Source organism: Thunnus thynnus, chromosome 12 (assembly GCF_963924715.1).
Source record: "Thunnus thynnus chromosome 12, fThuThy2.1, whole genome shotgun sequence".
Classification (NCBI taxonomy): domain Eukaryota; kingdom Metazoa; phylum Chordata; class Actinopteri; order Scombriformes; family Scombridae; genus Thunnus; species Thunnus thynnus.
The window spans coordinates 32,719,230-32,780,692 of NC_089528.1; the positions used below are offsets into that span (position 1 = coordinate 32,719,230).

Sequence of the window (61,463 nt, forward strand, 5' to 3'; positions counted from 1 at the left end):
TAAGCTGTTTCCTTAATATCAAATATTTTATTTGTGCAGGTTTTGAGACACACAGCTCTGAGATTTGTCAGCTCAACAAAGGAAGCGGGAGTCATTTTCACAGACCTATCTGCATGGAAAGATATCACATGAAAGAGCCGACCAGCAGTGTGTTTGAGAAGGAAAAAAACTCAACTAAACATTGACATACATTAGTATTAAACTGTATCATCCTTATGATGGTATGGTATATATGGCTGTGAAGTCAGAAGGAGGAGGATGGAGTGGATGGCAGGCGTACAACATGCAGGACTCTGGCAGCAGAGACCCGGGTTTGCATCCTGAGTCCCGTGTGTAGTTGGGTTTAGGCAACAAGTCAGGGTGGGGGCGACTCCACCCACTGCAGGGAGAGAGACTGATCACATTTCTGCTCTTCAGTGTTTCACTTCCCTCTTTGAGCTCAGTAACCATGGCAACAGAGAGGCATCACTGCTGAACCATGACAACAGACAGGTTTCAGAATTAAATATAAAAACCAAACTAATAGTTTACATCTTGATCATTTCAAAAATCACCCGTTAGCAAGAGTGTAAAACTTTAGTTTCATTATATTAAAACGAAAAAATAAAATTTCTGGACCAAAACCTTCAGGTTGTGTGAACCAGTTTCAGTTTGAAGGATAAACAGCAGCAGAGAGAGAGAGAGAGAGAGAGAGAGAGAGAGAGAGAGAGAGAGAGAGAGAGAGTCCACCGTTAGTGGATGTTCCTCAAGCATTTGTTGTTTTATATCCTTAAAGTTTAACAGTGTGTGACTCCCTCTAGTGGATGTTGTGGAGTATTCTGTTGTCTTTGCTCCAAAGGTTTTTGTACAGAGTTTTGGTGTTTCCTGTCACTGTGGGCTGCACAGCACAGTAGTACACAGCAGAGTCAGACACTGCAGCAGAGGAGATCTGCAGATTCATTTGGGTTCGACCCTCAGTCACTTTAACAGATAACCTCGAGTTTGTTAAATTCTTTTCTAGTTCTGTGCCATAATGAGAAATAAGGAACTCTGGTGGTTTTCCTGAATATTGTCGATACCAGAAGAAATTATCACCACCAGTTGCTTCTTTGTAGTATTTGTAGGACAGAGTAACAGTGCTGCCTTCTAAACTGTTCTCTTCATTGTTGACTGGAGTGAGTTCTTGACAGCTGACACCTAAAGGAAGAGATAACTCTGTTATAACATGTTGTCAAAGATTCAATGAATGATTCAGAATTTAAAATACAGGAATGAAATATAACATACCTGTCAGAATTACAAGAAAAAACACAGGAAATACATAATAGTCCAATGCCAGCATGTTGAATGAAGGTAATGTTTGAGGTTTGTGTATTGAACTCTGCTGAATATGGAAGTTCGTCTCCCTTCTATAGTTCAGTAACAGCTTAGCTCCTCCCTGAATCTCTCCGTCTCCTCTTAGATCTGTATTTTCACTTCTCTCAGTTACTCTTCCTCTACCTTCAACTCTGGAAACTCTGATGATCCACACAAACATCCAGCAAACAATCAAAGATGTTTTTTGTTTTGACTCCAATTTTTTCCCATAACTCATGTTTTGTCTTTTTTCTTTTCATTCACTTGTTCCTGAGAATGTTCATTTTAGCAAAACAACCAATATTTTATTCAGCTTATTAAAATGTATTCAGGATTTTCAGCTTTTTTGCACTCCTTTGCACATGGGTTTAAACAGACATATCACAACACAACAATATAACTGGGTCCTGTTGGAATGTCAAATTTTCATGTGCAGCATCATTTGTGTTTCTTCATGAAGCTTTAATGTTCTCCGGCTCGTCCTCCTGCTGTGGTCTGCTGAGAGTGTTGCTGATAGAAGGTCACAGTTATTCTAGTTAAGTATTAAACAATACCTGAAGACAACATGAAGTCAGTGACCATATCTCATTCACAATTGTTTCTTGAAAAGGTTGTATATCAACAATTACACATGTATCTGTCATATAACAATTTATGTGATGTTTACCAGTCTGGTTATAGAGTTAACCACAGTACAGAAACTGCCCTGGTCAGAGTTGTGAATGATCTTAAAATTAGTTCTGACAACCATAAAGTTTCTGTTCTGGTACTTCTCCACCTCAGCGCAGACTTCGATACAGTTGACCATGAAATTCTTCTTAAGAGCTTTGAACACTGTTTAGGCCTTAGAGGCACTGTTCTTAACTGGTTTTCTTCTTATGTTACTGGTAGATCTTTCTCCGTTTCTGTTGGTAACTTTGAATCAGATGAAGTCAGCGTTCCATATGGAGTCCCTCAAGGGTCAGTTCCTGGTCCTCTACTGTTTAATCTGTATATGCTCCCACTTGGGTCCATCATTCAACAACACAACATATCATATCAGTCCTATGCTGACGACACACAGTTTTAGATATCTGTTTCTGCCAACCACCTTAACCCAGTGAATGATCTCATCCAGTGCTTTACTGATGTCAAATATTGGATGGCCAAAAATTTCTTACAGCTAAATGAGGACAAAACAGAGATTCTTTTAGCAGGTCTGAAGGCTTTGAGGCACCAGATTCACTCTTTGTTAACTCCCCTGTTGGTAAAACCCTGTGAGCATGTCAAAAACTTGGTTGTGATTTTGGACGCTGATCTTAACTTTCAGAAGCACATATCCGATATCTCTAAGACTGCTTTTTATCATCTTAGAAATATATCCAAAGTTAGATCTTTCCTATCACAGTCAGATGCTGAAAAGTTGGTTCATGCATTAATTTCCAGTCAACTAGATTATTGTAATGGACTCTTTGCTGGACTGGCAAAGCAAGCGTGTAATAAACTCCAGCTTATTCAGAATGCTGCAGCCAGAGTATTAACCAAAACCAAAAGCTGTGAACAGAAAGAATTGATTTTAAAATACTTCTTATTTTTTATTTTTTTATTTTTTTTTTTAATTTTTTTTCTTATTGTTTTTTTGTGCTCCCTCCTACGTCATTGACATGCTCTCTGAATACACAGCAGACAGACCCCTGAGATCATCAAGTAAAGGTCTCCTCACTATACCAAGAATAAACTCTCAAGCTGACCTGTCATGTCTTCAGCTTGTACAAAATGCAGCAGCGAGGCTATTAACTAGGACCGGCCGCAGATCCCACATCACTCCTGTTTTAGCCTCACTGCATCGGTTGCCAGTGAAGCTCAGGATTGATTTCAAGATTCTCTAATCACTTACAAGGCCTTACACGGTTTAGCTCCTGCCTATGTATCCGAGCTACTAAGCCCGTATACTACCATGCGGTCAGTTAGGTCTTCCAACCAAAACCTGTTGGCCGTACCACGTGCCAAACTAAAAACCAAAGGTGACTGTGCTTTTGCTGCCCTGGCACCCAGACTTTGGAACAATCTCCCCACTTCCATCAGATCAGCTGAATCTGTTGACTGTTTCAAAAAAACACCTAAAAACCTCCTTTTTTTAAAATGGTTTTCTCATAACATTTGATAAATTCAAGTGTGTGCTCTGGGTGATGACTGTATGCTTGCTGTGTTCGTATGTGTGAGATGTCTGTATGTGTTCTTGAATGTGTCTTTCATGGTTTTTGTGTCCTATTTTCTTTGTGTCCCAACGTCACTGTAAAGCACTTTGTAACCTGTGTTAAAAAGGTGCTATATAAATAAAGTTTTACTTACTTACTTACTCAGCTCATGGTGCCTTCAGTCATTATGGTCCTACTCTCTGGAATTCTCTACCACATGAACTCAGGTCTGTTACAACAGTGTCTTCCTTTAAAAGCAGACTAAAAACATCTTTTTTCACAAGCTTTTAGTTAGTTTAAAGGGTAAAACCTTCATTTTATAATCAATGTTATTATTGTTATTTCTTTTTAATAATGATAATAATAATACCTTCTCACCCTATTCTCTTATTGCAATACCTTCTTACCTTCTAAGTTTATATGTTGTCTTATATGTTTTTATAATTGTAACATCTCCTTATTTTATGTTTTATCTTATATTTTATATATGTAATGTTCATGTAATATTATAGGTTTTTGTCATGTATGATCTTTACTTTTTTTGTTTTGTTTTGCTTTTGTTTTTAAGCACAATGAGTTTATGCCTGTTGTTGTGAAATGTGCTATATACATAACAGTTTATTTAATTTGACTTGACTCATAGTTCAAACAGTGGAGGCAGCAGACACCCTTGTTGAATGTCTAATGGAAACAGCTCATGATAAAAACTGACAGTATGAAACAAACATTCTCATATTTTCATTACATTCACTTTTTAACCCGACGAGTAACTTCAGGTTTTTGTTCAACACACAGTTTTATGTCACTTTATGTTTGATGGTGTCTTGTGTTTGAAGCATCATCCAGCTGGTTTGTCATTGATGTGGATTTGCTGCTCATGTGAATCCTCCCACAGTGTTTCATTAGCAGCTGTAACCACAGTGACTCTGATAAAACAGGAATTAGCAGAATCCATCTGATATGAAGCTGTGGTTTGAATCCCACTTCCCTCCTCTTTGAAGAGTAGTCAGATATCTGTGTTCAGGTTTTTGTACAGCCTCTTCTACACTTTCTATCACTGTGTGTCTAGAGAACAGTAGTAGAGAGCTGTGTCTGCCAGGGTTAGACTCTGTATGGTCAGCTCAGTTGATGTAGCTGATGTTGTGGATTTATATCGTTTATCAGGAATATATAGCTCACTGAGTATAAACTGAGGTGCCTGAAGGTCAGAATGATGTTTGTACCAGTAAAGCCAAGGAGTATCACTTGTCTTATAGGTACATGTGAGTGTGACAGATTCTCCTTCTCTTCCACTGACTTCATCTCGTTCAGGAGAGATTGTGTCTCCAGCTATTAGTCCTGGAAAAAGTAGAGAAAATGAAGCCATTAGACTAACATTGTTCATGAGGCTGAGAGGAGAAGACAGTGGAAAATGTCAACTGTACAGTGTTACTCTGTGGACACAAACTGATCAACTGTTCATTTGACTGATTTCTATAGAAATCATCTTCCAAGGTGTTACCTAGTGAAGGAAACATGTTGTATTAAAGTTCTGTTCCAGAGTCAAATATCCATCATTTGGAAAATATCACACAATGACAAAAACATACGTACCTACAAGAGCTGAAAACAGTAAAATGACAGCCAGTGTTTCCATGGTTACACAAGTGAAATGCTGTAAGTGAATGTTGAGTTTGAATAAGTGTTGAGTGGTTTTGTGAGTTGTGTTTGGTCTGATGTTCACAGCTGGAATCAAACAGCTCTCTGCCATGCAGCCACCTCTGCAGTCAGTAGGAGGAGACTCATATGTCAAATGACATTCATTTGTAAAACTCTTCATCACAACTGTGTCTCATGAGGGAAAAGAATCTAGACTGTTTGATAAGAAACCACTGAAGTTTAACAGTGTGTGACTCCCTCTAGTGGATGTTGTGGAGTATTCTGTTGTCTTTGCTCCAAAGGTTTTTGTACAGAGTTTTGGTGTTTCCTGTCACTGTGGGCTGCAGAGCACAGTAGTACACAGCAGAGTCAGACAGCTGCAGCTTCTGGATCTTCAGAGGAACTGATGTCCCGTTGATTTTAGCATCAATCCGTTCTTCAGCTGCAGTATTAGCTGCTGTTCCAGACATTAAACCTCTCAGCATAAACTTTGGGAAATCATTTACTTCTTGTTTGTACCAGAACAAAGTGTGACTTCCACTGGTCTTAAATGTACAAGCAAGTGTAACTGTGTCTCCTTCAGCAGCAATGACATCTCCTGTTGGCTGGGTCACGCTGTCTTGTCCTTTACACTCTGGGGAAGAACAGAACATGCAGAGGAAGAGATGAATCAATAAAGATGATTGATAAAAGGAGAACAATCAGCAGCTTTAAAGAGTTACCTAGCAGACACTGAGACATCTAGAATAGTCTGTTCCTACTGACTGCTGTCTGTCAGACTGAACTACATCTTGTTTTCTAAAAAAGTTATAAATGTTTCCTCTATGATGGACATTAAAAGCACTTATAGTTCAGTTCTGTGTTAAAAACTGTTGAGAAAGGAAACACAATGTACTTCCTATCTTACCAAAGAAAAGAGCAGCAAGAATAATCCACAGCCAATGTTCCATCTCTACAACAAGGTTTAAATCAACAGGAGAAACTATCTGATGTTCAACATTCAGTCTAAGAATTGTTCTCTTCACAGCAGCAGTTATTATTGACAGAATGGTTGAACACAGTGCAGAAGTAGTGCACCGCCTACTTGATAATGTGGCCCTCTAGTGGAGGTAAAAAGTTCAGTACAACAGTGTGGAAAAAAGGCTTCCAGCAGCTTGTCAGTGTGTCAGCTTGTGTTTTTGTACAGAGACTGTGGGTTTGCTGTCACTGTGGGCCTCACAGCACAGTAGTACAGAGCAGAGTCTGTCACTGCAGCAGAGGAGATCTGCAGATCCATTTGGGTTTTATCTTTAATCACATTAACAGACAGTCTAGTTACTGGATTTTCAACCACTTCTCCGTTTTCCAGGTGAGAGATGAGGAACTCTGGTGGTTTTCCTGGATATTGTCGATACCAGAAGAAATAATCAGCAGCTCCTTTAGTATATTTACAGGACAGAGTAACAGTGCTGCCTTCTAAACTGTTCTCTTCATTGTTGACTGGAGTGAGTTCTTCACAGCTGACACCTAAAGGAAGAGAAAACTCTGTTTTACTTCATGTTTATCAGTAAAACTCCTTTAAAGTCAATAGTAGAAAATATTATTTAGTAGTTCATCTGCTCACCTACCTGTCAGTGTGACGAGAAACAAAGTCAGAAACAGACTAAAGTGCACTGACAGCATCTTAAAAACCAACCGTGTTTGTGTTAAAGTCCACAGTGAAAGTTTGTGTCTTTTCTGTTCTTCAGTCTCAGGTTTTCTCCTCCCTCCTCTCAGCTCTCAGCTGTTTTTTCTTCCTGCTGCTGTCTTCCTCTTCAGGATATTATATAACTACGATCAGGTGATAAAAGGATAATTATCAGACTTTGTAGCTTGTTCATTAAATTTTTAAATGTTTCTTTGTGAGAACAGTGAACGTAATAAACTTTGGCTTCAATCTACATGTTTTCAGACATTAATGTGCTCATTATTTTGCAGCAGATACTGCTCCATTAAAATATTTACTTCTTTAATTCATAAGTTGAAATGTTTTTAAGTGTGTGATGTGCTAAAAACATTAGTTTCCAGAGAGGGTCTCTTATATTTCACAGATGCTAACTGATGACTTTAATGCAATAGTTGATAATAAATTAATATTTGAATGTATAACTGTTTAGAGTAAAACAGCAGTGGAGAGAAAGATTAGACTGTAATCATTATCTCAGAAACACATGTACAATATTTTCATAATACAAAATGTTTTCATGTTTCTCTGTTATAACATGTTAAAGTCACGATCAAGGAATCACATTCAGACAAAAGTGGAACTGAATTTTTTTCATGCAGAAACTTTCATACCTGTTAGAATGACTAGAAACAGTAAAGAAAATACATAATAGTCCAATGCCAGCATGTTGAATGAAGGTAATGTTTGTGGTTTGTGTATTGAACTCTGCTGAATATGGAAGTTTGTCTCTCTTCTATAGTTCAGTAACAGCTTAGCTCCTCCCTGAATCTCTCCGTCTCCTCTTAGATCTGTATTTTCACTTCTCTCAGTTACTCTTCCTCCTGGTTAACAGACTGGTTACATTTATAACTGGAGTTGCAGAAAGGTAGCTGATCACCTTTTCAGGCTTTACAAACACAAGAAGAACCTATTGGTTTGCTTCAAAAGTGGAGACAACATTACCTCTTCACTGTACGATTTAAGCCAGCTGATGATTAAAGGAAAACACAGCATCAAATATTATACACAGACTATGAGCAGTAAGATTAACATCAACAGACAGTTTCAGCAGGATTTCACCTGTTTGGCAGAATTTTAGGGGCAAATTAAAGGATCTCAGTTTAAGAATTACTGGATTGTAGGAAGATCTGGAACACTAACACTTAACTCTTTGATCCAACAGTAACATGTAAACTGAAAATAAGAGGACCCAGGATTGAACCCTGTGGTTCACCACAAGAAATCCAAGAGAACTACAGAGAAACTTGTTTTATAATAAGAATAAACCAAACTCTGAGTCTGTGATGTCAACCGGTTCATGAAGAGAAATTATGATGTCATATTTTCTATAGAATGTTGATATGATCTATTTATCTGTATTGCTTCTATTTCTGTTGTTTTCATCACCACTACAAGAAATCTAGACTGTTTGATAATAATTGACTTGACAAATAATCAGCCCACCCTCCCTTCTATATTCACCTTCATCCAGCCCTTTTGCACTTTGTGCTCCGGCACATTCATGAACCTGAATAACAGGAGTGCCTGGAGACGCCTGCACAGTCCGTACATCCAGGATCTACCACGCTGCACTTAAAATACGGTCCGTTATGTGTCTACAAAAGTAATCAGTGAAGATGTTTCTTATTATTTATCCTCTGGTCCAAACTGTCAGTGAACCAGATTCAGCTTTAAGATTAAAACAGCAGTGGACTTCCTCTTTCTGCACCACTCTCTACATTTTGTCATCATTACATTAGAAACATCACAAAATTTCAGATGTTGTTTCAGTCACACCATTGAAAAATCTATCTATATGCCGATGACATTTTATTATATTTCACAAAATCCTATATTCCTTCTGATTTAATAATAATAATCAGATCTCAGAGGGAAACAATGTTGGTATCTCTTGGTTTCATGGCAGGAGCTGAAATTAAGGAGGGCTTTTAAGAAGAACTCTAATGGAAACAAAATGATCTTAGATAGTCATTTTTGTGTTATTAGCAGTTTTTTCCCTTTTTTCTTTCAGACACACATGAAAAGGTCAGAGGTCTAGTGTGGGGGGAACATGGGGAGGCAGGCCGTATGCACTACATTTGTACAATGATTGTACCTACTGTATATGTACATAGTGTAACTTTAGAGATCACACTCGTGTTTTGTTATTTTTACATATTTGTTATGATTATGTCCTGCATTCTATGTCAGATCTTCATTTTTTATTCTTAAGACTTTTGTCAATTTATTGACAGGATTCAGGATATCAGCTTAATGGACATTTACCCTTTATGAAACTGAAATAATAATAAATTACATCCAGGTCAAAGGATACCTGGGTGATTTTCCATGAAATGATCTAACCAGTTTAGAAAACTAAAATATGAGCAAACAAAGTCCTATATCTGTTTAAAACATTACAAATACAAATGTTACTTTTCTCTTTGAATAAGATAATACCCTTTCAGACATTAAAACATATTATTGCACATTTTAACATCTCAAAACCAGGGACAATTCAATAAGAACTTTAATGCAGCACATAAATAAAAACACATCAGAGGTGTTCTTTTGGTATTCTTAAAGAAACATGCAACAAACATACTGACATGGAAACCTTTGGTGTAAAAGAAGAACCAGGTGATATCATCTTTTGCTGACAATACTCTGCACTTTGTTTCTAATCCTCAAAACTCTATTAAGGATTTTAAAATTATGGGATCCTTTCATCCTTCCATTAACACCATGTTTTACATAATGATTTATGATACCACTGCTAAACAGACACACTGTCAGTTGAGACTCAAACACTTCATAGATATGTAACAATACTTTATATAATCCCAAGATTAAGATCAAGAAAGAGTTATAATCCTGCATGTATTGTTGGTGTCAAACATCCACAGAAAAATATTTGATTTCAAGAGAGAAAATGTTTATTGTTTCAAGCATCTAAGTCATCAGTACTACAATAATGCAGTTGTTACAGTTTGAAGTTACACAATGTTACACTGTTCTGATTAGAGATCAGAGTGAGAGCAGTAGCAGAGTAAAACCAGTAGCAGAGTCCCAGTGAGTCAGGTCAGGACTGGGAACACTGGTCTCTCCTAAGAGTTTCTGAGACTGGAGTCTGGGAGCCCTGGGTGGCCTCACAGGTCACAGAGCCCACCTTCCTCCACTGGTCTGCAGGGAGCCTCAGGGTGCTGCTCCAGCTGTAGCGGCCGTCCTTCTGCAGCACCCCGGGGCTCCTGCTCTCCTCCCCGCTGCTGCTGCTGCTGCTGCCGTCCACCTTCCAGGCCAGATTCCAGTCTGAGGGGAAGCCCTTGTTGGCCAGACATATGAGCGTGGCCTTCCCCTGCTGCAGCTCCTCGCTGGAGGGGGGCAGCACCGTCAGGGTGGGACGGACATCACCTAGGAGACACCAATCAGATTAGAGGACAGCTGTCAATCCAACACCAGACACTTGGACACCTTTACTGTGAGAGGGTGGAGCCATATGAGGACTCTTTCTGTGCTGATATGCATGAGAGGTTTCTCAGAGGGAAGTGAAACAGTGTGTCAGTGAGTGACTGGTGGAGCAGAAAAAACATCTGACAGAAACTCCTTTAAGTCGTTTATATGACTGTTTAATGTATTTTATTTTAAACTATACACTATATATAAATAAGGACATAAAGTTTGAATATATAATTCAGACATCTATGATTTAGTTTGAATTTATAACAACATATTTACTTTCAAAACTATCAAAAGATCAACAGTTAATCAGATTCATCAGTCAAAACTAACAGACCACCGTAATATACGGAAAATGTTGAGACATTCAAAAAATTTGCATCACTTTGCATCAGCGGCACCATGCTCCAGTGCTCTGGGAGAGTTTATAGTCCTGAGAGTTGAACACTGGATGACTGACAGCTGTCCTTCATCACAACAGAAGCCACAGAAATCCTCCTCATCAACAACATGACTTTGATGTCCGTCCTCATCTGGACTCTCCTCTGCTGCTGCTTCACAGGTAAAGTCCAGAGAATCAAACTCCTCTATGAACATCTGTCCCTCTGAAATGAAGCCCACAAAACCATCAAAACCATGACGCTGCTTTATGTTTTTGTCTCTGTATCCTCAGAGTCCAGAGGCCAGATCACAGTAACTCAGCCTGCAGCAGTGACATCTGCTCTGGGAGGCTCCGCAACCATCAGCTGTAGGACCAGTCAGGATGTTTTTACTGTGAGCAATTATGTGAGCACCTCCCACGGTTTAGCCTGGTACCAACAGAGAGATGGAGAAACTCCTAAACTGCTCATTTATTTCGCTGATATTCGAGTATCAGGGATTCCAGATCGTTTTACAGGCAGTGGATCAAACTCTTACTTCACTCTGACCATCAGTGGAGTTCAGGCTGAAGATGCAGCAGTTTATTACTGTCAGAGTTATCATGATATCAACAGTCAGCGCATGTTCACACAGTGAAAAAGTGTTGTACAAAAACCTCCCTCAGTCAGACTGAACAGAAACTGACTGATACAGTTCACTGAACACACACACACACACACACACACACACACACACACACACACACACTTTATTAAGTGTGTCAAAACTAAAACTATATTCAAACAATGAAATAAAGGACTCACACAAACAGTTTTATTTATAAGGAGATTCCTCTGAAATCAGTGAAGTTTACCATCACAGCTTCTTAGCATCAACTCAACAATGATCCCATGTTTGTCATTAATTATGAGCTCAGTGTTTCCTCTTTGAAAAGAGAGAATATACCAGTCTGCTACTGTTGGTGAGCCATGGCTCAGTATGGCTGATGACCTTTAACCAAAACCATCAAAACAGGTGATATACTGTGGTTATTACATAGGTAACAACAGCTCACATGTTGTAACAAGATCATTAAGGAACAGAAACATGTCAGGTATTTGGGCGGGAAAAAAATCAAGGTGGTTAAGCTGTTTCCTTAATATCAAATATTTTATTTGTGCAGGTTTTGAGACACACAGCTCTGAGATTTGTCAGCCCAACAAAGGAAGCGGGAGTCATTTTCACAGACCTATCTGCATGGAAAGATATCACATGAAAGAGCCGACCAGCAGTGTGTTTGAGAAGGAAAAAAACTCAACTAAACATTGACATACAGTACAGACCAAAAGTTTGGACACACCTTCTCATTCAATGAGTTTCCTTTCTTTTCATGACTATTGACATTGTAGATTCACACTGAAGGCATCAAAACTATGAATTAACATATGTGGAAATATGTACTTAACAAAAAAGTGTAAAACAACTGAAAATACGGCTTATATTCTAGTTTCTTCAAAGTAGCCACCTTTTGCTCTGATTACTGCTTTGCACACACTCTGCATTCACTTGATGAGCTTCAAGAGGTAGTCACCTGAAATGGTTTTCACTTCACAGGTTTGCCCTGTCAGGTTTAATAAGTGGGATTTCTTGCCTTATAAATGGGGTTGGGACCATCAGTTGTGTTGTGCAGAAGTCAGGTGGATACACAGCTGATAGTCCTACTGAATAGACTGTTAGAATTTGTATTATGGCAAGAAAAAAGCAGCTAAGTAAAGAAAAACGAGTGGCCATCATTACTTGAAGAACTGAAGGTCAGTCAGTCCGAAAAATTGGGAAAACTTTGAAAGTGTCCCCAAGTGCAGTCGCAAAAACCATCAAGCGCTACAAAGAAACTGGCTCACATGAGGACCGCCCCAGGAAAGGAAGACCAAGAGTCACCTCTGCTGCGGAGGATAAGTTCATCCGAGTCACCAGCCTCAGACATCGCAGGTTAACAGCAGCTCAGATTAGAGACCAGGTCAATGCCACACAGAGTTCTAGCAGCAGACACATCTCTAGAACAACTGTTAAGAGGAGACTGTGTGAATCAGGCCTTCATGGTAGAATAGCTGCTAGGAAACCACTGCTAAGGACAGGCAACAAGCAGAAGAGACTTGTTTGGGCTAAAGAACACAAGGAATGGACATTAAACCAGTGGAAATCTGTGCTTTGGTCTGTGAGTCCAAATTTGAGATCTTTGGTTCCAACCACCGTGTCTTTGTGCGACGCAGAAAAGGTGAACGGATGGACTCTACATGCCTGGTTCCCACCGTGAAGCATGGAGGAGGAGGTGTGATGGTGTGGGGGTGCTTTGCTGGTGACACTGTTGGGGATTTATTCCAAATTGAAGGCATACTGAACCAGCATGGCTACCACAGCATCTTGCAGCGGCATGCTATTCCATCCGGTTTGCGTTTAGTTGGACCATCATTTATTTTTCAACAGGACAATGACCCCAAACACACCTCCAGGCTGTGTAAGGGCTATTTGACCAAGAAGGAGAGTGATGGGGTGCTGCGCCAGATGACCTGGCCTCCACAGTCACCGGACCTGAACCCAATCGAGATGGTTTGGGGTGAGCTGGACCGCAGAGTGAAGGCAAAAGGGCCAACAAGTGCTAAGCATCTCTGGGAACTCCTTCAAGACTGTTGGAAGACCATTTCAGGTGACTACCTCTTGAAGCTCATCAAGAGAATACCAAGAGTGTGCGAAGCAGTAATCAAAGCAAAAGGTGGCTACTTTGAAGAAACTAGAATATAAGACATATTTTCAGTTGTTTCACACTTTTTTGTTAAGTATATAATTCCACATGTGTTAATTCATAGTTTTGATGCCTTCAGTGTGAATCTACAATTTTCATAGTCATGAAAATAAAGAAAACTCTTTGAATGAGAAGGTGTGTCCAAACTTTTGGTTTGAACTGTATGTTAAAACAGTAGTATATGAATAGAAAATAAGATAGGGCCAATAACAGACCCTTGAGGCACTCCATAACTCAAGACAGCAGCATCAGACATATCATTAGCAACCATCACAAATAATTGTTTATTTGATAAATATGATATAAACCAGCTTAAATCAGAAACAGATGGGCCAACCCACCGTTGTAGCCAGTCACTGAGGACTCCATGATCCACTGTATCGAAATCTGAGCTAAGATCCAACAACTCAAAATATTTTTTGAAATAAAAGGTCATTTTGAGCTAGACCTGAAATGATTGCATACAGTTGGATCCGGATCAGGTTTGTTAAGCAGACACTGCACACTAGTTAACTTTAAACAGTTAAGAAGCATTAATCATGGCCAATAACCAAAGACCTACAGTGGCTACAACCTGTTTGAGAAATGTACTGTAACTTGTACTGAAATTCTTCAAGAAATTCATAATGTAGTACCATGTTAATAGATAGTGATATGTAGCACAAGAAGCTAGCGAAGCTCTGTTAACAGAAAAGCGTTCCTGCACATGCTCAGTAGTCAATGACCATATCTCATTCACACTCGTAGTTCAAACAGTGGAGGCAGCAGACACCCTTGTTGAATGTCTAATGGAAACAGCTCATGATAAAAACTGACAGTATGAAACAAACATTCTCATATTTTCATTACATTCACTTTTTAACCCGACCAGTAACTTCAGGTTTTTGTTCAACACACAGTTTTATGTCACTTTATGTTTGATGGTGTCTTGTGTTTGAAGCATCATCCAGCTGGTTTGTCATTGATGTGGATTTGCTGCTCATGTGAATCCTCCCACAGTGTTTCATTAGCAGCTGTAACCACAGTGACTCTGATAAAACAGGAATTAGCAGAATCCATCTGATATGAAGCTGTGGTTTGAATACCACTTCCCTCCTCTTTGAAGAGTAGTCAGATATCTGTGTTCAGGTTTTTGTACAGCCTCTTCTACACTTTCTATCACTGTGTGTCTAGAGCACAGTAGTAGAGAGCTGTGTCTGCCAGGGTTAGACTCTGTATGGTCAGCTCAGTTGATGTAGCTGATGTTGTGGATCCATATCGTTCATCAGGAATATATTTACCACTCACTGCTCCTTTCCAGAGTATAAACTGAGGTGCCTGAAGGTCAGAATGATATTTGTACCAGTAAAGGTTTCCATCATAAGCAGTTGTATCATAGGTACATCTGAGTGTGACAGATTCTCCTTCTCTTCCACTGACTTGTTCTTTTACAGGAGAGATTGTGTCTCCAGCTATTAGTCCTGGAAAAAGTAGAGAAAATGAAGCCATTAGACTAACATTGTTCATGAGGCTGAGAGGAGAAGACAGTGGACAATGTCAACTGTACAGTGTTACTCTGTGGACACAAACTGATCAACTGTTCATTAGACTGATTTCTATAGAAATCATCTTCCAAGGTGTTACCTAGTGAAGGAAACATGTTGTATTAAAGTTCTGTTCCAGAGTCAAATATCCATCATTTGGAAAATATCACACAATGACAAAAACATACGTACCTACAAGAGCTGAAAACAGTGAAATGACAGCCAGTGTTTCCATGGTTACACAAGTGAAATGTGCTGTAAGTGAATGTTGAGTTTGAATAAGTGTTGAGTGGTTTTGTGAGTTGTGTTTGGTCTGATGTTCACAGCTGGAATCAAACAGCTCTCTGCCATGCAGCCACCTCTGCAGTCAGTAGGAGGAGACCCATATGTCAAATGACATTCATTTGTAAAACTCTTCATCACAACTGTGTCTCATGAGGGAAAAGAATCTAGACTGTTTGATAAGAAACCACTGAAGTTTAACAGTGTGTGACTCCCTCTAGTGGATGTTGTGGAGTATTCTGTTGTCTTTGCTCCAAAGGTTTTTGTACAGAGTTTTGGTGTTTCCTGTCACTGTGGGCTGCAGAGCACAGTAGTACACAGCAGAGTCAGACACTGCAGCAGAGGAGATCTGCAGAGGAACTGATTTTGAGGTTGAATCCAACGTGGATGAAAATCTTTCCTTAAACTCTTCCTCTGTTTTTCCTGTGCCAATTTTAAAGCGGCTCAGGATGAATTTGGGGCTGTTGTTTCCATCCTGTTTGTACCAGAAGAGGTAATAATTTGATGAACTGGTGTTATATTTACAGTCAAGTGTTACTGCCTCTCCTTCAGCAGCAGTCACATCTCCTTTTGGTTGCAGCACGTTGTCTTTTTGTGCTCTGCATTCTGTAAAACAGCAACAAACAGTATCAGTGAGCTGTTAAAGAATCATGTCAATGTTGGATTGATATGACAGAAACAGAGCTGTGTTCATACCAAGGCACATAGCAGCCAGCAACACTGAGATGAACAGAGACGTCATATCTGCAGTGTTGAGTAACTCTGAGCTACAGCGAGTATAAAGAAGACTCTGATCTCTGTTTAGTCTTCATCAACACTAAGTTGGTGGATTTAAAGGAGGAGTCTGATCACAGTGACAGAGCTCATTCACAGCCCTGTGTTATTCCTCCTACTGACAACTTTACACTAAACACATGTTTGTGCCTCTCTCCTTTCCTAGCATAGCTTGTCTTGTATGTAGTCATCACTGGAGATTTAATGTTTCCTGTTTTACATCTGGTGCAGACTCACTTTGATCCTCAACATATAATGATTGATTTATTTATTGACTGGGACAGTGTGCAGTTTTAAACATTGAAGATGCACCAGAGTTAGCTTGAAGCTAATTTGCATCCCTCGTCCCGACAAAAAACATACAACAGCACATCAACAAACAGTACAAAGCAAAAAAAAAACATAACAAAACACACAGAATACACAGCACATCACATACACCCACAATGTCAATCAGAAATCAATAATGTAAACTTGTCAAATTAAAAGCAAGACTACCTGCGCTAATGAGAAGACCATAGATGGAGTTTAGACTCAATGGTCACACAGCTGATTGGTCTTTAGTAGATTTTTTAATTTGGCCTTGAATGTATTGATTGAACTACAGTTCTTCATATCATCAGGTAGGACGTTCCACTGAGTTGTGGCTTTCACAGAGAAAGCTGATTGTCCAAATGCAGTGTGATTAAATGGTACAATCTTGTGTAGAGGATATTCTGGAGGATCTAATAGAACTTACTGAGCGAGTGAACACAAAGTCACATAGTGGAGGAGGCCAAACCATTTAACATTTATAAACTAGGCACAAATTTGAGAATAATTTAAACTTCTCAAAGCTCAGTAAATTGTATTTCTCCAGAACCCTACAGTGATGGAAATGCATTGGCTTTTTGTCCAGAGTTTTTAGAGTTTGTTTGGACTCAAGAGGTTTTATGGCAGTTTCTCCAGCCTGCCCCGAACATGTGATGCAATAAGACATCTGAGAAAGAATCATAGCTGCATAAATATCTGCAGCGTCCAAAGAGAGACAGTTTCTAATATGTATAAAATTTGCTAAGTTGTACTTTATGGTTTAAACCATTTTTTTAACGTGTTTCTCAAAGTTCAAATTTGGATCCAGTGTCACACCAAGATATTTAAAATCAGTAACTATGTCAATTTTTTCACGTTTGATGAGAATATCAGTGTTATGAGGTTGTACCATAGTCTTAGAGAAAAACATACCCTTTGTCTTGTTTACATTTAGACTCAGACATGATTGATCAAGCCAGTGTGTGATCCTTTCCAATGCAGTTGTTAGCTTAGCAGCAGCTAACTCAGCTGTTTTTGCATGTGTGTACACAACGGTGTCATCTGCATACATTTGTAGCTCTGCATCATGACACTGTTGAGGGAGATCATTAATATATAGACTAAATAATAGGGGACCTAACACTGACCCTTGTGGAACACCCATTGTGCACTTCATGTTACTGGACAGTGTGTCACCAACTTTAACACATTGTCTCCTATTAGATAAATATGAAGACATCCATACCAGTGCTCTAGATGAGAAGTTAAATTTAGAGAGTTTCGATATTAAAACATCATGATTGACTGTGTCGAATGCTTTATGCAGATCTAAAAATACAGCAACAGCTACTCCTCCTTTGTCAAGTCTTGATTTAATTTGCTCTATTAAGTGCAAGGTAGCAGTTTCAGTGGAATGATTTGCTCTAAAGCCAAATTGCATACAATGTAGACCAAAATTGTTTGTATTAAGAAATGTTGTCAGTTGTTTAATGACAACTTTCTCAGCAACCTTTGAGAGTACTGGCAGTATACTTATTGGTCTGTAGTTACTGGCTTCAAGGCGGTCTCCAGATTTAAAAACAGGCGTGACAACGGCACGTTTCCAGTCATCAGGAAAGGAGCTGTGTTTAAAAGACAAGTTAATTAAATGAGCAATAGGGGGAGTTAAAATACCTTTGTGTGATTTGACAAAGATGGTGTCAAATTGGAAAGCATCTCTATATTTAAAGCTTTATATGGAGCTGATGATTTTGTTTACCTGTAACTCATTAGGTTCTACCAGCTCGAAAACCTGACCTGTAGCATCTATAGGAACAATATCCAGTTTCCTTGAAGATGATCTTCAATTAACTTTCCCTGTACTTTGAGTTTAAAATTTTGTGTCCCTCCTTGTGAGATCATCAATGTTTTTCCAGATCAATTTACTGTTGCCTTTTGCCTCATTCAAAATATTGAGATAAAAACGAGATTTAGCTTCTCTTAGCTCTTGGATAACTTTGTTCCTTAAACCTTTATAAGTCAGCATGTCGGTGTCTCTTCTAGTTTTAATTGCCGTCCTTAGTGCAGCATCTCTAGATTTCATTAGTTTCCACAAATTTTCATTAAACCAGAGTAAATTGTTTTTATTTTTAGATTTTATCTGTATCCTCACATTAAATATTTCCCTCACAGAGTTGATTCTGTGAGTAAAAGTATCACAGCCTGTCTAATGGAAACAGCTCATGATAAAAACTGACAGTATGAAACAAACATTCTCATATTTTCATTACATTCACTTTTTAACCCGACGAGTAACTTCAGGTTTTTGTTCAACACACAGTTTTATGTCACTTTATGTTTGATGGTGTCTTGTGTTTGAAGCATCATCCAGCTGGTTTGTCATTGATGTGGATTTGCTGCTCATGTGAATCCTCCCACAGTGTTTCATTAGCAGCTGTAACCACAGTGACTCTGATAAAACAGGAATTAGCAGAATCCATCTGATATGAAGCTGTGGTTTGAATACCACTTCCCTCCTCTTTGAAGAGTAGTCAGATATCTGTGTTCAGGTTTTTGTACAGCCTCTTCTACACTTTCTATCACTGTGTGTCTAGAGCACAGTAGTAGAGAGCTGTGTCTGCCAGGGTTAGACTCTGTATGGTCAGCTCAGTTGATGTAGCTGATGTTTGGGATTTATATCGTTTATCAGGAATATATTGTTCATCACTCACTGATCCTGCTCCTTTCGCCAGTATAAACTGAGGTGCCTGAAGGTCAGAATGATGTCTGTACCAGAAAAGCAAAGCACCATCATAATTTGTCTCATAGGTACATGTGAGTGTGACAGATTCTCCTTCTCTTCTACTGACTTCATCTTGTTCAGGAGAGATTGTGTCTCCAGCTATTAGTCCTGGAAAAAGTAGAGAAAATGAAGCCATTAGACTAACATTGTTCATGAGGCTGAGAGGAGAAGACAGTGGACAATGTCAACTGTACAGTGTTACTCTGGGGACACAAACTGATCAACTGTTCATTTGACTGATTTCTATAGAAATCATCTTCCAAGGTGTTACCTAGTGAAGGAAACATGTTGTATTAAAGTTCTGTTCCAGAGTCAAATATCCATCATTTGGAAAATATCACACAATGACAAAAGCATACGTACCTACAAGAGCTGAAAACAGTGAAATGACAGCCAGTGTTTCCATGGTTACACAAGTGAAATGCTGTAAGTGAATGTTGAGTTTGAATAAGTGTTGAGTGGTTTTGTGAGTTGTGTTTGGTCTGATATTCACAGCTGGAATCAAACAGCTCTCTGCCATGCAGCCACCTCTGCAGTCAGTAGGAGGAGACTCATATGTCAAATGACATTCATTTGTAAAACTCTTCATCACAACTGTGTCTCATGAGGGAAAAGAATCTAGACTGTTTGATAAGAAACCACTGAAGTTTAACAGTGTGTGACTCCCTCTAGTGGATGTTGTGGAGTATTCTGTTGTCTTTGCTCCAAAGGTTTTTGTACAGAGTTTTGGTGTTTCCTGTCACTGTGGGCTGCAGAGCACAGTAGTACACAGCAGAGTCAGACACTGCAGCAGAGGGGATCTGCAGAGGAACTGATGTCCCGTTAACTGTAGCATCAAATCTATTCTTCTCAAACTCAGCAGCATTATGTTCAGCTCCATAAGTATCACGTCGCAGTATAAACTTCGGGGAATGATTTACTTCTTGTTTGTACCAGAACAAAGTTGGATTTCCACTCTGAAATATACAAGCAAGTGTAACTGTGTCTCCTTCAGCAGCAATGACATCTCCTGTTGGCTGGGTCACGCTGTCTTGTCCTTTACACTCTGGGGAAGAACAGAACATGCAGAGGAAGAGATGAATCAATAAAGATGATTGATTAAAGGAGAACAATCAGCAGCTTTAAAGAGTTACCTAGCAGACACTGAGACATCTAGAATAGTCTGTTTTTATTGACTGCTGTCTGTCAGACTGAACCACACCTCGTTCTCTAAAAAAGTTATAAATGGCAGCAGAAATAACTTGTTCCCTTTATGATGGACATTAAAAGCACTTATAGCTCAGTTGTATCTTAAAAACTGTTGAGAAAGGAAACACATTCTGTTTTCTGTCTTACCAAAGAAAAGAGCAGCAAGAATAATCCACAGCCAATGTTCCATCTCTACAACAAGGTTTAAATCAACAGGAGAAACTATCTGATGTTCAACATTCAGTCTGAGAATTGTTCTCTTCACAGCAGCAGTTATTATTGACAGAATGGTTGAACACAGTGCAGAAGTAGTGCACCGCCTACTTGATAATGTGGCCCTCTAGTGGAGGTAAAAAGTTCAGTACAACAGTGTGGAAAAAAGGCTTCCAGCAGCTTGTCAGTGTGTCAGCTTGTGTTTTTGTACAGAGACTGTGGGTTTGCTTCACTGTGGGCCTCACAGCACAGTAGTACAGAGCAGAGTCTGTCACTGCAGCAGAGGAGATCTGCAGATCCATTTGGGTTTTATCTTCATTCACTTTAAAAGACAGTCTAGGTACTGGATCTGATATCAGACTTCCTGTTCCTGAGTGAGAGATGAGGAATTCTGGTTGTTTTCCCGGATATTGTCGATACCAGAAGAATTGATTAGAACCAGTTGCTTTTTTGTAGTATGTGTAGGACAGAGTAACAGTGCTTCCTTCTAAACTGTTCTCTTCATTGTTGACTGGAGTGAGTTCTTCACAGCTGACACCTAAAGGAAGAGATAACTCTGTTATAACATGTTAAAGTCACGATCAAGGAATCACATTCAGACAAAAATGGAACTGAATTTTTTTCATGCAGAAACTTTCATACCTGTCAGAATGACTAGAAACAGTAAAGAAAATAGATAATAGTCCAATGCCAGCATGTTGAATTAAGGTAATGTTTGTGGTTTGTGTATTGAACTCTGCTGAATATGGAAGTTCGTCTCTCTTCTATAGTTCAGTAACAGCTTAGCTCCTCCCTGAATCTCTCCGTCTCCTCTTAGATCTGTATTTTCACTTCTCTCAGTTACTCTTCCTCTACCTTCAACTCTGGAAACTCTGATGCTGCAGTCACCATCATATAAATCATGTTTCACTCATGTTGGATATAAATAGTGTTTGTTTCTTCATTATCATTGAGTCAAACAGATGATCATAGGTATCAGCAGCTTTGGAGTAGTTGTAGGACAGAGTAACAGTGCTGCCTTCTAAACTGTTCTCTTCATTGTTGACTGGAGTGAGTTCTTGACAGCTGACACCTAAAGGAAGAGATAACTCTGTTATAACATGTTGTTAAAGCCTCCATGAATGATTCAGAATTTAAAAAATACAGGAATGAAATGTAACATACATTAGAATTACAAGAAAAAACATAGGAAATACATAATACTTCAATGCCAGCATGTTGAATGAAGGTAATGTTTGTGGTTTGTGTATTGAACTCTGCTGAATATGGAAGTTCGTCTCTCTTCTATAGTTCAGTAACAGCTTAGCTCCTCCCTGAATCTCTTCGTCTCCTCTTAGATCTGTATTTTCACTTCTCTCAGTTACTCTTCCTCCTGGTTAACAGACTGGTTACATTTTAACTGGAGTTGCAGAAAGGTAGCTGATCACCTTCTCAGACTTTACAAACACAAGGAGAACCTAATTATATGCTTAAAAAGTGAAGACAACATTACCTCCTTGCTGTATGATTTAAGTCAACTGATGATTAAAGTAAAACACAGCATCAAATATTATACACAGACTATGAGCAGTAAGATTAACATCAACAGACAGTTTCAGCAGACTTCACCTGTTTGGCAAAATTTTAGGGCAAATTAAAGGATCTCAGTTTAAGAATCACTGGATTGTAGGAAGATCTGGAACACTAACACTAACACTTTGATCCAACAGTAACATGTAAACTGAAAATAAGAGGACCCAGGATTGAACCCTGTGGTTCACCACAAGAAATCCGAGACAACTACAGAGAAACTTGTTTTATAATAAGAATAAACCAATCAAACTCTGAGTCTGTGATGTCAACCGGCTCATGAAGAGAAATTATGATGTCATATTTTCTATAGAATGTTGATATGATCTATTTATCTGTATTGCTTCTATTTCTGTTGTTTTCATCACCACTACAAGAAATCTAGACTGTTTGATAATAATTGACTTGACAAATAATCAGCCCATCCTCCCTTCTATATTCACCTTCATCCAGCCCTTTTGCACTTTGTGCTCCGGCACATTCATGAACCTGAATAACAGGAGTGCCTGGAGACGCCTGCACAGTCCGTACATCCAGGATCTACCACGCTGCACTTAAAATACGGTCCGTTATGTGTCTACAAAAGTAATCAGTGAAGATGTTTCTTATTATTTATCCTCTGGGCCAAACTGTCAGTGAACCAGATTCAGCTTTAAGATTAAAACAGCAGTGGACTTCCTCTTTCTGCACCACTCTCTACATTTTGTCATCATTACATTAGAAACATCACAAAATTTCAGATGTTATTTCAGTCACACCATTGAAAAATCTATCTATATGCCGATGACATTTTATTATATTTCACAAAATCCTATATTCCTTCTGGTGTAATAATAATAATCAGACCTCAGAGGGAAACAATGTTGGTATCTCTTGGTTTCATGGCAGGAGCTGAAATTAAGGAGGGCTTTTAAGAAGAACTCTAATGGAAACAAAATTATCTTAGATAGTCATTTTTGTGTTATTAGCAGTTTTTTTCCTTTTTTCTTTCAGACACACATGAAAAGGTCAGAGGTCTAGTGTGGGGGGAACATGAGGAGGCAGGCCGTATGCACTACATTTGTACAATGATTGTACCTACTGTATATGTACATAGTGTAACTTTAGAGATCACACTCATGTTTTGTTATTTTTACATATTTGTTATGATTATGTCCTGCATTCTATGTCAGATCTTCATTTTTTATTCTTTAGACTTTTGTCAATTTATTGACAGGATTCAGGATATCAGCTTAATGCACATTTACCCTTTATGAAACTGAAATAATAATAAATTACATCCAGGTCAAAGGATACCTGGGTGATTTTCCATGAAATGATCTAACCAGTTTAGAAAACTAAAATATGAGCAAACAAAGTCCTATATCTGTTTAAAACATTACAAATACCTATTTTAATTTTCTCTTTGAATAAGATAATACCCTTTCAGACATTAAAACATATTATTGCACATTTTAACATCTCAAAACCAGGGACAATTCAATAAGAACTTTAATGCAGCACATAAATAAAAACACATCAGAGGTGTTCTTTTGGTATTCTTAAAGAAACATGCAACAAACATACTGACATGGAAACCTTTGGTGTAAAACAAGAACCAGGTGATATCATCTTTCGCTGACAATACTCTGCACTTTGTTTCTAATCCTCAAAACTCTATTAATGTAAACTACATTTTGAAAGGATTTTAAAATTATGGGATCCTTTCATCCTTCCATTAACACCATGTTTTACATTATGATTTATGATACCACTGCTAAACAGACACACTGTCAGTTGAGACTCAAACACTTCATAGATATGTAACAATACTTTATATAATCCCAAGATTAAGATCAAGAAAGAGTTATAATCCTGCATGTATTGTTGGTGTCAAACATCCACAGAAAAATATTTGATTTCAAGAGAGAAAATGTTTATTGTTTCAAGCATCTAAGTCATCAGTACTACAATAATGCAGTTGTTACAGTTTGAAGTTACACAATGTTACACTGTTCTGATTAGAGATCAGAGTGAGAGCAGTAGCAGAGTAAAACCAGTAGCAGAGTCCCAGTGAGTCAGGTCAGGACTGGGAACACTGGTCTCTCCTCAGTGTCTCTGAGACTGGAGTCTGGGAGCCCTGGTTGGCCTCACAGGTCACAGAGCCCACCTTCCTCCACTGGTCTGCAGGGAGCCTCAGGGTGCTGCTCCAGCTGTAGCGGCCATCCTTCTGCAGCACCCCGGGGCTCCTGCTCTCCTCCCCGCTGCTGCTGCTGCTGCTGCTGCTGCCGTCCACCTTCCAGGCCAGACTCCAGTCTGAGGGGAAGCCCTTGTTGGCCAGACATATGAGCGTGGCCTTCCCCTGCTGCAGCTCCTCGCTGGAGGGGGGCAGCACCGTCAGGGTGGGACGGACAACACCTAGGAGACACCAATCAGATTAGAGGACAGCTGTCAATCCAACACCAGACACTTGGACACCTTTACTGTGAGAGGGTGGAGCCATATGAGGACTCTTTCTGTGCTGATATGCATGAGAGGTTTCTCAGAGGGAAGTGAAACAGTGTGTCAGTGAGTGACTGGTGGAGCAGAAAAAACATTTGACAGAAACTCCTTTAAGTCGTTTATATGACTGTTTAATGTATTTTATTTTACACTATACACTATATATAAATAAGGACATAAAGTTTGAATATATAATTCAGACATCTATGATTTAGTTTGAACTTATAACAACATATTTACTTTCAAAACTATCAAAAGATCAACAGTTAATCAGATTCATCAGTCAAAACTAACAGACCACCGTAATATACGGAAAATGTTGAGACATTCAAAAAATGAAAAACCCTCAAAAATCTGTCAAAATGATTTCAGACTGAGGTTAAAAGACAACTGGAGACATTTTAAATGATCAGAGATTCACAGCATTTCACATTGTTTATCTTCTTTGAATTTAAATTATTAAATTAAAACAGAGAATTAAAGGCTGAAATTAAAATCATTTTTAAAGTAGGACTGTTGTTTTTTACTCTGTCCTGCAGTTCAAGCTGTTCACATTTAACAAATTAACTTGAACATTTCAAAAAAAGTTCAGTAAATCTGCTTTGAGTTCAACTTTAAGGAAACACAAGAGGAACAAACAATAAAACTGAGACTTTAAAGTGTTTTAGATCAGCACAGTGGAAACTTATATCTACTACAATGTTCAGACGTAGAAATTATAAACTTAACTGATGATACAGTATTTAATATTTTAGCAGAAACTTACTTCCAATATCCAGTCTGGTTCCTCCACCGAACGTGAACCACAGTGATACAAACTCATTGAGCCGCCGTACAAAAACCTCTCAGTGTAGAGAGACAAGGCTCTCTGACTTTGACACAAACAAACTCACCAAAATGAAGTAAAATTACTGAAATAACTCGAAAACTTACAACAACACAGAGCCGCCAATTTATGAATATGTGATTTTATTTCATATGAATTTATTTAAATTAATGTTAAATTTGTGTTGTAATAAATTTAAGTGTAACAAAATATTTTCTGAAAGAAAACAGTCGTCAATACACATGAAGTCCAAACCACATAAAAATAATCACTGACACATCCTAATCAATACTGTGATAAGTTGATTGATCCATTGATGTAACAGCATCATCAGAGTAATCCAAGTCCCTGTTGGAGTCAGTCAGAGCATTTCCATAGAGAGCCACTTTGCATCAGCGGCACCATGCTCCAGTGCTCTGGGAGAGTTTATAATCCTGAGAGTTGAACACTGGATGACTGACAACCTTCCTTCATCACAACAGAAGCCACAGAAATCCTCCTCATCAAAAACATGACTTTGATCTCCGTCCTCATCTGGACTCTCCTCTGCTGCTGCTTCACAGGTAAAGTCCAGAGAATCAAACTCCTCTCCTCTATGAACATCCGTCCCTCTGAAATGAAGCCCACAAAACCATCAAAACCATGACGCTGCTTTATGTTTTTGTCTCTGTATCCTCAGAGTCCAGAGGCCAGATCACAGTGACTCAGCCTGCAGCAGTGACATCTGCTCTGGGAGGCTCCGCAACCATCAGCTGTAGGACCAGTCAGGATGTTTATAGTTGGACTTATAGTGGGAGCACCTACTACGCTTTAGCCTGGTACCAACAGAGAGATGGAGAAACTCCTAAACTTCTCATTTACTCTGCTAATCAGCGAGTATCAGGGATTCCAGGTCGTTTTACAGGCAGTGGATCAAACTCTTTCTTCATTCTGACTTCACACTTCACTCTGACCATCAGTGGAGTTCAGGCTGAAGATGCAGCAGTTTATTACTGTCAGAGTCGCCATGATATCAACAGTCAGCACGTGTTCACACAGTGAAAAAGCGTCGTACAAAAACCTCCCTCAGTCAGACTGAACAGAAACTGACTGATACAGTTCACTGAACACACACACACACACACACACACACACACACAAACACACTTTATTAAGTGTGTCAAAACTAAAACTATATTCAAACAATGAAATAAAGGACTCACACAAACAGTTTTATTTATAAGGAGATTCCTCTGAAATCAGTGAAGTTTACCATCACAGCTTCTTAGCATCAACTCAACAATGATCCCATGTTTGTCATTAATTATGAGCTCAGTGTTTCCTCTTTGAAAAGAGAGAATATACCAGTCTGCTTCTGTTGGTGAGCCATGGCTCAGTATGGCTGATGACCTTTAACCAAAACCATCAAAACAGGTGATATACTGTGGTTATTACATATGTAACAACAGCTCACATGTTGTAACAAGATCATTAAGGAACAGAAACATGTCAGGTATTTGGGCGGGAAAAAAATCAAGGTGGTTAAGCTGTTTCCTTAATATCAAATATGTTATTTGTGCAGGTTTTGAGACACACAGCTCTGAGATTTGTCAGCCCAACAAAGGAAGCGGGAGTCATTTTCACAGACCTATCTGCATGGAAAGATATCACATGAAAGAGCCGACCAGCAGTGTGTTTGAGAAGGAAAAAAAACTCAACTAAACATTGACATACATTAGTATTAAACTGTATCATGCTTATGATGGTATGGTATATATGGCTGTGAAGTCAGAAGGAGGAGGATAGAGTGGATGGCAGGCGTACAACATGTAGGACTCTGGCAGCAGAGACCCGGGTTTGCATCCTGAGTCCCGTGTGTAGTTGGGTTTAGGCAACAAGTCAGGGTGGGGGCGACTCCACCCACTGCAGGGAGAGAGACTGATCACATTTCTGCTCTTCAGTGTTTCACTTCCCTCTTTGAGCTCAGTAACCATGGCAACAGAGAGGCATCACTGCTGAACCATGACAACAGACAGGTTTCAGTACTAAAGATAAAAAGTTGAAAGCGCTCTCTCTTACTCCAATGTATCATTTTCAACAACCAGACTAATAGTTTACATCTTCATCATTTCAAAAATCACCCGTTAGCAAGAGTGTAAAACTTTAGTTTCATTATATTAAAATTAAAAAATAAAATTTCTGGACCAAAACCTTCAGGTTGTGTAAACCAGTTTCAGTTTGAAGGATAAACAGCAGCAGAGAGAGAGAGAGAGAGAGAGAGAGAGGACACCTTTAGTGGATGTTCCTCAAGCATTTGTTGTTTTATATCCTTAAAGTTTAACAGTGTGTGACTCCCTCTAGTGGATGTTGTGGAGTATTCTGTTGTCTTTGCTCCAAAGGTTTTTGTACAGAGTTTTGGTGTTTCCTGTCACTGTGGGCTGCAGAGCACAGTAGTACACAGCAGAGTCAGACACTGCAGCAGAGGAGATCTGCAGATCCATTTGGGTTTTGTCTTCACTCACATTAAAAGACAGTCTAGGTACTGCAGCTGATAGTGGATTTCCTGTGCCATAATGAGAAATAAGGAATTCTGGTGGTTTTCCTGGATATTGTCGATACCAGAAGAAATAATCATCAGCTGCAGCAGCTTTGGAGTAGTTGTAGGACAGAGTAACAGTGCTGCCTTCTAAACTGTTCTCTTCATTGTTGACTGGAGTGAGTTCTTGACAGCTGACACCTAAAGGAAGAGATAACTCTGTTATAACATGTTGTCTCAGTAAATGAATCACATCCAGATACTATTAGTATTCAACTTTTATAAAATACAGAATCTAACATACCTGCAAGAATGGCCAGAAATAGTAAGTAAAATACGGAGTATTGCAAAGCCAGCATGTTGAATGAAGGTAATGTTTGTGGTTTGTGTATTGAACTCTGCTGAATATGGAAGTTCGTCTCTCTTCTATAGTTCAGTAACAGTTTAGCTCCTCCCTGAATCTCTCCGTCTCTTTGTAGTTCTGTATTTATAGTTCTCTCTGTTAGGAAAGGCAAGTTTATTTGTGAAGCACATTTCAACAACAAGGCAATTCAAAGTGTTTTACATAGAGCATAAAAGGCACCGAGACAGAATATAAAAACAACACAAGTAAAAAGACATTTAAATACAATAAAAATGTATTAAATTTGGAAATAAAAAGAAGCTAAAAAAAGAACAAGACAGATAAAACAGGAGAATAAAAGTTACAGTGCAGTGTAAAATATTGACCCTTAAATTTGGTTCAATAAAACTCAAACAGAAAAGTCTTCAGCTGTGATTTAAAAGAACTGAGAGTTGCAGCAGATCTGCAGTTTTCTGGGAGTTTGTTCAGATATGTGGAGCATAAAAACTGAACGCTGCTTCTCCATGTTTAGTTTTGACTCAGGGGACAGAAAGCAGACCTGATCCAGACGACCTGAGAGGTCTGGATGGTTCATAATGAAGCAGCAGATCAGAAATGTATTTTAAACCATTCAGTGCTTTATAAACATACAGCAGTATTTTGACATCAGTTGTTTGACAGAGAGGAAGCCAGTGTAAAGATTCAAGAACTGGAGTGATTTGATCCACTTTCTTGGTCTTAGTGAGGACTCGAGCAGCAACGTCTGAATCAGCTGCAGCTGTCTGATTGTTTTTTAGGGAGACCTGTGAAGACAGCGTTACAGTAGTCGAGTCTACTGAAGATAAATACATGGACAAGTTTTTCCAAATCCTGCTGAGACATAAGTCCTTTAATTCTTGATATATTCTTCAGATGATAGTAGTCTGACTTTGTAATTGTTTTAATGTAGCTCTTGAAATTCAGGTCTGAGTCCATGACTACAACAAGATTTCTGGCTTCGTTTGTAGTTTTTAATATTATCGACTGAAGCTGAATGCTGACTTTTAAACGTTCTTCCTTGGCTCCAAAAACAATTACTTCAGTTTTGTCTTTGTTTAATTGAAGAAAATTCTGGCACATCCAATCAGTGATTTGTTCAGTGCACTTACTCAGTGCTTGTATTGGACCATAGTCTCCTGGTGATATGGTTATGTAAATTTGTGTATCATCTGCATAACTAGTAACATATTTAGTTGTTTTCCATAACCTGAGCTAGTGGCAGCATGTAGATGCTGAAGAGAAAAAGCCCCAGAATGGAGCCTTGAACAGACAAACACTGACACACTACATCAGTATCTGCAGTAATACTCAGGTGATTCATCAGATCAAGTATCTGCCATGATGAGACCAATCTACATGTAATACAGTCTCCTCTTCCATGTCATTATAATACTTCAGTATTTTCACTACCAGTTATATTCATTCAGTCACGTCAGCAATCCATGACCTCATGAGACCTCATGTTGAAGTTGTTCCAATGAGTTTCAAGCAGTGGGGTGCACAGATTTGAATGTGGGAGAAAGAGAGCACTGCTATGGGATCAGTACTCTGCATCAGCAGATACTCTGAGCTGAGAGACAGGAATCCTTATCAAGAGAGAAAGAGTCGGACCCATTCATCCCTTCTGTTACACTTCTGTGATTCAACTGTGGAAATGACACTGATGCTGCAGTCACCATCAAAATCCAGGTTTCACACATGTTGGATACAGATGAGTCTTTTGTAGGGCTGAGACAAATATGTGAAGATTCAAACCACTGAAGTTTAACAGTGTGTGACTCCCTCTAGTGGATGTTGTGGAGTATTCTGTTGTCTTTGCTCCAAAGGTTTTTGTACAGAGTTTTGGTGTTTCCTGTCACTGTGGGCCGCAGAGCACAGTAGTACACAGCAGAGTCAGACACTGCAGCAGAGGAGATCTGCAGTTTGACTCCACGCTTGTCTTCAAACAGATCAGTAAAGAATCTTGTTTCTGACTTCAGAGAATCTGCTGGTCTTGTTTTGTTCAGTCCTGAGATGTACATGAGGAACTCTGGTGGTTTTCCCGGATATTGTCGATACCAGAAGAAATGATCATAATCAGCTTCTTTGGAGTAGTTGTAGGACAGAGTAACAGTGCTGCCTTCTAAACTGTTCTCTTCATTGTTGACTGGAGTGAGTTCTTGACAGCTGACACCTAAAGGAAGAGATAACTCTGTTATAACATGTTGTCAAAGACTCATAACATGAATACATACAACTTCATGCTCAGTTTTCAATCAAACATCAATAGAAGTAAATATGAAGTGTGTCACCTACCTGTTAGTGTGATCAGAAACAAAGTTGAAAACAGACTTAATTGCATTGACACCATCTTGAAGATAAGAAGAAACTGTCTGTGTTGTTTAGTATGAAACACCACAGTGAAAGTTTGTGTCTTTCTGTACTTCAGTGACAGTTTTGCTCCTCCCTTAATCTCCTCCTCCCTGCTCTCACAGCTCTGACCAATAATGTGTTCAATGTGCTTTTCATATCACATTATACTGATTAGCTCATAGCTAATAGCATTACACTGATTGACAGCTGACAGTTTTACCACATGGAGTTAATGACTGTGTTGTATATTGATTGAGTCCTTTAGGATAAAACAGCAGTGAGGAGAAAGTGGACCCTTGGTGGGAGCCTCTCAGCTGTTAGTGTTGTTGTCAGAAGAGTTACTGTGTGATACTCTCTCATTGATGTGAACCATACTTCATAGCTTTCAGGACAGTCTACATCATTCTTCTATCTTTCTGCCTTCATTGTTCTTTCATTTTTCTCACCAGTGAAAAGAATCTCGACTGTTTGGTAACAAACCACTGAAGTTTAACAGTGTGTGACTCCCTCTAGTGGAGTGAGTTCTTCACAGCTGACACCTAAAGGAAGAGATAACTTGATGTTAAACACAAAGTTAAAATCAGATTATCTGCTCCACAAGTTTCTCACATTGTTAAAGACATTTATTATTCCTGTATTGTTTCACCTCCCTTTTAGTACGGTCACAAAAAACAACAAAATATCACAACAATGCAGTGACAACATCTGACAGACAGTATCTGTGTTTAGTGGTTCAGGTATCGACTGCCTCTGACAACGGGAGTCTTCTTCTGTTCTCTTCTTCTGTGAGTCGCCCCTCCCTCCACCTATTCCTCCTCTCATGCCAATGTTATAAGCACCAAGACAAGACCTCTACATCTGTCTCTCTGTATATGTATGTATCTGTTTATTTGTTTGTTTGAAGCCCACAAAGATAAACCCGTTACTATGTCATCGTTCTCCAGACTAAATGTATTAAACTGCTGAATAATTACAGACTCAAAACTCATCATGCACGAAGGAAACTAGGAATCTCACATGAGACATTGTGGGACACTTTAATTAATATTCATGTTGACATAAATCTTGGTATACATATGAACTACATTTTAATATAAAAATAGTACATTTATATAATAAATATATATTCTGACTATTGAACTGTATGTAGAGTATTTTAACTAACGTGCATATCCTGCACCATGGTAACACACTGTGAACCAGTCCTTCCACTGAACACACAGACAAAACTGATATCTATTCTACATCTAACTGCAGGTGAGACGCAAACAAGTTGAACTCCCAAAGAGTCAAAGTAACAGAGTGTTACTGAGCTTAGTGAGTGTAATGTAATCAGTGAGAGTAAAGTTGTAATCCCTTACACTTCAAGGTAGTGAAAAACAGTCATCACATTCCTATAACATGAAACATGAAACTCACCTCAACAACCACAAATATGTGGCACCCACCTGGGTGATGCACAGCAGCCATTTTCACCAGAACGCTCACCACACATCATCTTGAGGTGGAGAGGAAGGGAATCATTGAGCCAGTTACACTGGGGGATGATCAGGTGGCCAGATGGAGAGAGTCAGGTTGGGAATTTTACCAGGAAACTGGGGTATCATGGGAGCTTTAACGACCACAGTGAGTCAGGACTTCAGTTTAACGTCTCATCTGAAGGACGGCGTCTCCTACAGCACAGTGTCCCGTTACTCCACTGGGGTAGCAGGATTTATTAGAACCAGAGGGAAGACTGGCCCCTACTGGCCCATCAACACCACTTCCAGCAGCAACTTAGCTTTTCCAGGAGGTCTCCCATTGAAGTACTAACCAAACCCACGCCTGCTTAGCTTCAGTCATTCAGCAGAAACAGGGTACATGTTGGTATGGCTGCTGACTGCTCAGTCTTACTGCCCAAAACTTATAAATACACACATGTAATATTAATAACCTGATCAGATATCAAATAAACCATGTTGGATTTCCAAAAAGTCTTCCAGATTAAACACCAGAATACATCGTAGGTCCATGCCCTCCAGAATGACACGTAAGTATTTTTTTAAAGTCACTATAAGGACAAAATTGTTGTTTCAAAAATCAAACCTTTTTATGATGTGACCACACGATGGTTAAGGTTTGATTAGGTTAGGGCACTAAAACAACTTGGATAGGGAAACGTTGTACTTTGTTTTAAAAAATACTAGTTGGTAAAATACTCTGACTCTTTTAAACCTGCTGCTGCCTCTTTATTTGTCTTTGAATAAATGAATGTTTTACATCTGCTGCAGACTCACTTTCTTCCTGAACATATAAAAGGTTCATTTTTGTGAACCTGCTGCTGCTCCTTTAATATTTCTCTTATAAACTGAGAATGAATATTTGAAAAACTGATTTTTTGTTTACTTTTTAGAATTTATTTCCTCTTGAATATAAATTGATAATTTTGTGTCTTTTGGTGCTCTGCAGCTGTCAGAGGTCAGATGTAAAGATGGTGGAGTTGTTGTGGAAGCTTCAGTTTTAATGAATCAGCTGATTCTAAAGCTTCAGCTGTTAAAGTGATTCTGTTGAGTTTTTCATGTGTGAAGATATAAACGAGCAGTGATTTCAGAGTTTTAATGCTTCAGTGTGTATTTGGGGTGAAGCTCAACATGTTGTCAAGGATAGTGAACAATGGAAGGAGCTGATTGTGACCTGATGGCCAACAGGGAACAAAGAGGATGAAGTCAGTCAGTCAGTGTCCATTTATAAATACCTGAAGACAACATGAAGTCAGTGACCATATCTCATTCACACTCGTAGTTCAAACAGTGGAGGCAGCAGACACCCTTGTTCAATGTCTAATGGAAACAGCTCATGATAAAAACTGACAGTATGAAACAAACATTCTCATATTTTCATTACATTCACTTTTTAACCCGACGAGTAACTTCAGGTTTTTGTTGAACACACAGTTTTATGTCACTTTATGTTTGATGGTGTCTTGTGTTTGACGCATCATCCAGCTGGTTTGTCATTGATGTGGATTTGCTGCTCATGTGAATCCTCCCACAGTGTTTCATTAGCAGCTGTAACCACAGTGACTCTGATAAAACAGGAATTAGCAGAATCCATCTGATATGAAGCTGTGGTTTGAATACCACTTCCCTCCTCTTTGAAGAGTAGTCAGATATCTGTGTTCAGGTTTTTGTACAGCCTCTTCTACACTTTCTATCACTGTGTGTCTAGAGCACAGTAGTAGAGAGCAGAGTCTGCCAGGGTTAGACTCTGTATGGTCAGCTTAGTTGTTGCAGCTGATGTTTGAGATCCATATCGTTTATCAGGAATATATTCACCTGTGGTCCTCTTTCCTCCTTTCCAGAGTATAAACTGAGGTGCCTGAAAGTCAGAATGATGTTTGTACCAGTAAAGTGCAGCGTAATCCGAGCTTGTCTCATAGGTACATGTGAGTGTGACAGATCCTCCTTCTCTTCCACTGACTTCATCTTGTTCAGGAGAGATTGTGTCTCCAGCTATTAGTCCTGGAAAAAGTAGAGAAAATGAAGCCATTAGACTAACATTGTTCATGAGGCTGAGAGGAGAAGACAGTGGAAAATGTCAACTGTACAGTGTTACTCTGTGGACACAAACTGATCAACTGTTCATTTGACTGATTTCTATAGAAATCATCTTCCAAGGTGTTACCTAGTGAAGGAAACATGTTGTATTAAAGTTCTGTTCCAGAGTCAAATATCCATCATTTGGAAAATATCACACAATGACAAAAACATACGTACCTACAAGAGCTGAAAACAGTGAAATGACAGCCAGTGTTTCCATGGTTACACAAGTGAAATGCTGTAAGTGAATGTTGAGTTTGAATAAGTGTTGAGTGGTTTTGTGAGTTGTGTTTGGTCTGATGTTCACAGCTGGAATCAAACAGCTCTCTGCCATGCAGCCACCTCTGCAGTCAGTAGGAGGAGACTCATATGTCAAACGACATTCATTTGTAAAACTCTTCATCACAACTGTGTCTCATGAGGGAAAAGAATCTAGACTGTTTGATAAGAAACCATTGAAGTTTAACAGTGTGTGACTCCCTCTAGTGGATGTTGTGGAGTATTCTGTTGTCTTTGCTCCAAAGGTTTTTGTACAGAGTTTTGGTGTTTCCTGTCACTGTGGGCTGCAGAGCACAGTAGTACACAGCAGAGTCAGACACTGCAGCAGAGGAGATCTGCAGATGAAATATCTTTGTTTCTTTGTCATGTTTCAAAGACAACCCTTCTTTCTTTGAATGTTCCATGATGAGCAGCTGTGGAGACGAACTGGACTTCTGTTGATACCAGTAAAGGATTTGTACAGAACCAGAATAGTTGCAGGAGAGAGTCACATTGTCTCCTTCCAAAGCCAGCATTACATCTTTAAATGGTTTCAGTAAATCCTCAGAGGATCCTGAAAACAACAAATATATATTTCACCATGGAATTTGTATTTTTAAAATGATAAAATATATTTAAACTGAGTAAAAAAAGAATAAATAAATTCTTAAAAAAATTGACAGTAGTTTATTGAATGATGTCTGTCATCTCTTGTTACATGCTGATTGATGTCCTGAGTACTTACCAGTATGAAAAGTGAGCATCATCATCCAAATGAAATGAAGTAACATTATTTGACTTGTAGTGAATGAACAATAGAAAGAACACAGTATCTCTTCAGTTCCAAATGAAGCCTTTCATATTCAGTTGTGTAGCTCCTCCTCTTGCTGTGGTCTGTTTACATTCAGGCTGATGGAAGCTTTAGAAATGACAGTGATGCTGCAGTCATCATCATCCAAGAAGGTCAGACTGAAGGAGGAATCTGCAGAAAATTCACCACAATCAATCTGTAGAGAAACAACTTTCTGACAAGTCAAAAAGTCCAAACTGCAAACTGTACAGAAAGTAACTGTGTTGTGTGAAACATGTTCAATCTTAAGGAGCCCCCCCCCCCCCCATGGGTCATATGGTAGGAAGAAACTTATTGATCTGGAAACCCATGTGAACAGATTGATAAACCACTTGTTCAGATTAAGTGTAAGAGATGAAATATTTAGAGGAACAAACACCTGCATGTGATGCTCGACTCTGCCTGACCACATTTATTTTTTATTTTATTTTATTACTTTATTTGACAGGGACAGTGCATATTAATAACATTTCTGAAAATATGCCAGATTTAGCCAGAAAGGCTAATTTTCATCTGTTGTCCCTGGGCAGGCAAAAGTTAGAAGCAGAAATATTCTGAATAAAAGCATCAAAAATACAATCAACAATAAAAGCAGTGAGAATATGCCGATACAAACAAGCCTGCACTGCATAGAGACAAGAAAGACAGCTCTTAAAACACACAAAATCAACAATAGCATGACAACAATCAACAAATCAACAAATAGGTTGACAGCACAATGTCAGGACTGGTAAAATGTGGATGTTACATACAAAGCCGATGATAAACGAGAGCAGCTCTTACACTAAGCATAATAATGACAAGTAAGACTGTTCTAGTGTTCACAAGTTTGATTTCTAATGACCCAGGCTCTTAATGTTGTGGTCAATGAATGATAGTTGACACAGTTTCTTATGTGTTGTGGTAAATTGTTCCAATCTTGCGATGCTCTGACAGAAAAAGCAGATTGGCCAAAACTACTTTGTCTTCTGGGAATAACACAATCTCCTCTAGTTGTTGCTCTGGTAGTTCAGCTTGTTTTTAATGTGATGTATGTACAGAGTGGTGGAGGAGCCATATTGTGTAATACCTTGAAAACAAGACACAGTCTACTGTATTTAACCAGCTTAATAAGTTGTGCTTTTTCAAAATATTGCAATGATGGTGTCCTTGTGGCTTCATGTCTATAGTTTTTATTGTTTGTTTGTACAGATTCTATTGGCTTCTGCTTGGGTTATTGACATGTCCCCAACTTGTCAGACAGTACGTGATGTGTGGGAAAATCATTGTGTTCATGAACATTTCAGCTGCATTAATGGTCATGCAGCTCCTTGTAAATATGAAATTGGCTAGATTGAATCTAACATTCCTTGCAACATGTGATGTGAAAGACAGATTAGAGTCAACAGTGATATCAAGGTATTTAAACTCAGACTCAGTTTGTAGTTTTTTTTTCCAGAGACTATGATATCTGGATCCGGTGTTGAGGTTGATCTTTTTGTGAAGCACATGCTGACTGTTTTTGTAGTGTTGGGCTGAAGGCAGGATTGAACTAGCCACGTGGTAACTTGGACATGTTTGTGATGCAAACTGAGGTGAGTCTCTTTGTTTTCAGGTGCTGCTGCTCTAAATGTGGCTGTTAACTGACAGCTTAGCTCCTCCCTGAATGTCTCCATCTCTTTGTAGTTCTGTATTTATAGTTCTCTCTGTTAGACAAACACTGACACACTACATCAGTATCTGCAGTAATACTCAGGTGATTCATCAGATCAAGTATCTGCCATGATGAGACCAATCTACATGTAATACAGTCTCTTCTTCCATGTCATTATAATACTTCAGTGTTTTCACTACCAGTTATATTCATTCAGTCACGTCAGCAATCCATGACCTCATGTGACCTCATGTTGAAGTTGTTCCAATGAGTTTCAAGCAGTGGGGTGCACAGATTTGAATGTGGGAGAAAGAGAGCACTGCTATGGGATCAGTACTCTGCATCAGCAGATACTCTGAGCTGAGAGACAGGAATCCTTATCAAGAGAGAAAGAGTCGGACCCATTCATCCCTTCTGTTACACTTCTTTGATTCAACTGTGGAAATGACACTGATGCTGCAGTCACCATCATAATCCAGGTTTCACACATGTTGGATACAGATGAGTCTTTTGTAGGGCTGAGTCAAATATGTGAAGATTCAAACCACTGAAGTTTAACAGTGTGTGACTCCCTCTAGTGGATGTTGTGGAGTATTCTGTTGTCTTTGCTCCAAAGGTTTTTGTACAGAGTTTTGGTGTTTCCTGTCACTGTGGGCTGCAGAGCACAGTAGAACACAGCAGAGTCAGACACTGCAGCAGAGGAGATCTGCAGAGGAACTAATCTTAAAGAAGAATCCAACGTGGATGAAAATCTTTCCTTAAACTCGTCCTCTGTTTTCCCCGGGCCAATTTTAAAGCGGCTCAGGATGAATTTGGGGCTGTTGTTTCCATCCTGTTTGTACCAGAAGAGGTAATGATTTGTACCACTGCTGTTATATTGACAGTCAAGTGTTACTGCCTCTCCTTCAGCAGCAGTCACATCTCCTTTTGGTTGCAGCACGTTGTCTTTTTGTGCTCTGCATTCTGTAAAACAGCAACAAACAGTATCAGTGAGCTGTTAAAGAATCATGTCAATGTTGGATTGATATGACAGAAACAGAGCTGTGTTCATACCAAGGCACATAGCAGCCAGCAACACTGAGATGAACAGAGACGTCATATCTGCAGTGTTGAGTAACTCTGAGCTACAGCGAGTATAAAGAAGTCTCTGATCTCTGTTTAGTCTTCATCAACACTAAGTTGGTGGATTTAAAGGAGGAGTCTGATCACAGTGACAGAGCTCATTCACAGCCCTGTGTTATTCCTCCTACTGACAACTTTACACTAAACACATGTTTGTGCCTCTCTCCTTTCCTAGCATAGCTTGTCTTGTATGTAGTCATCACTGGAGATTGAATGTTTCCTGTTTTACATCTGGTGCAGACTCACTTTGATCCTCAACATATAATGATTGGTTTATTTATTGACTGGGACAGTGTGCAGTTTTAAACATTAAAGATGCACCAGAGTTAGCTCGAAGCTAATTTGCATCCCTCTTCCCGACAAAAAACATACAACAGCACATCAACAAACAGTACAAAGCAAAAAAAAACATAACAAAACACACAGAATACACCATACCAAATAGAAAATACAAAGCCACACACAGCACATCACATACACCCACAATGTCAATTAGAAATTAATAATGTAAACTTGTCAAATTAAAAGCAAGACTACCTGCGCTAATGAGAAGACCATAGATGGAGTTTAGACTCAATGGTCACACAGCTGATTGGTCTTTAGTAGATTTTTTAATTTGGCCTTGAATGTATTGATTGAACTACAGTTCTTCATATCATCAGGTAGGACGTTCCACTGAGTTGTGGCTTTCACAGAGAAAGCTGATTGTCCAAATGCAGTGTGATTAAATGGTACAATCTTGTGTAGAGGATATTCTGGAGGATCTAATAGAACTTACTGAGCGAGTGAACACAAAGTCACATAGTGGAGGTGGCCAAACCATTTAATATTTATAAACTAGGCACAAATTTGAGAATAATATAAACTTCTCAAGCTCAGTAAATTGTATTTCCCCAGAACCCTACAGTGATGGAAATGCATTGGCTTTTTGTCCGGAGTTTTTAGAGTTTGTTTGTATAAGGACTCAAGAGGTTTTATGGCTGTTTCTCCAGCCTGCCCCCAACATGTGATCAATAAGACATCTGGGAAAGAATCACAGCTGCATAAATATCTGCAGCGTCCAAAGAGAGACAGTTTCTAATATGTCTAAAATTTGCTAAGTTGTACTTTATGGTTTAAACCGTTTTTTTAACATGTTTCTCAAAGTTCAAATTTGGATCCAGTGTCACATCAGGATATTTAAAATCAGTAACTATGTCAATTTTTTCACCTTTGATGAGAATATCAGCGTTAGGAGGTTGTACCATAGTCTTAGAGAAAAACATACCCTTCGTCTTGTTTACATTTAGACTCAGACATGATTGATCAAGCCAATGTTTGATCCTTTCCAATGCAATTGTTAGCTTAGCAGCAGCTAACTCAGCTGTTTTTGCATGTGTGTACACAACGCTGTCATCTGCATACATTTGTAGTTCTGCATCATGACACTGTTGAGGGGGATAATTAATATATAGACTAAATAATAGGGGACCTAACACTGACCCTTGTGGAACACCCATTGTGCACTTCATGTTACTGGACAGTGTGTCACCAACTTTAACACATTGTCTCCTATTAGATAAATATGAAGACATCCATGCCAGTGCTCTAGATGAGAAGTTAAATTTAGAGAGTTTCGATATTAAAACATCATGATTGACTGTGTCGAATGCTTTACGCAGATCTAAAAATACAGCAGCAACTACTCCTCCTTTGTCAAGTCTTGATTTAATTTGCTCTATTAAGTGCAAGGTAGCAGTTTCAGTGGAATGATTTGCTCTAAAGCCAAATTGCAAACAATGTAGACCAAAATTGTTTGTATTAAGAAATGTTGTCAGTTGTTTAATGACAACTTTCTCAGCAACCTTTGAGAGTACTGGCAGTATACTTATTGGTCTGTAGTTACTGGCTTCAAGGCGGTCTCCAGATTTAAAAACAGGCGTGACAACGGCACGTTTCCAGTCATCAGGAAAGGAGCTGTGTTTAAAAGACAAGTTAATTAAATGAGCAATAGGGGGAGTTAAAATACCTTTGTGTGATTTGACAAACGTGGTGTCAAATTGGAAAGCATCTCTATATTTAAAGCTTTATAAGGAGCTGATGATTTTTTTTACCTGTAACTCATTAGTTTCTACCAGCTCGAAAACCTGACCTGTAGCATCTATAGGAACAATATCCAGTTTCCTTGAAGATGATCTTCAATTAACTTTCCCTGTACTTTGAGTTTAAAATTTTGTGTCCCTCCTTGTGAGATCATCGATGTTTTTCCAGATCAACTTACTGTTGGCTTTTGCTTCATTCAAAATATTGAGATAAAAACGAGATTTAGCTTCTCTTAGCTCTTGGATAACTTTGTTCCTTAAACCTTTATAAATCAGCATGTCGGTGTCTCTTCTAGTTTTAATTGCCGTTGATTCTGTGAGTAAAAGTATCACAGCCTGTCTAATGGGAACAACTCATGATAAAAACTGACAGTATGAAACAAACATTCTCATATTTTCATTACATTCACTTTTTAACCCGACGAGTAACTTCAGGTTTTTGTTCAACACACAGTTTTATGTCACTTTATGTTTGATGGTGTCTTGTGTTTGAAGCATCATCCAGCTGGTTTGTCATTGATGTGGATTTGCTGCTCATGTGAATCCTCCCACAGTGTTTCATTAGCAGCTGTAACCACAGTGACTCTGATAAAACAGGAATTAGCAGAATCCATCTGATATGAAGCTGTGGTTTGAATACCACTTCCCTCCTCTTTGAAGAGTAGTCAGATATCTGTGTTCAGGTTTTTGTACAGCCTCTTCTACACTTTCTATCACTGTGTGTGTAGAGCACAGTAGTAGAGAGCTGTGTCTGCCAGGGTTAGACTCTGTATGGTCAGCTCAGTTGTTGTAGCTGATGTTTTGGATTTATATCGTTTATCAGGAATATATTCTCGATGACCCTCTGATCCTGCTCCTTTCTTGAGTATAAACTGAGGTGCCTGAAGATCAGAATGATGTTTGTACCAGTGAAGGTAAGTCCAAGTTCTACTTGTCTCATAGGTACATGTGAGTGTGACAGATTCTCCTTCTCTTCCACTGACTTCATCTTTTACAGGAGAGATTGTGTCTCCAGCTATTAGTCCTGGAAAAAGTAGAGAAAATGAAGCCATTAGACTAACATTGTTCATGAGGCTGAGAGGAGAAGACAGTGGAAAATGTCAACTGTACAGTGTTACTCTGTGGACACAAACTGATCAACTGTTCATTTGACTGATTTCTATAGAAATCATCTCCCAAGGTGTTACCTAGTGAAGGAAACATGTTGTATTAAAGTTCTGTTCCAGAGTCAAATATCCATCATTTGGAAAATATCACACAATGACAAAAACATACGTACCTACAAGAGCTGAAAACAGTGAAATGACAGCCAGTGTTTCCATGGTTACACAATGAAATGCTGTAAGTGAATGTTGAGTTTGAATAAGTGTTGAGTGGTTTTGTGAGTTGTGTTTGGTCTGATGTTCACAGCTGGAATCAAACAGCTCTCTGCCATGCAGCCACCTCTGCAGTCAGTAGTAGGAGACTCATATGTCAAATGACATTCATTTGTAAAACTCTTCATCACAACTGTGTCTCATGAGGGAAAAGAATCTAGACTGTTTGATAAGAAACCACTGAAGTTTAACAGTGTGTGACTCCCTCTAGTGGATGTTGTGGAGTATTCTGTTGTCTTTGCTCCAAAGGTTTTTGTACAGAGTTTTGGTGTTTCCTGTCACTGTGGGCTGCAGAGCACAGTAGTACACAGCAGAGTCAGACACTGCAGCAGAGGAGATCTGCAGTTTGACTCCACGCTTTTCTTCAGACATATCAGTGAAGAATCTTTTTTCTGACTTCAGAGAGTCTGCTGTTTTTGTGATGTTACTGCCTGAGATGTACATGAGGAACTCTGGTGGTTTTCCTGGATATTGTCGATACCAGAAGAAATAATCATTATAATCAGCTTGTTTGGAGTAGTTGTAGGACAGAGTAACAGTGCTGCCTTCTAAACTGTTCTCTTCATTGTTGACTGGAGTGAGTTCTTGACAGTTGACACCTAAAGGAAGAGATAACTCTGTTATAACATGTTGTTAAAGACTCATAACATGAATACATACAACTTCATGCTCAGTTTTCAATCAAACATCAATAGAAGTAAATATGAAGTGTGTCACCTACCTGTTAGTGTGATCAGAAACAAAGTTGAAAACAGACTTAATTGCATTGACACCATCTTGAAGATAAGAAGAAACTGTCTGTGTTGTTTAGTATGAAACACCACAGTGAAAGTTTGTGTCTTTCTGTACTTCAGTGACAGTTTTGCTCCTCCCTTAATCTCCTCCTCCCTGCTCTCACAGCTCTGACTAATAATGTGTTCAATGTGCTTTTCAGATTGATATAATATCAATCAATAAGAAAATACTATCTATAATTAATTACAATATAATATTGAACATTTTAGTCAAACACAAATATCAGTAATATTGCATTTGTGTTACAAGTCAGGACTAAAAAACACAAAAAAGATCTGAAAATTATATTTAGGGCCCGAGCCCAAAGGGCGAAGACCCTCTTGTATTTTGTGTGTTTGTTTGTTTTTTTCTTTATTATTACGCCACTTGAACCCTAAATTTGACCCCGTAAACATGCTCAAAAACGTACCAAATTTGGCATGCACATCAGATGTGGTGATAGATTTAATAAAATGGAAAAATTCACCCATCACCTTTATAAATTAAAGCAATGGGGAGGCATGACCTTTGTGTCAAACAGGCTTCTGACGTCTAAACTATAAGTCTGAACACTTTCAAACCTGTATCAATGGATTCACCACAAAATTTGCTCCTAAAATATGATTTCTAATGTAAGATTTGGCCAAAGTCATGGGATTTATGAGGATATTTCACCAGAAGAGTACTCTAAAATTCTCCTCTCCAATGAGAGGGAGAGAGAGAGAATAGGAGGGGGGGATTTTTGTAGGATGCAGCAGAAAGGTCTATATACATACAGTGCATTATTTACAAACTTTGTATGAAGTTTGGTGTTATTATCATTTATTTTGCAATGATTATAGGTCTTATATTTATAATTCAGTAGTGGGGATGACCTATGAGGGGAAGGGAAAAAATGGAGTGAGAGTGACAGTTTAGTGATAAAGTGCTGCAGAAAAATAAAATCAACACTAAAATTTGTAGCTCTGTACTGCAGTTTTTCCTTAATTAGGGCCCGAGCACCTAGCGGTTCACTCACACTCTCCATTCAAATATATGAGTATTTTTCTGTGTCCAGCTGCAGTTACTTATTGTCTCTACACACCTGACAGTACACATGTCAATCAAACTTTCACCAGGTCATGGGGGGTAAAAGACTTTACTTTTCTAAAAATAGACTTGATGAAAATTAGGAAATTAATTTGTTTTACACACAAACTCATCAAGAGTTTTCAATTTACTAATTGAAATACAAGTGAATGGGCCCAAAACTTGCATAATTTTGATGACACAGGTGTGAACAAGACAGACATGTCTCACCCTGCACAAAATTCTCATCCTCACACCGTTGAGATTTGATGTTTCGTCATGACAGAGGAAGTTGCTATAACTTTATTGTAAATGCTCCAGTCTGCACCAAACTTTACATGTTTGATAAGAGTCCCGGCCTGAACACGTCTACATGACAATATTCCAGCAGTGATGCAAACTGGCTGAATAGCGCCCCCTACAAAATTTCAGTGAAGCAGCCCCAGCAGCAGGCAAAATAGTGGACAAAGGAAGTGATGTTTATCTCCTTCTTGCACTGTCTGAAGACATCTACATGCCCGTGACAGAAGCCCTTCGATTGCACCGCAGCCTGACGTGCTCGGAGGCGCAAGGGCCCGTTCAACGCTGCTTGTATCTTTAATTTACCTAAAAAGTTGATTTTCAGATCAAAAGACAAAGATGGACTTTAAAGTCAAATTATAATTTTACAGCAGAACTTGTTCAGGTCGTCCATGGAAGAGGTTTTTTGGTCATTTATTTATGTGTCTTGTTTAGTTTATTTTTAGTTTCCAGAGGGATCACCTATATTTCACAGCTGCTATACTCCCGAAGGATAAAACAGTGGACAGAAAGGTAAGAAATACTTCATCTACATGTTTAATATCCCACAACTTTGGGTAAAGATGAAGATGAATTCCCTGTTTTTCTATATTAAACATCCTTGTAACAGTCTTTTCTGCTGACGTTCTTATCCAGAACAGCTCATGAGAGGCTTGAAAACCTGGAAACAGTGAAAGTTTGTGTCTTTTCTGTCCTGGTTTACATAACTTAAAACTTTTATCAGGTAGATAATAGTAAAACACTGACAACTGACAGTTCTTCTGTCAACAAATGTAAATACTTGAAGACAACATGAAGTCAGTGACCATATCTCATTCACACTCGTAGTTCAAACAGTGGAGGCAGCAGACACCCTTGTTGAATGTCTAATGGAAACAGCTCATGATAAAAACTGACAGTATGAAACAAACATTCTCATATTTTCATGACATTCACTTTTTAACCCGACGAGTAACTTCAGGTTTTTGTTCAACACACAGTTTTATGTCACTTTATGTTTGATGGTGTCTTGTGTTTGAAGCATCATCCAGCTGGTTTGTCATTGATGTGGATTTGCTGCTCATGTGAATCCTCCCACAGTGTTTCATTAGCAGCTGTAACCACAGTGACTCTGATAAAACAGGAATTAGCAGAATCCATCTGATATGAAGCTGTGGTTTGAATACCACCTCCCTCCTCTTTGAAGAGTAGTCAGATATCTGTGTTCAGGTTTTTGTACAGCCTCTTCTACACTTTCTATCACTGTGTGTCTAGAGCACAGTAGTAGAGAGCTGTGTCTGCCAGGGTTAGACTCTGTATGGTCAGCTCAGTTGATGTAGCTGATGTTTTGGATTTATATCGTTTATTAGGAATATATTCAGATGTGCTCTCCTTTGCTCCTTTCCTGAGTATAAACTGAGGTGCCTGAAGGTCAGAATGATGTTTGAACCAGAAAAGGTTTAGACGGTCTGCAGTTGTATCATAGGTACATGTGAGTGTGACAGATTCTCCTTCTCTTCCACTGACTTCATCTTGTTCAGGAGAGATTGTATCTCCAGCTATTAGTCCTGGAAAAAGTAGAGAAAATGAAGCCATTAGACTAACATTGTTCATGAGGCTGAGAGGAGAAGACAGTGGAAAATGTCAACTGTACAGTGTTACTCTGTGGACACAAACTGATCAACTGTTCATTTGACTGATTTCTATAGAAATCATCTTCCAAGGTGTTACCTAGTGAAGGAAACATGTTGTATTAAAGTTCTGTTCCAGAGTCAAATATCCATCATTTGGAAAATATCACACAATGACAAAAACATACGTACCTACAAGAGCTGAAAACAGTGAAATGACAGCCAGTGTTTCCATGGTTACACAAGTGAAATGTGCTGTAAGTGAATGTTGAGTTTGAATAAGTGTTGAGTGGTTTTGTGAGTTGTGTTTGGTCTGATGTTCACAGCTGGAATCAAACAGCTCTCTGCCATGCAGCCACCTCTGCAGTCAGTAGGAGGAGACTCATATGTCAAATGACATTCATTTGTAAAACTCTTCATCACAACTGTGTCTCATGAGAGAAAAGAATCTAGACTGTTTGATAAGAAACCACTGAAGTTTAACAGTGTGTGACTCCCTCTAGTGGATGTTGTGGAGTATTCTGTTGTCTTTGCTCCAAAGGTTTTTGTACAGAGTTTTGGTGTTTCCTGTCACTGTGGGCTGCAGAGCACAGTAGTACACAGCAGAGTCAGACACTGCAGCAGAGGAGATCTGCAGATGAAATGTCTTTGTTTCCTTGTCATGTTTCAAAGACAACCTTTCTTTCTCTGAATGTTCCATGATGAGCAGCTGTGGAGACGAACTGGACTTCTGTTGATTCCAGTAGAGGATGTAAACAGAACCAGAATAGTTGCAGGAGAGAGTCACATTGTCTCCTTCCAAAGCCAGCATTACATCTTTAAATGGTTTCAGTAAATCCTCAGAGGATCCTGAAAACAACAAATATGTATTTTACCTTAACATCTGTATTTTCAAAAGGATTAAATGTTTTTAAACTGAGTTTAATGGTTTAAAAAAGTAAGTAAATTCTGAAAAAAGTAGTATATTGAATGATGTCTATCATCTCTTGTTACATGTTGATTGGTGTCCTGAGTACTTACCAGTATGAAAAGTGAGCATCATCATCCAAATGAAATGAAGTAACATTATTTGACTTGTAGTGAATGAACAATAGAAAGAACACAGTATCTCTTCAGTTCCAAATGAAGCCTTTCATATTCAGTTGTGTAGCTCCTCCTCTTGCTGTGATCTGTTTACATTCAGGCTGATTGAAGCTTTAGAAATGACAGTGATGCTGCAGTCATCATCATCCAAGAAGGTCAGACTGAAGGAGGAATCTGCAGAAAATTCACCACAATCAATCTGTAGAGAAACAACTTTCTGACAGAGTCAAGTCAAAAAGTCCAAACTGCAAACTGTACAGAAAGTAACTGTGTTGTGAGTGTGAAACATGTTCAGGTTAACAGCGTTTTAGTCTCATACAGTCTGCCTGCTGGATGAACACATCATGGATACTGAACTACATGACTACTCACTTTCATTTCATTTATTAGTTGATTTGTCAGGGACAGTGCTCATTGATGAACATATACATATTAATGAGCCAGTGTTAGTCTGAGAGGATTAGTTTCATCTGTTGTCTCTGACCAGATATTAAAGCCTATAACTACATGAACAGAATAAGGTAATAACTGAAGACATATGATAAAACAGAATTACATGTATCACATTAAAAACACAAGATGGCAGCAGAGAGGGCTGTCGACAGACTAATGTCGGCAAACCTGGTTTAGAAATGAGCCACATCGTCAGCTGGTCTGTGAAAGTGTGATATGTATGAATTTCCTTGATGAGCTTGAGGAGCGAGTTCCACTGTTTAGCTGCAATGACAGAATACTGACTGACTGAAAGCACTTTTTCTGATGGGAACAATGCGTTCTGTGTTGTGTTCATCTACTGACACATCATGGCTGAATAGTGACAACAAACACTTGAAATCTTGATACAAACCAAAACAAGGAAAAATGAACAAGGCTGCAAATGTCAAAACTTTTTAATTTTGAATAATCTGTTGATTAGTTCCACTAATTTAATTAGTGCATATAACTGGCACGGACCCGATATTATAGCCCCCTCTTCTATTTCCCCTCATCCCATAGGTTTATGCCTGAACTCTGCAGCTAGCTGTCCTCTGAGTGATGATGGTGTTTCTGATTCTCCTTCACTGGTGTCAACTATTCCAGTACATTATATTGCAAGGTTATCCAAAAAATGGACTGGCAGACACAAAAGGGTCCCATCTGACCTCATTTCTATTAAGACTCAGTCTGCCAGTTGTTGCAGTGCATCATTTTTAAATGGTTGTCTGTGGAATTTAAGGTCTGTCACCAATAAGTCTTTTACTGATAATGATTTTATTTCTTCTAATGATTTAGATTTTATCTTTATGGTTGAAACTTGAGCAGACACCGATGTCTCATTGAAGCATGTCCCCCCGGATATACATTTTGGAATAGTCCTGGGTTAAGTGGACGTGGAGGTGGACTTGCTGTCATTTATAAAGCTGTCAACAAATGTACACCAACTGCTATTGGCAATTTCATCTCATTTGAGTTATTCTCATTCACTATTTCCCACCATACGATCTTTTTTGGACTGTTATATCGCCCTCCTAGCTCAAAAGGCAACTTTCTTTCGGAATTTGATCACTTGCTTTCAATAACTACCACTAACTGTGAGAAAGTTATTTTATTGGGAGATATAATATTCACATTGACAACCAAAGTGACAAACGTGCATCTGAATTCCTTGATCTTATCAGTGCTTTTGACTGTATTCAGCATGTCTCTGGCTCTACTCACCAACATGGTCATACTCTTGACCTAATTATTACTTATGGCATTAATCCAGTAAATCTACAGTCCTTAAACAAGCATGTTTCTGACCTTGCAGCTATCCTTTTTAACATCCCATTAGTGCCTATGGTTTCGAACCCTAGAGGCCCTCGTTATTTTAGACCCATCACGCCACAAACCTGTGAGAATTTCTGCAATACCTCAGAAACTGCACTTTTAAAGTAAGTTTTAAATGACATCAGAATGAATTTGGATGCTGGCTGCTGTACTGTTCTGGTACTTTTAGACCTTTCTGCAGCATTTGACACAGTCGATCATGGAATATTAATTAATCGACTAGAAAACTGCATCGGCGTGACTGGTACTGCTCTAGACTGGTTTAAATCTTATTTGACAACAGAACATTCTCAGTTTCAATTGGAAATGTCTCTTCCAAATCCTCAATTATCAGCTGCGACGTTCCTCAAGGATCAATTTTTGGCCCTTTACTGTTTTCCATTTACATGTTACCACTGGGTCAAGTCCTTCACAACTCCAATATTTCCTTCCATTTTCATGCAGACGATACACAGATATATCTATCCATAAATCCATCAGACATTACCTCACTCACAACGTGTCTTGCAAGTATTAGATCTTGGATGTCCAATAATTTCTTAATGCTCAATAATGACAAAACTGAAGTGATGGTGTTTGGGCCCAGAGCACACAGGGACTCTATAAGCAAGACCTTAGTTTCCCAGGGTTTGCAGTGCACCCATGAGGCCAGAAATCTGGGTGTAATCTTTGATTCAGACTTGAATTTTTCTAAACATTTTACCAAAATCATGTTGTATCAAATTGTTGCAGAAAAAGGTACCAGAGCAAAAAACTCTCTCTTGAAAATAAAAAGGGAGTCAGAGGTCCAAGCAGCAAAGTGTTCTTTAATGCCGGCAAAAAAGGGGAGCAATCAGCACTTTTACAACGAACCAAATCGCTCCAAAGGTTTTTTCTTTGGGGCATTGTTTTTATGCCCTTGGGTCGGCTTAGGTCACACCTTATCATCCACCCTCCCTAATTTTTGACCAATTATTATGTTACTTTTATCTCCGTCACTTGTTGTTGGTCAAAACTCTTCAAAACAGGTTTTGAGGTGTTTGAGGATATGTACTGGCATATTCAATTCTACCTGATTATATCCAATTTTTATATAAGTATTGGGAATCATTTAACACCATTATTGCCAAGTTGTCTTCTGGCCTTTTATTTTTTTATAAGTTATTCTAGTCATTTTACACCCTTATTTCTTGATCTCCTCCAGAGAGTATTTTTTTTAGAAGGTGAAGACTTTAGCAGACCCAAGCAAAGTGACATGTAATACAAACACACTCAAATTTCTCCAGTGTATGATAATGATTCTTCTACCGTGCTTCTATACGTACAGTGTGATTAAATATGGTTCATGGGATAACTACACCAATACAAATTGTATCACACTAGCCCTTATTGCTTATAAACTTATAAAATCAATCTGCATAGCTTAATATTGTCTTTAAGCACACCAATGACATTTAATAAAAATACACCACAATCACCAAATCAGCTATCACTCAAATCAGGAACATTGCAAAGATTAGATCTTTTCTTTCTTTCAGTGATGCTGAAATACTCATTCATGCTTTTGTCTCTAGTCATTTAGATTACTGCAACTCCTTATTTGCTGAACTGCCCCTAAAATCAATCAACCACCTACAGCTTGTACAGAATACTGCGGCTAGGTTTCTTATAGGGGCTAGAAAATATGATCACATTTCCCCTGTTCTCGCCTCATTGCACTGGTTATCTGTGGTTTTTAGAATTGATTTTAAAATTTTACTGCTTGTTTTTGAATCTCTGAACGGCCTAGCCCCATCTTATATCACTGACCTTCATCCCTTGCACCCCAGCTTGTTCTCTAAGATCTGTGGAGCAGCTGTTGCTCTCAGTCCCCAGGGCAAAGCTTGAGACGGGGTAGAAGGGCATTTGCTGTTAGAGCTCCCCAATTGTGGAATAACCTTCCTCTGGAAATCACACAAGCTACCTCAGTGTCCTCTTTTAAAACTCTTTTAAAAACTCATTTTTATACAAGTTCATTTAATTAGGTTTTTTTTTTTTTAATTTGTTTATTTGGTCTTACCTTTGTTTCCATTTCTTACTGTCTTTTAGCTTAGATATGTAATTGCATTGTGTATTTTGTTTTATGTCTGTGAAGCACTTTATAAACTTGTTTTTGAAAAGTGCTATATAAATAAAGTTTATTATTACTGTTATTATTATTTGTTTTTTTCATTTAATATTTTTTGTCTCTGAAATGGTGTCTTGTGTTTGAAGCATCATCCAGCTGGTTTGTCATTGATGTGGATTTGCTGCTCATGTGAATCCTCCCACAGTGTTTCATTAGCAGCTGTAACCACAGTGACTCTGATAAAACAGGAATTAGCAGAATCCATCTGATATGAAGCTGTGGTTTGAATACCACTTCCCTCCTCTTTGAAGAGTAGTCAGATATCTGTGTTCAGGTTTTTGTACAGCCTCTTCTACACTTTCTATCACCGTGTGTCTAGAGCACAGTAGTAGAGAGCTGTGTCTGCCAGGGTTAGACTCTGTATGGTCAGCTCAGTTGTACCTGATGTTTGGTATCTACGTTGTATAAACTGAGGTGCCTGAAGGTCAGAATGATGTTTGTACCAGTAAAGGTAAGCACCCCCTGCAGTTGTCTGATAGGTACATCTGAGTGTGACAGATCCTCCTTCTCTTCCACTGACTTCATCTCGTACAGGAGAGATTGTGTCTCCAGCTATTAGTCCTGGAAAAAGTAGAGAAAATGAAGCCATTAGACTAACATTGTTCATGAGGCTGAGAGGAGAAGACAGTGGAAAATGTCAACTGTACAGTGTTACTCTGTGGACACAAACTCATCAACTGTTCATTTGACTGATTTCTATAGAAATCATCTTCCAAGGTGTTACCTAGTGAAGGAAACATGTTGTATTAAAGTTCTGTTCCAGAGTCAAATATCCATCATTTGGAAAATATCACACAATGACAAAAACATACGTACCTACAAGAGCTGAAAACAGTAAAATGACAGCCAGTGTTTCCATGGTTACACAAGTGAAATGCTGTAAGTGAATGTTGAGTTTGAATAAGTGTTGAGTGGTTTTGTGAGTTGTGTTTGGTCTGATGTTCACAGCTGGAATCAAACAGCTCTCTGCCATGCAGCCACCTCTGCAGTCAGTAGGAGGAGACTCATATGTCAAATGACATTCATTTGTAAAACTCTTCATCACAACTGTGTCTCATGAGGGAAAAGAATCTAGACTGTTTGATAAGAAACCACTGAAGTTTAACAGTGTGTGACTCCCTCTAGTGGATGTTGTGGAGTATTCTGTCATCTTTGCTCCACAGGTTTTTGTACAGAGTTTTGGTGTTTCCTGTCACTGTGGGCTGCAGAGCACAGTAGTACACAGCAGAGTCAGACACTGCAGCAGAGGAGATCTGCAGAGGAACTGATTTTGAGGTTGAATCCAGTGTGGATGAAAATCTTTCCTTAAACTCATCTGGTGTGTTCCCTTCATCCAGTTTAACTCGGCTCAGGATGAATTTGGGGCTGTTGTTTCCATCCTGTTTGTACCAGAACAAAGTGGGACCTGAGTAACTGGTCTCAAATGTACAAGCAAGTATAACTGTGTCTCCTTCAGCAGCAATGACATCTCCTGTTGGCTGGGTCACGCTGTCTTGTCCTTTACACTCTGGGGAAGAACAGAACATGCAGAGGAAGAGATGAATCAATAAAGATGATTGATTAAAGGAGAACAATCAGCAGGTTTGTTTGTGAATTTACTTCCACAAAATCATCCAGCTATGAAAAACAGATATCTGGTTAATACATCAGGTAAAATGAGACTTTCATCTCTGTTCTAACACTCACCTATAAAGTGAGATAAAAGTATAAAGAGGTAAAGCAACATGTCTTTGGAGTTGTTGAAACCAAACAGACAGCAGATGATCAATGTTCTTCCACTGCAGTAGAATGAAGAAACTAAACAGCCTCTCTGCTGCACAGCCCTTCTCCTCAGCATCAAGCTGATTGGGATTTTACTTCCTCAAACATTTCTGCTCTGCAGACAGATAGAATCTCATTGGTTGAGTTGAACCTCAGTGGGCGGGGCCAGGAAATCACCTCTATAGGTTGTTGAACCACCAATGACATCATGAACTTCACCACAGTTTAACACGGCTTTCAGTTCTGTTAAGTTTGAGTTGAACACTGAGATCCATCAGCCTCCTGACAAACTCATCATATTTACTTGGAGCTCCTGACAGTTATCTCAGGCCAAACACTCGCTCCAACTATTTAAAATGTCAGAAAATGTCTTTCTGTGTGCATGAAAAAGAACAGCTTGCCTGAACTAAAACTTGTTACTGATTATGTTCGTTATATTTCTGTGTAGGAGGACAACCGCTTGTTCTTTAATTCTGTTAACTAATCTTTTATTCTTAAGGAAAATAAGAGACAGACTCCCTTGATTCCTAAATTTGTAATAGCGGACCCTCGGCCTGACCTTTGTAACCGTCTAAGTGGGGGTTTGATCAGTGATGCTCAACAGACTCAGAAAGCACCTAATAAACAATTTCGATAAGTTGAATTATGACACAAACTAAAAGCATGAACTGACCCTAAAGGCGACCTGGACCGGAGAGAAACAACTCCCACCTTAGAGGGAAGACAGACTCTTATCAACAACGCCATAAACTAACCCACATTCCTGAGGACTTTGTGAAGCCTCCCTGCAAATCTGAGGCAAACCTGAAATTCATGTTAATTAAATGTCCAATCATTATGCAACTTATATCATGCAATTTGTCATGTAAATACAATAAGAATGGTATAACTTTCACATATGTATGATTATCTACTAAAGAGATACAGGACTTAGATTTCATTAACCTTTTATACTACAGGTAACCATACTGTCCTCTATTGATGAAGTTTCTAAAATAATACGAATGTAAAGATAATACTGGAAGGATCTGAGTTTAAAGTTTTCTCTTATTGTTAAACAACAGTCACATTGAATGCCTTCATATTATGAAGTAAGAGTTTAGCAACTCATATTTAAATATGTTTCTGAAAGTAATGTAATCACATAAGTGTTGCATAACTTTATTTCCTTTCACTATAGTATTAAACTTTATTTCAGTAGATGGTTTAAGATGTGTAGATAGTTTGAGAAAGTTGAACTAATGACAGTTGTATGCATAGACATCATGAAGTGTTAATACGAAGGTTAATGTTTGTTATTAGAAGAACTGACTTATCATGAATCATGTAAACTGCTTAACTGTTTCTTGAATGGTTTTACAAATATGATACAAGCTGACAGGACTGTTATTAATCAGAAATATCATGAATGCTTGGACACTATGAAAAGAATGTGTTTACAGCTTTAATGTGAAATAATAGGCAACAGTGACTTGAAGTGTGAGTTTTTGCATTTAAGAACTCAGAATTAGATTTCCCCAAATCCCTTTACTTCAGGAGGGCAGGGTGCAAAGCACCAGCCACACCTAAAGCCCCTAAGACAAAGAAATTGAATATTCATCAATAACTTGGCGCGAAACCCTTTAGAACACACCCAAGCTCCTCCTGTGTTATTCTTACTTATAAAAACAGCTTCAAAAAGATTCCTTTTTGAGCTGGCCTCCAAGAACTCAAGAAAACTCATAGGACGTCTCTTTATTTTTCAACCAAATACATCCGTATTTAGTCTTTTATTGCAACAAGTTAATTTGTTTCTGTTTTATTAGTAACCTTAAGTCTTGTATTTCCACATACAGTATTTTATTTTGAAGTAGACGCCACTGAAGATTTGAGCGTAGTCAGACTAAACCTTATTCGACACTAAACTCAAGTTATTACAAGCCAAGTAAAGCCTGATCATAAGCTCCTGAAGAAGAAGACGAAGAAGAGGAAGAAGAAGAAGAATGCTTGATACTGAACCTGCTCTCCGAGAGCAATACTGAAAACCAGAAGTGAAGCCGGCCTAAAGACTCTTTCAGAGCAGCCTGAAACAGCCTGATTCTTTGCCGGCATTCAACGCCTCTGCATCTACGGAGATGTGCCACAGCCCAAAGCTGATCCGGGTTCTTTCACTGCAACACCACTGGAGATTCTGCACCAACAACACTGGACACGGCAAGATGATGCCTCTACCATGACGCATCACATCAACAGTAAGGCATAACATGGCTTTGTGATCAAGGGTTGATGTTGAATAACTTTAAAGTTAAAGAATTTATTTAGAGAAGTTGAATTAGCTTTTCCCTCAGCATTCCCCGGTACAACACGTTAAGCCTCGAGTCACGCACTTCGAGCCACTCTTGCTGAATAATTTTCTTTATTATTTTTATTATCACTCTTAGACCCTATTTATTTATTTATTTATTTTACTTTCCTTTTTATTTATTATTTTCTGTATATCATCTATGCTTTATAATGTATCCTCAAGACGTTTAGCTATTAATAAATGTTATAAATGTGTATAAATGTATAAATTATAAATTTGCAAGAGTTAGTGCTTCCTTCCTGGCACTAACAAATCCTAACCAAAAAGGAGGTGGTGCCCTAATAACAAGGTAATTCATTAATAAAGTATTAATACTCCTACATTTATGGTGCCCCGTGTGAAGCCAAACAAACCAACTGTCCCCTGCTGCTCAAAGGTAAACAGATGTTAGCTTTAATGATAGCTGCTTAACCGTGCTAGAAACTCATCAGAAGTCCAGGAAATCATTTGAAGCCCAGTCGAGGTTTGCTTGCATTTATTGTGAGATAGTGATGAAAATAATAATCTCAGCTGTGATTTGCAATCTTTGTTTTAACAGATGTTAGGCGTTAGCACTAGCATTAGCTGTTAGCAGGCTAGCTTGAACTTATAAGCTATTATAGCTGAACTGGTTGTGTCACTTGTCGGCTGCTGGACAGCTTTCCTGAACTTAAACTTGTTACTGATTATATTTGTTATATTTCTGTGTCATGGAAGCAGCAGCAGATGTTCTGTTGTTCAGGAGGACTGTGTGGAAAAAGCAGTGCTGGACCAGCACAAAGTGGAGATTCTGTTGAAACAGTTTCCACGAGATAGTCAGACGACAAACAGGAGCTGTGTGAAGGTTGTATACGCTGCTGAAGAGTGTTTATGTTCATTACTTTGGTGGATGCAGAGTTTGACGACGGGTAAAGGACATATAGTGATCTGCAGAAGACTGAGGACCAGGAAACACTCCTTGGACTCTCTGGAAGAGTAGATGTCTCCCGCTCAGCTTTCACTTCATCTGGATTGTTGTCGCCCGCCAGCCTGTAACCTCACTCATCGCCCCGTTCCTCATTCTTCACCCATGTTTCAACTCAGGGATTTGTTAGTAAAAACTAATGACTGCACCTGCTATTTTATTTGGTAGCTTGGATTTGCAAGTGAAGCGTCCATTTGTTTTAGGTCACTACACTCCCGAGCAACGACTCAGGTCTGCAACGTTTTGTTTTGGTTTAAAGGACACTATTTTATTTTGGTCACAGAGTGATTGTGTGTGTGTGTGTGTGTGTGTGTGTGTGTGTGTGTGTGTGGCCCCTTTAGTTAGGAGCTTCGCAACTGGTAAATAAGATAGAAAAAAGATGTAACTTTTGAGGAAGGATTAAAAGCAAACGCAAACATTTAATTTTTTATAATATTTTTATATCTGTTTTATTTTCATAATTGGTTTAAATATTTGTTTTCATGAACTAAATTCATTATTTGCATTTAAAGTACTGTTTATGTGTCATGTTTACATTTCATTAAGGTGTGATTTCAGTTTTAAAATCAGGGAATAGTAATTAAAACATAATTCTTAGTGGGATTTAAAATGAGTGATTCCTACTATACAGTCCTGCTAACTGGAGGCACCATCATATATTTGTAGTTCATAGTTCTATTAAAAGTCAGCCACAGGTAAATGTACCCAGGGCCCCGCCCCTAGTACTACAACACTTGTTAGACAGTTACTAACTAAATAGCTCCAAGGGTCGGGTGCTACAACAGATATTTAACAAATATTGTTGTTTCATTGCTGGACTTCTGCTGTGTGATTTGGTTTCATGCTGTTGAACGGAAAACTCCTCTAAAGTGTCATTTATATACATCATTAAAATCTGTTTAGTAGACAAAACATTAATTTCCATGAATCAGTTACATATGATGTCATTCTAATCTGATACCTTGAATTTTTAATAAGAGGTTTTTTTTCAGTGTTTTCAGTGTCCATTTATTATGTTTGATGGTGTATTGTGTTTGAAGCATCATCCAGCTGGTTTGTCAATGATGTGGATTTGCTGCTCATGTGAATCCTCCCACAGTGTTTCATTAGCAGCTGTAACCACAGTGACTCTGATAAAACAGGAATTAGCAGAATCCATCTGATATGAAGCTGTGGTTTGAATACCACTTCCCTCCTCTTTGAAGAGTAGTCAGATATCTGTGTTCAGGTTTTTGTACAGCCTCTTCTACACTTTCTATCACTGTGTGTCTAGAGCACAGTAGTAGAGAGCTGTGTCTGCCAGGGTTAGATTCTGTATGGTCAGCTCAGTTGTTGTATCTGATGTTTTGGATTTATATCGATTATCAGGAATAAATTCTAGATGACTCGCTGATCCTCCTCCTTTCACCAGTATAAACTGAGGTGCCTGAGGGTCAGAATGATGTTTGTACCAGTAAAGCCCAACACCCCCTGCACTTGTCTTATAGGTACATGTGAGTGTGACAGATTCTCCTTCTCTTCCACTGACTTCTTCTTTTACAGGAGAGATTGTGTCTCCAGCTATTAGTCCTGGAAAAAGTAGAGAAAATGAAGCCATTAGACTAACATTGTTCATGAGGCTGAGAGGAGAAGACAGTGGAAAATGTCAACTGTACAGTGTTACTCTGTGGACACAAACTGATCAACTGTTCATTTGACTGATTTCTATAGAAATCATCTTCCAAGGTGTTACCTAGTGAAGGAAACATGTTGTATTAAAGTTCTGTTCCAGAGTCAAATATCCATCATTTGGAAAATATCACACAATGACAAAAACATACGTACCTACAAGAGCTGAAAACAGTAAAATGACAGCCAGTGTTTCCATGGTTACACAAGTGAAATGTGCTGTAAGTGAATGTTGAGTTTGAATAAGTGTTGAGTGGTTTTGTGAGTTGTGTTTGGTCTAATGTTCACAGCTGGAATCAAACAGCTCTCTGCCATGCAGCCTCCTCTGCAGTCAGTAGGAGGAGACTCATATGTCAAATGACATTCATTTGTAAAACTCTTCATCACAACTGTGTCTCATGAGGGAAAAGAATCTAGACTGTTTGATAAGAAACCACTGAAGTTTAACAGTTTGTGACTCCCTCTAGTGGATGTTGTGGAGTATTCTGTTGTCTTTGCTCCAAAGGTTTTTGTACAGAGTTTTGTTTCCTGTCACTGTGGGCTGTAGAGCACAGTAGTACACAGCAGAATCAGACACTGCAGCAGAGGAGATCTGCAGAGGAACTGATTTGTCCTTAATCTCAGCGTCAAATCTTTCTTCATGGAACTCTGCAGCATTATCTCCTCCACCAGAGTAACGTAGCAAAATATACTTTGGGAAATCATTTACTTCTTGTTTGTACCAGAACAAAGTGGGACCTGTGTAACTGGTCTTAAATGTACAAGGAAGTGTAACTGTGTCTCCTTCAGCAGCAATGACATCTCCTGTTGGCTGGGTCACGCTGTCTTGTCCTTTACACTCTGGGGAAGAACAGAACATGCAGAGGAAGAGATGAATCAATAAAGATGATTGATTAAAGGAGAACAATCAGCAGCTTTAAAGAGTTACCTAGCAGACACTGAGACATCTAGAATAGTCTGTTTCTACTGACTGCTGTCTGTCAGACTGAACTACATCTTTTTTTCTAAAAAAGTTATAAATGGCAGCAGAAATTACCTGTTCCCTCTATGATGGACATTAAAAGCACTTATAGTTCAGTTCTGTGTTAAAAACTGTTGAGAAAGGAAACACATTCTGCTTTCTGTCTTACCAAAGAAAAGAGCAGCAAGAATAATCCACAGCCAATGTTCCATCTCTACAACAAGGTTTAAATCAACAGGAGAAACTATCTGATGTTCAACATTCAGTCTGAGAATTGTTCTCTTCACAGCAGCAGTTATTATTGACAGAATGGTTGAACACAGTGCAGAAGTAGTGCACCGCCTACTTGATAATGTGGCCCTCTAGTGGAGGTAAAAAGTTCAGTACAACAGTGTGGAAAAAAGGCTTCCAGCAGCTTGTCAGTGTGTCAGCTTGTGTTTTTGTACAGAGACTGTGGGTTTGCTGTCACTGTGGGCCTCACAGCACAGTAGTACAGAGCGGAGTCTGTCACTGCAGCAGAGGAGATCTGCAGATCCATTTGGGTTTTATCTTCACTCACTTTAAAAGACAGTCTAGATACTGGATCTGATAGTGGATCCCTTGTTCCTGTGTGAGAGATGAGGAATTCTGGTGGTTTTCCTGGATATTGTCGATACCAGAAGAAATTATCATTATAATCAGCTTGTTTGGAGTAGTTGTAGGACAGAGTAACAGTGCTGCCTTCTAAACTGTTCTCTTCATTGTTGACTGGAGTGAGTTCTTGACAGCTGACACCTAAAGGAAGAGATAACTCTGTTATAACATGTTGTCAAAGACTCATAACATGAATACATACAACTTCATGCTCAGTTTTCAATCAAACATCAATAGAAGTAAATATGAAGTGTGTCACCTACCTGTTAGTGTGATCAGAAACAAAGTTGAAAACAGACTTAATTGCATTGACACCATCTTGAAGATAAGAAGAAACTGTCTGTGTTGTTTAGTATGAAACACCACAGTGAAAGTTTGTGTCTTTCTGTACTTCAGTGACAGTTTTGCTCCTCCCTTAATCTCCTCCTCCCTGCTCTCACAGCTCTGACTAATAATGTGTTCAATGTGCTTTTCATATCACATTATACTGATTAGCTCATAGCTAATAGCATTACACTGATTGACAGCTGACAGTTTTACCACATGGAGTTAATGACTGTGTTGTATATTGATTGAGTCCTTTAGGATAAAACAGCAGTGAGGAGAAAGTGGACCCTTGGTGGGAGCCTCTCAGCTGTTAATGTTGTTGTCAGAAGAGTTACTGTGTGATACTCTCTCATTGATGTGAACCATACTTCATAGCTATCAGGACAGTCTACATCATTCTTCTATCTTTCTGCCTTCATTGTTCTTTCATTTTTCTCACCAGTGAAAAGAATCTCGACTGTTTGGTAACAAACCACTGAAGTTTAACAGTGTGTGACTCCCTCTAGTGGAGTGAGTTCTTCACAGCTGACACCTAAAGGAAGAGATAACTTGATGTTAAACACAAAGTTAAAATCAGATTATCTGCTCCACAAGTTTCTCACATTGTTAAAGACATTTATTATTCCTGTATTGTTTCACCTCCCTTTTAGTACGGTCACAAAATATAACAAAATATCACAACAATGCAGTGACAACATCTGACAGACAGTATCTGTGTTTAGTGGTTCAGGTATCGACTGCCTCTGACAACGGGAGTCTTCTTCTGTTCTCTTCTTCTGTGAGTCACCCCTCCCTCCACCTATTCCTCCTCTCATGCCAATGTTATAAGCACCAAGACAAGACCTCTACATCTGTCTCTATATACATTCACCGGCCACTTTATTAGGTAAACCTGTTCAACTGCTCGTTAACACAAATGTTTAGTCAGCCAATCACGTGTCAGCAACTCAGTGCATTTAGGCTTGTAGACATGGTCAAGATGATCTGCTGAAGTTCAAATCAAACATCAGAATGGGGAAGAAAGGTGATTAAAGTGACTTTGAATGTAGCATGATTGTTGGTGCCAGACAGGCTGGTCTGAGTAACTCAGGAACTGGTGATCTACTGGGATTTTCACACACAACCATCTCTAGAGTTTACAGAGGAAGGTTCGAAAAAGAGGAAATATCAAGTGAGTGGCAGTTCTCTGCATGAAAATGCCTTGTTGATGGCAAAGGTCATAAGAGAATGGCCAGACTGCTTCGAGCAGATAGAAAGTCAACAGTAACTCAAATAACCACTCGTTACAACTGAGGTATGCAGAAGAGCATCTCTGAACACACAACCTGTTGAACCTTGAAGCAGATGGGCTACAGCAGCAGAAGACCACACTGCCTGTCCCTGCTGTAAGAACAGGAAACTGAGCCTACAATTAACACAGGCTCACCAAAATTGGAGAACAGAGCATGAGAAGAGAGAAAAATGTTGCCTGGTCTGACGAGTCTCCATTCCTGCTGCAACATTCAGAATTTGGCGTAAACAATATGAAAGTATGGATCCATCCTGCCTTGTATTATACTATATTGTATTCAGGCTGCTAGTGGTGGTGTAATGGTGTAGGGGATATTTTCTTGGCACACTTTGGGCCCCTTTGAGCATCATTTAAAGGCCACAGTCTACCTGAGTATTGCTGCTGACTGTGTCCATCCCTTTATGACCACAGTATACCATCTTCTAATGGCTATACTTCCAGCAGCCAATGTCACAAAGCTCAAATCATCTTAAACTGGTTTCTTCAACATGACAATGAGTTCACTGTACTCAGATGGCCTCCACAGTCACCAGATCTCAGTCTCAGTCAGATCTCATCTGAGCACCTTTGGGATGTGGTGGAACAGGAGATTGGCATCATGGATGTGCAGCCAACAAATCTGCAGCAACTGTGTGACACTATCATGTAAATATGGACCAAAATCTCGGAGAAATGTGTCCAGCACCTTGTTGAATTTACGCCACACAGTATTTAGACAGTTCTGGAGGCAAAAGGGGGTCCAAACCAGTACTAGCAAGGTGTGCCGGTGAGTGTATATTTATGTATCTGTTTAAATGTTTGAAGCCCACACAGATAAACCCCAGTTAATAAGTCATTGTTCTCCATACATCTCCAAAATATATTAAACTGGTGAATAATTAGAGTCTCTAATCTTTGCATGAAGCAAACAAGGAATCTCATATAACACATTGTGGGGCACTTTTCTTAATATTCATGTTTACATACATACATACCTGAGGGAGCATTTGCTGTATCTCTAAATATATATTCTGACTATTGAACTGTATGTATAGTATTTTAACTAACGTGCATATCCTGCACCATGGTAACACACTGTGAACCAGTCCTTCCACTGAACACACAGACAAAACTGATATCTATTCTACATCTAACTGCAGGAGAGACGCAAACGAGTTGAACTCCCAAAGAGTCAAAGTAATAGAGTGTTACTGAGCTTAGTGAGTGTAATGTAATTACT

The 61,463-nt window shown here is 38.9% G+C and overlaps 2 protein-coding genes, 1 long non-coding RNA gene and 2 gene segments (V, D, J or C); 1 reads left to right on the forward strand and 4 right to left on the reverse strand.

Moving 5' to 3' along the window:
- Positions 1 to 5,891, reverse strand: part of LOC137194864 (immunoglobulin kappa light chain-like) — an 8,832-nt gene extending 2,941 nt beyond the window's left edge. The window contains exons 1-2 of the mRNA XM_067607048.1: positions 5,873 to 5,891; positions 5,459 to 5,784 (exon numbers count right to left, since the gene is read on the reverse strand). Of these exons, the coding sequence (XP_067463149.1) occupies positions 5,459 to 5,784; positions 5,873 to 5,891 (345 nt within the window). The remainder of the gene's footprint in view (positions 1 to 5,458; positions 5,785 to 5,872) is intronic.
- Positions 5,892 to 9,747: 3,856 nt separating this feature from the next.
- On the reverse strand, positions 9,748 to 16,157 carry LOC137194865 (T-cell receptor alpha chain V region CTL-F3-like). The segment is given in 4 exon segments: positions 9,748 to 10,245; positions 11,900 to 11,903; positions 15,530 to 15,861; positions 15,952 to 16,157. Coding segments are annotated over 4 exon segments (711 nt in total).
- Positions 16,158 to 23,965: 7,808 nt separating this feature from the next.
- LOC137194866 (Ig kappa-b4 chain C region-like) lies at positions 23,966 to 25,693 on the reverse strand. The segment is given in 3 exon segments: positions 23,966 to 24,469; positions 25,320 to 25,397; positions 25,672 to 25,693. Coding segments are annotated over 3 exon segments (435 nt in total).
- Positions 25,694 to 25,839: 146 nt separating this feature from the next.
- On the forward strand, positions 25,840 to 26,134 carry LOC137194803 (uncharacterized). The gene is made up of 2 exons (XR_010931022.1): positions 25,840 to 25,942; positions 26,059 to 26,134. It is a non-coding gene; the product is annotated as an uncharacterized lncRNA (long non-coding RNA).
- Positions 26,135 to 34,769: 8,635 nt separating this feature from the next.
- Positions 34,770 to 50,841, reverse strand: LOC137194867 (uncharacterized; the record flags this gene model as incomplete). The annotated part of the gene is made up of 4 exons (XM_067607050.1): positions 50,760 to 50,841; positions 41,809 to 42,125; positions 35,210 to 35,318; positions 34,770 to 35,038 (listed from the first exon to the last, which is right to left on the reverse strand). Coding segments are annotated over exons 1-4 (777 nt in total), but the record flags the coding sequence as incomplete, so codon positions are not given.
- Positions 50,842 to 61,463: the final 10,622 nt, after the last annotated feature.